General features: G+C 42.8%; 1 long non-coding RNA gene across 1 annotated transcript; it reads right to left on the bottom strand.

Annotated features, from left to right (window-relative positions):
* Positions 1 to 12,195: 12,195 nt before the first annotated feature.
* Positions 12,196 to 62,311, bottom strand: LOC138301281 (uncharacterized). Its single transcript, XR_011205074.1, has 3 exons — positions 62,253 to 62,311; positions 20,788 to 21,065; positions 12,196 to 14,734 (listed from the first exon to the last, which is right to left on the bottom strand). It is a non-coding gene; the product is annotated as an uncharacterized lncRNA (long non-coding RNA).
* Positions 62,312 to 72,089: the final 9,778 nt, after the last annotated feature.

Here is a 72,089-nt window from a genome sequence, read left to right as displayed (position 1 = left end):
TTTGAATGAGAAATTATGGGCATACTTGAATACACCACATTCTACTACTGGACTTTCTCCTTTTGTGCTACTCAGGGGTAGGGAATCTAGATCTCAATTATTACCTTCATGGATGGCTTCCCTTGGTAACAAAGGTATTAATGTGGATTTAAAAGAGTTGAGACAGAGAGTTTGTGAAAAACAGATGGTGCAGAAACATGACTATGATTCACGGAAAAATGTGAATGATGTTCAATTCAATGTGAATGACTGGGTTTTGATTAAGAAACCTTGCAAAGTGCCCAAAGGAGCATCGAAAATTTCTCTACCCTTCAAAGTTGTTAGAGTTACGAAGTCTTCTGTTCTACTGGAAGGTAAAGGATGGTGGAACAGAAATTGCGTTGTTCCTATCTCCTCTCCTCATCACAAGCAGAGATTTTCAGATGTGTATATGCAGGGCGAGAAGACAATGCCAACTCTACTGGCACATTTATTGAGGATCCTGCAGATAGGAGTACAGAAGACAGGATGTCAGGTCATGAAGACGATAACAATCATTGCCAAGTGGAGCATTCTTGTGATGATGATGGTTCTACTTCTTCTTCGTGTCCGGCACGGACCCTGTTTATACGCGCAGTCACAGACTTGTTAAAATTCCATCAAAGTGTGATGATTACATTTTAGGAAGAGCTCTTGTTTGTTGCTATATTTTTACATTTTTTGTTGTTGTTTTCTTTCTGTTTTTGTTGTAAAGGAGGAATATGATGTAGTACACGTCATACTATGCTATTGTACTCTATGTTATTGTACCCTTATGTATTGTACTATTTGTTATTTACCAATGCTTACTTATAGTTTACTATTAGGCTTTGTGAGTTCTGTACCGTTAAGCGGGTAGAACCTTTCTTTGGGTTCTAGATCTCCGGGGGGCCATTTGGTTCCTTACCTTCAGGCTGTACGGTCGTTCCTGTGCCTGCCGTGGACCCTTATTAAATGCAGTGTCTGGAAACCTCTACTCTGTGTCTGAGGACCCTTTATTTGAATGGTGTTAACCACCCTACCTCTCTACACTGAACGCTGCAAAAGAGTGAAATCAGTCTCTGGATAGCTTGAGCACTACAGGTGACTGTGGTGTCCATAGTGGCACAATTAGCAAGAGCAACCACGTTGGAGCAATTAGCTTGGGTGTCCCTCGTGGCACAAAAGGATTGAATGGCCTTCATGGCACACAAGACCACAGTTTTGAAACTGATGATGAGGACTACCCATATGAATTGGAGTTTGATGAGGAGGCAGATGAATATGCTTTTGAGCCCCTGGAGATCCCAGACAATGATTTCCTCGATGAGGAGTTGGGTCAGCCCTCTAGTTCAAAGTCTATTAAAGATCATTCAGGTGTGGAGATGTTCAATCCTATCCACATTACACATCCGAGGGGGGTCAAATTGGCAGCCTATGGACCACGTTACATCTTTTATTAACTTTTGTATTTGCCAGGCCCTTAACAGGGAGACACAGAACCTAATGAGAGCGGAGTGTCCAGGCCGTTCCTTGATAATAAGTGTGGAATGATGCCAAATTTGGACCCAGCATTGTTGACCTCCTGTTTAAGACTGGGAGAGATCCTAGGAAGGGGCTGGATCACTGCCTTAAGCGGTGTCAAGATAGTGTTGGCAATAGCAATGCCGGTTTAATTACAGAGTGTAGGAGGGCTATTCTAATGAGACTAACCCTGAAGTTGAGGGACCTTACTAACAAATAGACCCAGGGGGATCCTAATGGTCTGCTGTTCGGAGAGGATTTTATCAAGACCTTAGGGAAATATGTCTTGACATTCACTGCTCAAACCAATATGAGATGCATGTTCAAAAATAACGTTTTTGGCAGTGCCTACAGGAGGGTACTGACTGTCCACCATGGTCAACAAAGGTCTCAATACTACCATCAGAGCCAGCAGGGCCACAGAAGAAAGTTCTATGCAAGCTTGAGTTTCTTCTTGCAAACCGGGTGTACCCCTTGCTCTCAAGGCAACAGGGGCAGATTCCAGGGAGCTGGAGATCAAGGCAAGAGTCTCTCCTCCAATTGGTTCTTCCCTCTTAAAGGTAGGGGGAAGGTTACTTATTTCCACCCAAAATAAATTGGTCAACCATGACACATGATGCTTGGGTTTTACAGATCATGAAAGGTTTCAAACTAGAATTTTGACAGGTACTTTTCCAGTGGTTTCAACCAAGGGAGTTGTCCTTAGATTAGGATCAGGCGATACTAGTAGATTCGGAGGTGACACACTGCTCAAGGGAGCAATTTTGATGGTGGTCAGCCCAGGAAAGAGTTTTTTAGGTACTATTCTTCTGGTAAAAAAAAGGATAAGGGTTGGTGTTCAGTGATAAACCTGAAGAAGTTGAACAGGTTTCTAGTTTACAGGCACTTCAAGATGGAAGGAATCCATCTTTTGAGGGACATTTTGCAGGAAGGAGACTGCCTTGTAAAATTGGATCTCAAAGATACCTACTTCACTATTCATATGGACCCAGATTATCAGAGGTTTGTACGGTTCAGCTGCAGAGGTATACTTTACCAGTTTTGTTGCTTTCTCTTTGGTCTCTCTTCAGCCCCTTTCTGCGGCCCGTAGTTGCTTTTTTCAGAAAGAGAGGTGTTCATTTAGTGATTTACCTAGACTCCATGCTTCTGATGTCTCAGGATCAGGAAGAATTGATGAAACATATGAAGTGAGCAACATATCTTTTCAGAATCTTTAGGTTTCTTTATCAATGTGGAGAAGTCTGTTATGATTCCTACACTTGGTTTGGAGTTTCTGGGATTTCTGGTCAAAACAATTATGACTCAATTGTGTCTTCCTCAGAAGAAATTGGCCAAGATCAAGAAAGTATTGTATATTCCATCAAGGGATATTGTTAAGTTTGCAAGGTCTTGTAAGTGTGGTTGTCCTTTTGTCCTTCTCCATTCAAGCCGTTTCCCCAGGTCTATTGCATTACAACCAGAGACTGAAAACCTTGAGTTTAAGGAAAGGTCTGTGGTACACAGATACAGTTCCTTTGTCCCACAAGGCTCAGGAGGATCGTCAAGTGTGGTTGTGATATGATTCATTATGGAATGTTAATTTTATTTTTGATGTATTTGTCTCTTGGCCTGATAATTCCTATCTTTCTAGAAAACAGTTAACACTGAAATTGGCTCATGTGAGCAGTGACACGCTGGGGAGCTTTAAACATGCATAATAGTAGCCTCCGGTCTTGTATTCAAATGGCGATTCTCTGATTAACATACAGAGAGAATCTTGATTTCATTAAAGACTATGGAGGCTCACTTTATCCCACCCACCACTCCGTTTTGTTATTTTATATTGGTAAAGTTGTAAGAGTCTTTGTGGGTTATGCATTAATATTAATGTTACTGTTTGTTAATGAACATATTTGTTTTTGCTGATCGTTGAAAACATGTTGTTTTTATTGCAGAAGCAGGGCCATTTTTTGTTTTCTATCCTTGCCTGTTGGTATCAGTCGATTTTTTTCTTTTTTCCAGATAATTCTTTGCTCTAAGAATTTCTAAGACAATTGTGTTTTTTCATTGGAAGTTTTGTAACAGATCCAAGTTTGATTTGTTTTTTCTTTGTTGCAGCGTCAAGAGGAAGATGTCTAGTTGCTATGGGACTATATGCTATTTTGAAAGTTTTTAATGGAATGTTCTAACTATGATGTATTTTTCCTTTAGAGGGGTGCATGTTGGGGGCAGCAATAAAAGATCATTGCATAATGTTAGCCTACGTCGTCTTTAATGAATCAAGATTCTCTCTGCATGTTAATTGAAGAATCGCCATTCGTACTAGTAAAGTCAATCCTATCCACTGTGCTACGTTCTAAATCCTGAATTTATGCTTCCCCAGGCCAAGCACTCTTAAAAATGCCTACCAGTATGGTTGAGATGAGAATCCTTGCAGTCCCCGTTGTCTTCTGAACATTTTCAATGCACTGTTTTAGACATGTATGATTAATTTTCTCTGTGTGTGTGATGTAAAGTGCAATAACCCCTACACTGCTAAGAGGGGTGCTATAAAACACATGAAATACATGTGAGAGAGGGGCTATGGACAACTGAGAGGCACTGATGGAGAGTGATAGTGAGGGAATCACTGAAGAGCCCTAATAAACGTTGCAGTATCCTGGTTTGCAGTACGGCCATCATTTCCTATGTTTTATACACACAAATACAATTGTATATATATAATTAAAAATGTGTTGCAGAATGCACCACTTTTGCCATTTTTTCCCAAATTGACTTTTGGGGGAAGAACACACCCAAGCCCCATTGCAGTGGTCAGGCTACCTCGCTATGCCCCCTAGGGGGCCTGGTCTGACAAAACTTGCCAGGGCTGCTTTGGGTTCCCAGTCCGGCCCTGCTTTTGTGGATTTCACCGGCATGAGTGTGGAGAAATCTCCACTAGCAAATCCCACTCAAGGGAAGTGGGTGTTCCAAACTCTGGCTTGCCATGGAATTTTGGAAAACGTACATTTGAGAGCATTCCCAAACTCTGATCCAACCTTTTCCCAACCTGGAATGGTAAGGCCTGGAGCAACTCCCTTTCCAACATGGGGAAAAAAAGAGCTGCCACCAGATTTTCTGGATAGGTGTTGGAAATGGGGTCTCTGGTTGGCAGTCAGTTTGCACTCTATCCAAGCAGGGATCCTCACTCTAGTCAGGGCAAGGGAGATACTCACTTAAGATAATCCCTACTTATTAGCTTGGTAGCTTGGCACAAGCAGTCTGGCTTATCTCAAAGGCAATGTGTAAAGTATTTGTGCCAACACACACACACTAACACAGTGAAAACACTACAAAATGGACACCACATCAGTTTATGAAAATATGCAATATTTTTCTAAATCAAGCAAGACCAAAATAACAAAAATCCAACATACACAAGTAATAGACTCTTACTCCATAGAGAACAATGGAAATGTTGTTGTTATACAAAGTACCTGCTTTGAGTAAAAAATAAAGCTGCACGGGTGAGCGTGCATAGGAAAAGTCAGCGATGGATCCATTCCTTACTCGCAAGTGAGGCTATGTGTCGTTTTGTCTCCGGTTGAGTAGGTGATGCGTTGTTTTTCTCTCCAGCAAGAGAGCGATGCGTCGATTTCCGAGGGGCACCTCGGATCTGCGCAGGTTCACAATGATTTTGATGCCCAGCAATGATGCCTGTGAAATCCGGCCACCCGGAAAACCATGCTACGTGGGGTTTGAGTCATTTTCAGCAGCCGCAAATGGGTGTTGCATTGTTTCTCCAGCTGCTATGCAAGTGATGTGTCAATTTCACAGCCACGATGTAGGTGGTGTGTTGATTTCAGTCACGAGGCGGGTGGCGTGTCGTTTTTACAGCCGCGTTGCAGATGGTGCATCAAAATGTTCCCCACACAGCTTCCTGTGTGTGGATTTCAGTCCTTGTTCTACCAGCTTCATCTTTCAAGGGCCCAGGGACTGGATAGGGCACCATTTGGCAGGGCAGGAGTCTCAGCAGAAAGTCCACGTGCTGGTAGAGGAAGTCTTTGATGGCCCTGAGACTTCAAAACAGAGGCAAGCTCAGACAAAGCCCTTTGAGACACTTCACAAGCAGGAATATACCACAAAGTCCAGTCTTTGTCCTCTTTCAAGCAGAAGCAGCAACTGCAGGCCAACCCAGAAAAGCACAGTCACAGGCAAAGGGGCAGTACTCCTCCTCCAGCTCTTCTCCTTGGCAGAGGTTCCTCTTGGTTCCAGAAGTAATCTGAAGATCTGGGTTTTGGGTCCACTACCTATACCCCTTTCTGCCTTTGAAGTTGGCAAACTTCAAAGGAAAGGCTATGTTGTTCACGGGATCCTGCCTTGCCCAGGCCTGGCACCAGACACACACAAGGGGGATGGAGACTGTATTGTGTGAGGGCAGGCACAACCCATTCAGGTATAAGTGACCACTCCTCCTTCCACTCTAGCCCAGATGGCCCATCAGGATATGCATGCTATAGCCCAGCTCCCTTGGTGTCACTGTCTAGTGGATATTCACAAACAGCCCAACTGTCAGGCTGACCCAGACAGGGATTACGCAAGCAGGCAGAGTCACAGAACGGTTTAAGCAAGAAAATGTCCACTTTCTAAAAGTGGCGTTTTCAAACTGACAATCTAAAAACCAACTTTACAAAAATATGTATTTTGAAATTGTGAGTTCAGAGAGCCCAAACTCCATATCTCTATCTGCTGCCAAAGGGAAACTGCACTTAAAAGATATATAATGGCAGCCCCCATGTTACCCTGTGAGAGAGAAAGGTCTTGGAACAGTGAAAAACACATTTGCAGTATTTCACTGTTAGGACATGTAAAACCCATCAGTACACATCCTACCTTTAACATACACTACACCCTGCCCACGGGGCTTCCTAGGGCCTACCTGATGGGAGTTTTTCCATGTATAAAAAGGGAATGTTTGTGCCTGGCAAGTGGAGACACTTGCCAGGTTGAATAGAATTGGCAGTTTAAAACTTCACACACAGACACTACAGTGGCAGGTCTGAGCCATGTTTACAGGGCTACTCCTGTGGGTGACACAATCAGTGCTGCAGACCCATCAGCACCATTTGATTTACAGGCCCTGGTCAGCTCTAGTGCACTTTACTAGGTACATACTAATAAATCAAATATGCAAATCATGGCAAAGCCAATCACACATATATTTTACACAGGGAGCACTTGCACTTTAGCACTGCTACCCAGCAAAAACAGAGTCCAGTACACAGTCAAAACATGGGAAGCAGAAGCAAAAAGACCGGGTAGGGTAGACTACACCAATGATGCCAGGTCTAGCAATAGGTAGGGCAAGCACTTTTTGCAAAAGGAAAAATGTTTAACCTGCAGCAACAAAAATGTGGCAGCTTTCACAGCATGCACAGGAATGAATAGCAAAAATAAGTAATTCTACATTATCAGGCACACTTCTACGGGTGCAGATCAGCTATGCTGGGGCCTATTTACAAACAGCTTTTTCTAGTACATTCAGTAGTACTACAAAGGTACTACTTAATTTAATGTACTGCAAAAATGCTTTTCACAAACCCCACATTATAAAACTCCACATCCACCTCTCCTCTCTTTTCGATGGGGAGATCATCACACATGTACGTTTACTACCTACTAGTAAATGTGGTAGGACCAGGGGCTGTGGCTGGAAAAAGGGCATAGTTACTGCTAAAGGAGAGGGATTTAGGGAGGAGTAAGGGAATGTTTTAGGGAGGGTCATGTACCCACCCAAAAAAGAATAAGTACATTGCTCTTCAGAAACTATATTTCCAAAATTACTCCTGCCAGCAAGGGACCCAAAACAAAACTACGTTATTCCACTTCACCACATTTAGAAAAACCTTGATACTGCAACACCCTCTCGTAGCAAATAATGGAAGTAAGGACTTAAAATAAAACCATAGGAAGTAATGATGAATTAAATTACATTATTTAAAGTCATGAAAATATAAATAAACATAACTTAATGCTACAAAATCTACAAATGGAACACTGACTACTTAATTAGAAAATAACTGTTTTGAATGTATAAATTAGTGTAACACTAACTGTCATCAAAATATAATTGCATCAATTTTAATTAATTCTAAACATCACTTTTAATAATTGTAGATGCATAATAAAAAATACTTAAGGTGGGAATTCATTTTTTTATTTAAACTTCAGAAAACATTATTTTGTATTTAGTGTAATTTATTTAAATTATTTAATGATTTAATTCAAATTGTCGTTAGTTAAGATATATTTTTAAATGTCTTCTACAATTTAAATACATATGTAAAGTTGATTTACATGAATAGTTAACATAAATTGTTTTTTCTATTTTTTTCAATGATTAAATAAACTGTTTCACTGTTCCTTATAGTGTGCCATAGAAAGACTCCACAGTTGAGCTGGAAATTGCATCATGGAAAAGTACATAGAAAATGTATATGTTTATGAAACGTTGTAATACATTAATAATACTATTTTTAAGTTAAATATCATTCTAAATATTTTTATATGTTTATATGTTATATATTTGTTCTAAATGTAGATGAAAATGAAAAACTGCTACAGCACTATTAGCTTAATTTTGTATTAACTCTTAAATACACTAAATGAAATAAGAATCATTTTTTTGAATCTTATATTAGAAAATAACTACCAACTTAAAATAAAATGTTAATTGGTCAATATTAATAAATATTATGGGACAAGAAGGCCACAGCACACAGAATGTAATGTCCAACAGTAAAGCAAGAATAGATATTCCTGATGTCGTTCTGTAGGTTGGAAGAAGTATGAAGTTGAAACGAGTCTCAGATCCTGTTTGCAGATGGTGTCTTTATTTGTATGTGTTAGAAATCATTGAGTCATCATGGAGATACAGCCAAAACGTGTTTCGTCACACAGGTGACTTCATCAAGGCTGGGGCAGCTGGCCGATGTGGGTAGGTGGTGATGCTAAGTAGCAAAGTAGCTCAGTGATCAGTTAATATTTTATTGTTAATTGTTATTTATTATTTTGTTTTATTATGTATTGCTAGTTATTAAAAGTGATGTTTAACATTCAATAAAATTCATTAAATTATACTTTCATAACAAATATTGTCACATTAATTTATACATTTAAAAAATATAGTCGTTTTTTAACATTAAATCACAGATACTTATGTTTTACATTATTTTAAATATTATTTAATTTAACAACACTTCCTATGGTCTTTGTAGATTTATTTTAAGTCCCTATCTGCATTATTAGGGCTCCCAGTTTTATGGTATTTGTTTTTTTTTACATTTTATCTGTATTTATCCACATTTTATTTTGTTGCTAGGAAAACAAATGCTGCAGCTAGTATTTTTTCAAAAGTATTTAAATAGGCAATGCGCTCTTGGTTGTTAGAAGTCAAGATAGATTTATGTAGATAGGTAAATGGGTTACTGCTTTTAACAAAGAGATCCTTTTGTTACTTGCAGTTAATACATTCAAATCCTCCTAATATAGCACAGTGAGCTATGGAGGACCTTGTAACCCTCATTGTCTTATGTAACATATCCTATGCATTGATTTACACACATATGATTTATTGTCAAATACGTGTGATGTAAACACTCTGAAACCCTAAACTGGGATAAATAGTGCTATAGAGGTATTAAAATTGCTATTTGTGTAAAGACTGAGACAGACCAACACATCTAACATTCCTACAGAGCATCCATATTTCTTGGATCCAGGGACTGAACAAAGTCAAAAGCATGTCTCTCTTAAGTATCTGTGAATTGATAACCTGTGTGCATTTGTTTTCCCTCAATTGCTTTTAGGACTGTGTCTCCCCCGCCCCCCTCATAGCTCCAAGCCAGGATACTTAAAAAAAGGAGGCCTGAAGGCCCCTTAACGGTGACCTTTGTTATTGGCTCAGGTGAAATCGGATAAACCATCTCCCTGCCTGCACTCGGAAAGGCTTGTCTTCTCCTTGCAAACAGCAGCAAAGTTAAATATATTTATTGCCATTTTTCTGTTTCTATTTATAAATACAGACAAAGGAAAGATATTTTTCCATCTGTATTTATATGTAAAAATCCATTTAAACTGAAAACCAGGAGGCTTAATCATTATATAATACAGGGCTGTTGCAGTATCAGTTACTGGCCTTGTGTGGTGCTAGACATGCTATTGTTCTTTTTGGCAGTAGTCATTTACACTTTTAATTTTGGTTCCACCCCCTGTTTCAGGAGGTGCAGACATGTAAGCCTTCACTTTTGATTGTTAATTTTTGTGAAACTTGATTTGTAGAGCACAACACAATTTATCACCCGTGAGGGTATACTGGCACGGGAGCAGGAGCCTAGGTCGGGCGGAACAGCCGAGCTTAACAGCCAGGTCTTCTGTTTCTTGTGGAACTTGAGTAAAGATGGAGAGGTCCTGGTGTGCTGCAGGAGGTCTTTCTAGGTCTTGGCGGTGATGTACCAGAAGGAGCAGTCTAAGTTACTATTGCCTCCTGACCTGCTTCTGCAGATGTGGGGGACTCATGTGAGTGAGACTGAGTGCAGCACACAGAGAAAGAGGATTAAGCATTCCAGGATTGCTTATGTGCAGGAAGGGGCGCCTTCCTGCAAAAAAATAATCCTGCTGACAATGTAGATACCCATGCTCCATGGTGCAAGGGTGCCTGCATTGACCCTGGGCAGCCAAAATGGCACCAGCACAATTGGGACAGGAATGCGGCATATCACATAGATATGGCACACTCCTGCCCTTTCCTTTTTGTTGCAGGGCAGCACAGTCTGATGACTTTCTTCACTGCCCTGTGCCAAAAGTTTGTAAATTGGGCCCTGAGACTCAAGAAGTGAATTAGGCATATAAATAGGGATGTGTGACACATGCAAGCTCCAAACCCTACTGATATATCTCAGGTTCAGTGTCTGTTGCAGTGACATTTCAGTGATGTCAGTGTAACCTGCAGGTCATAAGATCCAAAAGTAGTAATTAAGCTAATTAAGTAGCAATTAAGGTGACTGCACTAGCTGCACAAATGTGTGTGTGACCTAGTGGTTATTTGTATTATTTTATGTTAGGCATTTCATATAGTATAAATCAAACTCCAGGGAACAGTATGATGCTCTACAGAAAACATTTTTATGTCAGCATGAACTCCACAAATTAGGGTACTTCAGGGGAAAACTGTGCATGGGGTCCAATTGAACATACTAATAGCAATAGTTTTATTGCAGTTTCATATATATGCATTGTAAAAGAAACAAATCAGTGTTAAAATCATCCTATGCTAAAACAGTGCATAAAATACATTACATTTCAGCATCTCAGGCAGGCTGTCATTACAGAATTTAAAACATTAATCACAACAGCAGTTGTTTTGTTAAAATACACAGTTCACTTGGTCCATAAATTTAATTGCTCCCACGTACATAGTATTATTTATTTCCCTGAAGATATAATAAATATGCAGATGAGAAGATGTAGATAGAATAGATGCAGATATAATCCACCTTAAAACCGCTCTCATGTCAGGCAATCCAAGGCATATACATAAAAAAGAGAATTTGTTTCCTGACCTAAATTGTATATGATATATAGATTATAATGAGGGGTCACTCCAGTACCAAGTAATAGTCTTACTTGTGTGTTTCATTCAAAACCATAGGAATTTCTCTCCGAGCTGTGGATTAATACCATCTATCAAACAGGTGCATCTGGGGAGATGACATCACATATGTGGACATTAATACTGGCTCAATTTGGCAGCCATTGCCATGTGATGATCTTTTTAATCGTCATCTTCAACAGATTTTAAAATTAAGCCTTTGGATTAGAATTACCTTTCCACAAACTCTGTAACCCAATACTATTCAATCATTTTCTTGAGAATATTTAACCATTTGCACTGGATGAAACCGCATCCCAAATCAGTGAGTGAATCAATACATACCTATCACTTTGTAACCATCGCAGAGTAAGATTAAAAATGCAACAATGTTGATAGACGACACAGTTCCGTATTGGTGTTACACATAGTACCAATCGTACCATCGGTTGCAGAGATCCTTGTCTCAGTTTAAGTGGTTTCTCTACTCAGTATGTTTAATCCAAGATTATAGATTCCACCGTAAACATCTGGGCAATATCTTAGAATTGAACAATTCTTGTTTTTGGATTATTTCAGTACAGGATACGATGATACTGCCTCATATTTTAGGTGTAAGCATAGCAGGGCTGAAGAAGAGCCTAAAGGGTTTGCTTTCTAGTTGTTAAATGGGCCTCCTTCAAGAGAAAATAATGCAGTAGCATTCAGAATGCAACTGGATTTAATGTCCTGTAGAATCCTCTAAAAAAAAAGTCATTCTTTCCTTGCTTCTCTTAAGAATTGGATGCCATAGCTCAATCAAAATTAATGTTTCATATACAGTATGCACACTAGTATATGTCTTTGTGAGGGCTTGCCTTCTGCATAACGGCCACGAAATGAGACACAACATTTCTTTCAAATTTATTTCTTGCCAATCTTTATCTGTTATAAATTGTGTTTGCTCAATTGTACAAAAGGGCCAGACGTTGTGTGGTAAATAATTTATATTACCTTATCTTCTTTCATAATTTTTTCTAGTAATAGTTAAATGAGGAAGGAGACAGAGTCCGGGACGTGGAGTATAATCAAGGTTTATTTCAATAACTCGAGTTAAGGGAGAGCTCCTTCACCAAGCGGGTTAGGGAGTGGTCTGCTCAACATTGCGCAGCTTGCAGCTTTTATACATTTCTTGCACAACACAAGCGAATAGCAATAATTCTGTAATTTTCCATCAAGCAAACTTTAGAAAAACACTTCTATGTGCGTCAGTGGAAATACGTAAAAATAGCATGCAGACAGAGAAATGTCAAAGCTGGGGTGTAGAATAGAGTGCGAGGGGAAAAAGAAAAAATAACAGGTGTAACTGTGTTCCAACCACAGGTTGTTCCGTCGAAGCGACCTTTTTCTCTCAGCAACGGCAGAATCGGCTTAACCACAGCTACATGGGCGGCTCTCAGGTGTGACCTTTTTCTCTCAGCAACGGCAGAATCGGCTTAACCACAGCTACGTGGGCGGCTCACATCCTGCCCAAAGCGTATCATGCAAGGCAGTTTGTCTCCAGCTGCACTCTCCAGAGTGTTAACAATAAGGTTTGTCAAGACATTCTCAAAATGGGTGCTTACTCTCAAAATGGATGCCTAGATGTCAAGGTACAGTGATTGCATGAGGGTGCAATATTTTACTTTTCCACATTCCCTCCTTGCACCAGAGTGCAATCACGGTCTTCTACCGGCAATTGAAGTAGATCCTGGCACTTTCCTCCTCCTGAGTATGTCTTCTAGGAGTGCACAGGGTAATACACAATCCACAGAGCGGTGGACCACATTGTATGCAAAGACAACACCCCATAAGTACTGCGAATATTATCCCGACTATGGACAGTAACTTCCAGCCCCAGGAGGATACCAACCCCCAAAACCATCCTGACCAGGTCCAGGTGCCTGGTTCCTGGTGTAATCCTGATGCTATTTTGTGTAATTTAGAAATAGCTTTATAGACTGAGGGGGCGTTATCGGGAATGAAAATGCAACAGCTCGACCCGATAATTTTACAGGCCCCACCCTTCTCCGCTAGTATGACGTCGAGAACAAGACGATTCTGGAGCGCTACCATTCTAATAGCGGATTGTTCCTGAGTCAAGTTCCCCAAAGCGGCTATAGTCTGATTCACAACTGCCTCTACTGTTCGAGTAAGTCTACGTATAAGCTTACTGTTCTGCACTGGTCCGATGAAGAAGAAAAAACCTCTATTAAAATCAGTATATTGTTCCGCAGCAGTTTCAGTTTGATCTATTCCGGATGTATCTATATACCTCTTGTACCTCCCTGCACTAATTCGATGATCCTTGTGGTACGTTGAAGAGGCAAGGAAAACAGGTGGCAATAAGAAGGATATATAACATCTCCCCCCCCAGTTGTAGGGAAGACGGACATAGGCAGACTGGCCGCAAATTAAATAGGTATGTCTGGTGGTCTGAAATGAGGACCGACCATGATCCGTAAATTTCACAGTAGAATTGCATTCACTGTATCCTACAGAGATAGTGCCAGTCTTCTGGATGCACAGGTGTCCTTTTACTTTGAAAACGGATATGGTTATTGGCCCTCCCTCTCCTTGAGACCTGGACTTTTTCAGCTTAAAAGTCAAGTCATCCTGTCGGTATTCTTCTCTTTCGAATACCGTTCCATTAGCCTGTGGTAACCCTTCCTCATCAGGATAACAGACCGTTTGAAGGACAGCGTTTAGATTACCCCAGGGCCAGTCCTTTTGATCTGTTGGCATCTCAGACCTGTTGTAAGCTGTGATCAGGGCAAACCAGGCCTCGCATGAGCCGTTATATGAGAATGGAAATGGTGTTAATGGCATTCCCCCTTCATCTTGGTGAGGGGGAATCCGTCCACATATCCAGCAATTAGTGGTATTAACCACTTGATGTGAGTAGTGTAATAGCTTCACAAAGGTGTTGTTCTGCATAGCTACTCTATGTGCCAACTCATGAGGTGGAAGATCGTGATGTGTGTGTTCTTGAGTGTCATTAAGGGGTGTCTGAACTCGTTTGCTTGGAGGAAAAACCACATACAGTATCCAACTCACACATGCTATTGCTGCCAACAAAAACATTAATATCAATACAAAAATATTTTTTCCAGTACATATTCTTCTCTTATATTTGTCCCTTAATCTCTTTTGTTCCATCCTTGTTTCTGTCACAAGCCTTGCCATTAGGCGTATCTCCCTTGAGCCCCTGCCGTTTCACCAACAAGAGGAGCTTGTTTGGACTTAAGTGACCTGGGCTCGGGAAGAAGACCTAAGTTTCGACTTGTATAACTGTTGGGGACTTTCTTCTGTGGGTAATGTCAATTGTTCGGAATGTTTTGGAATCAGGTGAGGCAAGGTGTCCTCTGCCCCTTCTTTAGAAAAGTATTTCTTACAGTGGCTGGCGTGTAACCAGCCCTTCCGTCCTTCGACTTTCACGGCCGTTCGGGTAACCAGTAGAACAAGCTTGGGTTCCTTCCACCTGGGCTCAAGAGGCGTCGCGCGATCAAAATTCCGGATGAGGACCCAGTCTCCCGGTCTGATCTGGTGTTCTTTGGGTTCGGTATTATCAGGAAATGCAGCTGCAACCTGTGAACGACAAGATTGAAGTGCAGACATCAAAGAAGCCAGATAATCTGTCAACACAGGTAGTTCAATGTCTGTTATAGCCTTAGCTCGCGGTGTCCCCCATATGTTAGGTGGTCTACCAAAAACTATCTCATAGGGAGCTAGTCCAGTCCTGGAATGGGGAACCATTCTCATGTAGAACAATGCTACAGGTAAAGCTGTTATCCAATCAACTTTCTTATCGGCACAAATTTTTGCCAATTTGTTTTTTAGCATTTGGTTGTGTCGCTCGACTAAACCAGCTGCTTGTGGGTGGCGTACGCAGTGGAATTTCCACTGGTATCCCAGCAAGAGCGAAATTTTCTTCATTAATTCAGATGAGAATGGTTGGCCATTGTCAGAGTATATGACTCGAGGTAGACCAAACCTAGGAAAGTATTCCTTAATCAATTGTTTGGCAGTGGTGTTGGCAGTATAATCAGGTACGGGTAGGCTTCTGTCCACCTTGTTAATGTACATACTACTACAAGGACATACTTGTATCCTCTGCATCTTTCCATTTGTATATAGTCCATTTGTATGACCTCAAAAGGATGTTCTGGAGGATGAAATCCTCCTGAGCCTACTGTCACACCCTTCCCGATGTTGTACTGGCAACATATCATGCATGTTTGGACCTTGTTTTTGGCTGCGGCTCTAAGGTGCTTATTGTCCCATATAGATCTTGTTGCATCTAGCATAGCCTTTTCTCCTAAATGGGCTGGCCCATGTATTGTTTCTATAATGATCTGTACCATGGCATCCGGTAGATACCAGACTGCTTTGTGTGGCACCATCCATCCCTGGTCTGTCAAGATCCCTCCCTCCTTTTTCCATTTTTCTTTTTCTTCTTTTGTAGCATGACTCTGTATGTCTAGTATATCAATAGCGGTATCTCTGGTAGTTTGTGTATGTCCTATAAATGCAAGGTCATGGGGTGACCCTTTTTCTACGTCTTTCTGTGTCATTTCCTGAGCTGTTTGGTCTGCTAAGGCATTTCCTATAGCGACATCGTCTGTTCCCTTTGAATGTGCTTTGCATTTAATTACAGCTATTTGTTCGGGCAAGTGTATGTCGTCCAATAACTGTGTTATGAGGTCTGCATGTTGTATTTTTGATCCATGGGATGTCATGAAGCCTCTTTCTCTCCATAGCGTTCCGAAATTGTGTACTACCCCAAAGGCATACTGTGAGTCGGTGTAAATGTTTATCTTTTTTCTCTTCCCTATGTGACAAGCTCTACTCAAGGCTATTAATTCTGCAGCCTGCGCCGAGAGAATTGGTATTTGTCGACATTCTAGTACCTGTGTTTTTGTGGTGACTGCATAGGCTGCTTTCAGTTCCCCTTTTTCATTTCTTTTACATGAGCCATCCACATATATATTTTGTTCCGCCTCTTTTAAAGGAATATCTCTTAGGTCTGATCTTGGTTTTGTCACTTGTTCAATCACTTCTATACAATCATGTACTCCGTCTATCTCTTCAGGGAGAGGTAAGAGTGTCGCTGGATTCAGGGTGTTACATCTAAGTATTTGAATGTGGGGTTGGAACAGTGTCAGTTCATACCCTGTCAATCTGGCTATGGTCAAATGTTGAGTCTGTGTTCTATTGAGTAGTAGTTCCACTGCATGAGGAACCCTTACTACTAGTGGGTGTCCTAATACTATGGTGTCACTTTGTCTGATAGCTTGGGCTGTCGCTGCTACAGCTTTCAGGCATGCAGGAAGGGCTTGCGCTACTGGATCCAGAGTGGATGAAAAATATCCGCACGGCCTTTGTTTGCCTGCTTGTTCCTGTGTAAGAACTGACAAAGCAGTCCCATTTTTCTCAGTAACAAATAATGTAAAATCTTTGTGGTAATCGGGGGTAGCTAATACAGGAGCCTGACACATTGCTTGTTTCAACGTTTGGAATGCGTGTGTATGTTCCTCTGTCCAGGGAAGTTGGGGTGTTGCACTTGCTTCCAATGTTGTGAGGTGTACAAGTGGTTTGGATATTAAAGCAAACTGAGGGATCCATTGTCTGCAGTAGGATGTTAATCCTATGAATTCACGTACTTGTTTCTGTGTTTTTGGTTGGGGTATATTTAGTACCAACTGTATTCTTTCTTGTGTTAGTTGTCTACCCTCCTTCGACAGCAAGTGCCCTAAGTAGGCCACTTGCTGTTGACAAAACTGTAACTTGTTTGGTGACACCTTATGACCATTTTCAGCAAGAAACGTTAATACAATTAACGAGGCTTGTACACATGACTGTTCAGAGCGAGCCGTGATGAGTAGATCATCAACGTATTGCAGGAGTGCAGTATTTTGAGGCATTTGTATAGTGTCTAATTGTCTTTTTAATGCCTGACTGTAGATGCTCGGGCTGTCAGTGAAGCCTTGAGGAGCTCGCGTAAACCGGAAGCTCCTTCCGGACAGTGAGAACCCGAACAAATACTGGCTATCTTCATGTATGGGTACGCTGAAGAACGCATTCCTGAGGTCGATGACGGTGAAATAAGATGCCTCGCAATCAATAGTAGTTAAAAGTGTGGAGATATCTGGTACAACAGGATGTTGGGACACCACACACTTATTGAGTTCTCGTAGATCAACTACCAGTCTATAACTGGGATTTTCACCCTGTTGGACTTTCTTTGCTACTGGTAATACAGGGGAATTAACTGTGTTTGAAGGTACTTCTATCACTACCCCTGCTTTGATGAGATCTTCTATGATGGAAATGAGATCCCTCTCAGCTTGCGGAGGTATTTTATACTGGCGTAATCGTGGTAATATGGCTCCATCTTTCAATATAATTTTGTGAGGCGCAATAGTCATTCGCCCAACCGAGGTGGAGCTGGTGGCCCACAATTCGGGGGGAAGCTGTGCAAGCCGAGGATCCAACTCTCTAACGGTATAGTGGCCTTTAAAATCTCGTAAGAAAAGGTGTACGTCCTGGGGGGAGCATACTATAATAGCTCCCAATTCTTTCAGTTGTTTAATGCCTAGCAAATTTTCGGGGCAAGCATCTGTTAAAAGAAGATCAGTGGTCGTGGTGAGGGGGCCGACTTGTAAAGGTAAGGGCTCTGAAGTATTACTAGTAATGGGCTGACCTGAAAAACCTAGGGAAACATTTTTGTTTCCTGACAGTGATGCTTGAGGCAGTTCATTGTGATCAATTGTTGTTTTGCTTGCCCCGGTATCCAATAAAAACTTATTTTCTTGTCCCAGGAGGTGAACGTCCACATATGGACCAGTCTGGTCCACAGGTATAGGGATAAGGGGCAATTTATCCTCTTCCCTCCCTGGGCAACTTCAGAAGAAACTGGGAAAATCGGCATACCCATTATTCTCTCCATTCATGTACATCTGTGCGCTCTGTTTTATTTCTTTATCCTGGCTCTTGGGAACTCTTCCCTCTGTTTTGTATTGTTCCCGAGGAACATGGGGTCTAGATAACGTTTTACCTGTGGCCAAATTGTGTTTCAGAACGGGGCATGTTACATTCCCTTGCAAGTCTTTGACATAATGTCCTTGTTTCTTACAGTAATTACAAACACCCTTGGAGGTAGTTGTTGTCTTTTGTTGTTGTGGCGGCGGGCCTGTTCTGGGCATTACAGTCTGTGCGACTAAAGCTCTTATCTTAGTTTCTTTCAGTCTCGTCTTTTCACGCTCTTCTTCCTCCCTCAGTCTATTTTGATGATATTGTAATATTCGTAAAACTTGGGAAGGAGTCTGAGCCTGCCAGGAACTTTCAACTCTTTGAACCCTTTCCTTTAATTTAGGCAAGCTATTTTCTACCAATTTGGACACAAACAGGTGGGGGTAGGAGTCACTATTTGGTTTAAGACCGCTATTGATAGCGAAACATTCCTCTAATCGGGAATAATAATCCCCAGTATCCTCACCAGGTTTTTGCTTACAAGCCGAAATGGCGTCCCAATCCTCTTTTTTAGTAGTGAGGAGTTGGGGTAATACTTTGAGAACAAGACCTGGCAAAGCCTTTATATTTTCGTGTATATCTCCCCCCGGTATGCGATCACGTTCTTGTGTTTCAAGGGTCGCCCAGTTTAATTCAACAGCATCAACTACCCAATTTTTCTCCCTCAATTTTTCATAAATTCCCGAAGGCAACAAATTTTTCAACATGATAGTCATATCAGTTAATGTGTAAGTTCCCATCGTGAGGACATCCGCAAGTTCTTTAAAGAATCCCGCAGGATCCTTAGAATGGGATGGAACCATTTCTTTCATTTTCATAATTTCCATTTTAGTAAGGGGGGTATACACAAAAACTCTGTGCAAGTTATTTCCAACATCTGTTCGTGGGTGTACCTCTCTGAGAGGAAAATGACGAAGTGTGTCTTTCTGTTGTAAATCATGGTGTCGTGACCGAAGAAGTGTTCGTGTTACTTCGTCATGATACTCCTGTCTAGCCTCAAGGAATATGTTCAAAAACAGACTTGGGTCTTGTACGAATGTTAAGGACGTGCACTTAGACAATAAATCTTCGAGGGCCTTTTGATGGGGTCTAATTATTTTATTTAGCGTCATCAAGTGTTGGGTCATATATATACTGGCCAATCTACGTTGCGTAAGTGGGAGATTAGAAAATAACTGGGCAATGACATCTGGATTGTATATTTTTGGTTGTGTGGTCCACAGGATGGCGGTACGAGCTCATTCCTGCTCCTCAACTGTTAAGGGAGGTTCCTGATCAAGGAACCATTCTAAGGCTTCCTCTGTTTCCTCATATAACTCTTCACTCGTTGGGGCCTCGGGAAAAAAGGAAACAGTTGTGGGGGTAAATTTTTCTCCTTTTCCGAGGTCCCCACGAAGTGGACATTGCTTAGTAGGTCGTGAGGGACCCTCTTTGAATTTATGTTGTTGTTGTATCATAAGGCCCAATAAGGTACCTATTGCTCTATCTATCTCATCCTCTACCTCTTCGGTATTTTCATTAAGTTCATTAATAATGTCTGCTAATTTTGTAGGAGTTTTCAAACCATTTGCCTGGAAGTATCGTGCAAAGAGAAGTGTCATGAAAGCATATATGTGCATTTTTTTTCTCTTATTTTTCCCCTTCATAACATCTGTATATGCGGTGGAATCTCCACCTCGTAACATATATTCAATCATACTGTCAATGGTACTGTGTACTGCAGGCATTTTTTCTATTTTAGTCCAACTATCAACTAACTGTTTTCCTTGTTCATCCAAAGCGGGATATCTTTTATATAATGGATCATGGGGACACTGCACTTTATCCTCCCCGCCCGCTGCTTCGTCCCCTCCCGCTGTCTCTACCAGAGAAAGACGTCGGGTGTGTTCTGAAAGGTTGTCAATTATAGCTGGGGGAAGTGTTACCGCTTGACCAGGTCCAGGATGGACGGGCCGCATATCAGTAGAATACGGGGGTGGTACGTCCAATAAGTCTATGAGGGGTGCTTCTTCAAAATCTATAGGAGCGCTGGGAAGGAGACCATGTTTCGATTTAACCTGACCAGCAACCTCACATTTAGGTAACACCGGATACAGACCGGTCATATTTCCTTGTTTTTCTCAAATTGTTTGGTCAAGAACTGTTTCCTTTCCTGTCTGTAATAATTCGTCTGACTTTGCTTTTTCTGACATTTTCTGCGCTTTTTCGACTTTATTCTGAGCTTTCTCCTGTCTCCTATGGGCTTCTTTCCTCCACCATTCCACAGAATCTAATTGAGCCTGTCTCGCTTTCCTTTTGAACAACTGTTCCTCTACCTTAAGGACACTTTCTATATCGAAAGTCCCGTTGATGGGCCACCGATATCTTTCTTCCAACTTCTCAGTATATTCCACCCATAAGTCCAAAAAGACTATTGCCGACATGCCATGTTTATTATACATAAATCTAGCTGGCGTGTCCTTAGGTGGAAGAACCACCTCTTTTTCTAAAAACTTTTTATCCTTAGATTTAGTCTTAAATTTGGCAAACAACGACATTTTGTTACTAAATCTATACCTTTACCGTTTCCTTAATCGGAAAACGTCTTGATACTATTCAGTAATACTCACCGAACAGCAAATCCAGAATTTTCGATCGAATCCAGACGCTGCGCGTGTCAGGGGTCTCAGACGTCTCGGACTCCTCAGTTCCTCGATGTCGGGCTCGGGTATGGACCTCCCGCGTCTCTCACCGCCTCATATGTATGCCGGTCTCAGTCAATCCCCCGCATCTCCGAAGGAATTCGGTGGGAAATCCCCACCGGGTGCACCTGAAGTCCGTCAAGAGAGGAAACAGGGGAAAACACCGCGGCCGGCAAAAACCGGCGCGTGTAGAGAAGGGAAGGTCCCTGTTCGGGCGCCAGAAATGTGGTAAATAATTTATATTACCTTATCTTCTTTCATAATTTTTTCTAGTAATAGTTAAATGAGGAAGGAGACAGAGTCCGGGACGTTGAGTATAATCAAGGTTTATTTCAATAACTCGAGTTAAGGGAGAGCTCCTTCACCAAGCGGGTTAGGGAGTGGTCTGCTCAACATTGCGCAGCTTGCAGCTTTTATACATTTCTTGCACAACACAAGCGAATAGCAATAATTCTGTAATTTTCCATCAAGCAAACTTTAGAAAAACACTTCTATGTGCGTCAGTGGAAATACGTAAAAATAGCATGCAGACAGAGAAATGTCAAAGCTGGGGTGTAGAATAGAGTGCGAGGGGAAAAAGAAAAAATAACAGGTGTAACTGTGTTCCAACCACAGGTTGTTCCGTCGAAGCGACCTTTTTCTCTCAGCAACGGCAGAATCGGCTTAACCACAGCTACGTGGGCGGCTCTCAGGTGTGACCTTTTTCTCTCAGCAACGGCAGAATCGGCTTAACCACAGCTACGTGGGCGGCTCACATCCTGCCCAAAGCGTATCATGCAAGGCAGTTTGTCTCCAGCTGCACTCTCCAGAGTGTTAACAATAAGGTTTGTCAAGACATTTTCAAAATGGGTGCTTACTCTCAAAATGGATGCCTAGATGTCAAGGTACAGTGATTGCATGAGGGTGCGATATTTTACTTTTCCACAGTTGGATTGTACGAGTATGTATTTTGTCAGCGATATCAACAGGTCACACCTACAGTCTTTTCAGCTGTGTTTTTGCTTTGAACAAAAGTCAAAATGTTAGTATTTACCAGATGTATTTCCCAGCTACCCAAACAGAACTATGGGCCTCAATTACAAGGAAATGTCAAAGGGCGGAGCTGCACCAAATTTGGCAGTGCCACACCTCCCAATTCAAACACGCCGGGATGCTCTGTATTTACAACAATGCAGTGCACCCCTGTGTGTTTCCTAGCGCTGGTGCTAAAATTAGCTGCCTAGCGGAAATGCTGGCAGTCTTGCACCATAGTGTAAGGGTGCCTGCGTTGCAGGGAATGATTGTTTATGTGCAGGAAGGTGTCCCTTTCTGCACATAAACAATCAATAATGGTGATTTATTACTTCTGTGTGTGCTCCAGAATGCAGCACACGTAGAAGTAGCAAATTTTAATTATTTAATGATTGTCTGTGTACAAGAAGGGACATCTTCATGCACATAAACACTCATTATTGGTGTTTTGCTATTTCTATGTGTTCTGCAGAATGGCGTTAGTTTTTGCCACTGCCTCAGGTTTGCAATTGCTCGTAAATCTGGGGCAGTGTAAAAAACAATGGGTGTTGCCTGGAAACGCCCACAGGAATACCCATTGCACGCCACTCTGCTGTAGCACATATTTACAAGTCAGCATTAAGCCGAAAATGATGCTAGTTGAAAATGATGCTCTGGTGCTACTTGTAAATGAGCTCTATGTGCATAATTTCAATGTTCTGTGTGGCCTAGAATCTGTCACCAGCTCCCTTTAAGAAACAGGAAGCAGCTTTTACAACGCTGTCTTTACGATACATTGCCTTTACCACATAATCATTTTATCATGCAGTCTTTACCACACATGCCTTTACCAAGAATAGTAAGTATTGTTAGGGTAAATATATATACATTCACTGAAAAAAACGAAGGTTAAAATGTCGCTGTAGTTAGGTGAAAATTATAGTTCTATCTATCTATCTATCTATCTATCTATCTATCTATCTATCTATCTATCTATCTATCTATATATAAATATATATCTACATATCAATTGTGTTTCTTGAAGCTTCCACAAAACACAACTCTATCTAGCTACCTATCTATCTATTACCTACTGGCAAATGCCAGTAGGTTGTTATAGTTAGGACCTAATTTCCATAGAAAGAGTTTTTTTGTTGTTTTGCCTATAACTTTGGCGGTGCTTGACGAATCTTCACAAAATTTTCAAAACATATACTTCAGTGGGTTGTATGATGGAACCACGCATGCCTTAACAACGCAGTCGGAACAACGACCACGTTGTTTCCACACATGCCTTTACAATGAATTTTCATTGTAAAAGCATGCCTTGCAAAGGCATGTGTGGAAACGGCATGTAAAAAGGCATGTGTGGTTCTATCATACCATCTCTCCACCAGCCCTGAGGCCCAAAACTACCTCCACCCCACCCCTAAAACCTAAGCTACCCCGACCCCCCATCCACCCTAAAAAAATAAAAACCTCCCAAAACCCCCTCCCTCACCCCTATAAAATAAAGTACTCGACCCTGCCACCTACCCTAAACCTAGAAAAAAACTATCCTGCCCCACCCCATAAAAGTAAACTACCCTGACACCCTCCACCCGCCCTGAGCCCTATCAAAAAAAGAAAAAATCCCAACTCCCTATCCCTAAAAATTAACTACCTTGATCCTGCACCCGCCCTGAGCCCTAAAAAAAATAAAAAATCTACCCTGACCCCCACCCCTAAAAACTAAACTACCATGATAACCCCCACCCGCCCTGAGCCCTTGAACCTTCCCCTGATAGATAAACTACCCTGAGCCCCCACTCACCATAAACCCTAAAATAGTAAACACCCCCCAGGCCCTAAGAACTAAATTACCCTGAATACCCCACCCACCATGAGCCTTAAAAAAAAAATACCTTACCCCGCCCGAAAAACGAAAGTACCCCGACACCCCAACCCACCTTAAGCCCTACCCACCAACCCTGCCCCAACCCCACTTACCTCACCTCGTCCTCTCCCAATCCTGCCTCCTCTTTTCTCTTCCCTCCTCCCTCCCTTCCTTAAACCTCCCCACACCCCATTAAAAATAAACTACCCCACCCTAAATAGAAAATATACCCAAACGCCCCCACTGTCGTCCTTAAAAAAAATAAAACAACTCCCCACCCTAAGCACTTAAACAAATACCCAAACCCCCACAACGCACCTTGAAAAAAAAAAGAATTGCCCGCCCAGACCCCCACCCACCCCAATCCTTTAATCCACCCCCCACCCTTGCCCCTTCCCCACTTACTTCACTGCGGCACTCCTGCACTTAAAAAAAACAAAATAGCCCAACCTCCACCCTAATTCCTTAAAGATATACCCAAACTCTCCACCCCAGACCTTACAAAAAAATAGAAAGACCCCAGCACCCACCCAAATCCCTCAATCCACCCCCACCCCCACCCCAGCCCCAGCCCCACTTACCTCACTGCATCAATCCTGCCCCTGAAAAATAAACTACCCGACCCCACACCCTAATTCCTTAAAAAATACCCAAACCCCCCAGCCACACCCCTTAAGAAAAATAGTCCCCCAAGCCCCCCACCCACCCCAATCCCTTAATCCACCCCCCAGCCACACTAACCTCTCCACATCCTCTCCCAAACAACGCATGACTGTTTCTGTGCCTTAACCATGCATATGCGTAGTTCAGCACATGCATGGTTAAGACACAGAAACATGTGCTGTTTAGGCAAGCGTGGTTTTGCTTACGTGGGAAATGTCTGCGTGGTTTACAACGCATGGTTGAGGACATTTCCCACTTCAGTGGGTGCAGTTTCTGTCTTGAAAGTTTCAGGATGATTCATCAAGTGGAGGCTGAGAAAAAGGGGGATCTCAAAACACATTTTCCCCATTCATTTTTCATAGGTTCTTTAGAGACGCCTTTAGCCCAAACCGCTGACTGTAATAACACCAAATTTGGCAGGAAGCTAAATTTTGTTGCATAAATTGTGCTTTTTCTCATTCATTGTAAATACATTCAGTAGTTTTGGAGATATTAAAGGGCAAATAATGTAGATATCTAGGGATGTGGATCCTCCACAGATTGGACTGTTCCCGTGCTATCTGATTGGCTGCCAACACTTCAACAAAAAAGTGTTGCCAGCAATCTTGGGACTCAGCCTCAGCCGAGCCCAACAAAAAAAGTGAAAAAAAGAAAGGTGGCCAGGGTAGGGTCACCCTGAGCCCCTAGCTTGGGACTCGGGGTCCCTCCTGGACCCTGCCAGGGCCAAAAACCATTTTTTTAAATCTTGGAAAAATCTGTGGATCTGGATACACAGATTTTTCTGAGATTTTCTTTTAAAAAAAAGGGCAGTCTACCCCCTTTATTTTTATTTTGCTCCCGGGTGGGCCAGGTCCCGGGGGTCTTGGGTGTTTAAAATAGGAGGGGTCAAGCAGGGCCCCTGACTTGGGCTTATATTAGCCCCGGGCACTACCATCTCCCTGGAGCAAACTGTGTATTTGCGATCGGGAAGGCTCATACAGCCTCCCCCACAGCCCTGGGCACTGCCACCTCCCTGTGCTGAATGTGAAATTTGTGCTGGGGGGGGGCCTGCATTCCCCCACAGGCGCAGGGACCACCACCTCCCCAGGGCTGAAAACTAAATAATGAAGGGGGTCAGTTGTGGACACCCAGCCCCAGGGACCACCACCTCCCCAGGCTAAGTTAAACTTTGGATGGGGGCTGTATGGCCCCCAATGTGGAGCCAATAATGGCTCTGGGGACCACCACTCCTCCAGGGCCCATTCCTGCTACGTCCCGGGGTGGGCACCCCAGAAACATAGCTATTTGCTCTAACTTGGCAGGAGCCTTGACAGCTCCTGTCAAGGCAGAGCAAAAACTCTGCTTCCAGCGGGCGAGAGCTGTCAAAGTGCTCTCATCCACTGGAAGCAGAAGTTTCATCTCTTCCCTGCCTATTGAGCTGCGGGCAGGGAAGGAGATAAAACTATTGTTCTTGCATTCATGGAGCTGCATGTTTAGCAGATTCTCATGTGAAAGAGCACTTGAAGCTCCCCCCGCGGTCCCATTGCAACAAGACAAGGCCCCAGGGAATGGTGTCCCCGGGGCTGAAAAACAGTCCGGGGAGTGGCTCTGTGGATGAGTATGTGGTTGTGTGAGTACTTGTGTGGGCTGTGAATGGGTATGTGAGTGGTTGTGGGGTTGTGTGAGCGGGTGTGTGAATGGTTCAGTGGATGATGTAATCAGTGATGTCGTCAGTGATGTCACTGACCATTTCATGAGTGATGTAATATGTGAGGTCATAAGCAGTGCATTGTGTCAGCGTAAATTTTACTTAGCTCAAGTAACTATAGCTGCTGAATTTCACTGCTTTTGTATGAGTTATCTGTGAAGCCTAACTATCACATCCATGTAACCTTTGTTTTTTTCAGTGAATATATATAGATATATATAAGGAAACCTCCATTATGCTGCACAACCAGGTCATAGAGTGCGAATGAGTTGTGTTTTGTGGAGGCTACAAGAAACACGACAATTAATATATCACCAGTAGGCAGTTATAGTTAGGACCTAAATTGCATGGATAGAGCATTTTTTTGTGTGTGTATATATATATATATATATATATATATATATATATATATATATATATATATATTCTTAGAAATGGGGTCTTTGGTTGGCAGTCAGGTTACCCCCTGTCCAAGCAAGGACCCCCACTCTAGTCAGGGTAAAAGAGAATCAGCTTCAGCTAACCCCTGCTTACCCCTGGGTAGCTTGGCACACGCAGTAGGCTTAACTTCAGAGTGCTAGGTGTAAAGTATTTGTACCAACACACACAGTAACTGAATGAAAACACTACAAAATGACACAACACAGGTTTTGAAGAATAGAGAATATTTGTCTAAACAAAACAAGACCAAAACAACCAAAATCCACAATACGCAAATCAAGTTATCACTAAAAATGCAAAAAGATACTTAATGTAATTTTAAACACACACTAATACTGTTAGCATGAAAATTTACTTTGGGTGCGTCAAAAATAACCCCGCACGGGTGATTGTGTGCGTCATAAAGGGCTTGCGATGCATCGATATCATTCACGAGTGAGACCTTGCGTTGTTTCTCCTTTAGTCGGGTCGGTGTGCGTTGTTTCTTCTCTCCGCAGGAGAGAGATGCGTCAATCAGGTCAGCACTCTCGGGTTGGGGCAAGCCTTGCGTTGTTTTTACACACCCAGCGGTACTAGTGTCGGAAATCCAGCCGCACGATGATCCAAAAACCACGCAGCGTGGGTTGTGATCTCACCAGCCTCTGTCAGCGATGCTGTGTGTTGTTTCTCCAGCCCTGTGCGTCGATGTTCGGGTCGCATTGCAGGCGAGTGGCGATTTTCAGCCGCGAAGCCAGCAGCGCGTCGAATTTTCAGCTGCAGATCGGAGTTGTGTTGATCTTTTCCCAGCACGGCGGTCAGTGAGTGGATTTCTCCCTCTTAGGCTGCCAGCTTCTCCTTGCAGGGTCCCAGGAACTGGATGGGCACCACTTAGCAGAGTAGGAGTCTCTCCAGAGACTCCAGGTGCTGACAGAGAGAAGTCTTTGCTGTGCCTGAGACTTCAAACAACAGGAGGCAATCTCTAAATCAAGCCCTTGGAGATCTTCACAAGATGGAAGGCACACAAAGTCCAGTCTTTGCCCTCTTACTCTGGCAGAAGCAGCAACTGCAGGATAGCTCCACAAAGCACAGTCACAGGCAGGGTAGCTCTTCTTCCTCAGCTCTTCTCCAGGCAGAGGTTCCTCTTGGTTTCCAGAAGTGTTCTAAAGTCTGTGGTTTTGGGTGCCCCTGTTATACACATTTTCTCCTTTGAAGTAGGCCTACTTCAAAGCAAGGTCTCTATTGGTTGTGAAATCCTGCCTTGCCCAGGTCAGGCCCCAGACACTCACCAGGGGGTTAGAGACTGCATTGTGTGATGGCAGGCACAGCCCTTTCAGGTGTGAGTGACTACTCCTCCCCTCGCTCCTAGCACAGCTGGCTCATCAGGAAATAAAGACTACACCCCAGCTCCCTTTGCGTCACTGTCTAGTGTGAGGTGCAACCAGCCCAACTGTCAAACTGACCCAGACAGGGAATCTACAAACAGGCAGAGTCACACAAAAGGGTATAAGCAAGAAAATGCTAAAAGTGGCATTTTCAAACACACAATCTTAAAATCAACTTTACTAAAAGATTAATTTTTAAATTGTGAGCTCAGAGACCGCAAACTCCACATGTCCATCTGCTCCCAAAGGGAATCTACACATTAATCATATTTAAAGGTAGCCCCCATGTTAATCTATGATTGGGACAGCCTTGCAACAGTGAAAAAAAAATATTTCACTGTCAGGACATATAAAACACATTACTATATGTCCCACCTTAACAATACACTGCACCCTGCCCTTGGGGCTACCTAGGGCCTACCTTGGGGGTGCCTTACATGTGAGAAAGGGGAATGTTTAGGCCTGTGGGTACACTTGCCAAGTCGAATTTACAGTTTAAAACTGCACACACAGACCCTGCAGTGGCATGACTGAGACATGAGTACAGGGCTACTTATGTTGGTGGCACAACCAGTGCTGCAGGCCCACTAGTAGCATTTGATTTATAGGCCCTGGGCACCTCTAGTGCACTTTACTAGGGACTTACTAGTAAATCAAATATGCCAATCATGGATAAGCCAATTACATACACATTTTGTATAGGATCACTTGCACTTTAGCACCGGTTAGCAGTGATAAAGTGCCCAGAGTAACAAAAACAGCAAAATCAGAGTCCAGCACACATCAACAACCTGGGAAACAGAGGCAAAAAGTTAAGGGAGACCACGCCAAGGATGAAAAGTCTAAGATATATATATATATATATATACACGCTTTCAATTATTTATTCTCACACAAGTCTGTAAAAACAAAGCCTAACACAATTCGGTCACACTGAACTTGATCACAGGCTCTGTGTAGGCCTTGAGTGCAGTCCTTCCTAATCTGAAATTTCGAGTCATTGATTGTTTGATGGATTACGGATTTCCCTGCCGTGGACCTGTATATAATATATATATAACAAGCAACTGTATGTGGAAGAAGCCCAACATCAATTAAAGAATACCACCAGTTTTCAACTAACAGAGAGACACTATCATAAGGCATGTGTAGGAAGATATCACAGTATGTTGCTGACTTGGAAAGAGAATAGAATTTTGAAATATGAAGAATATAAATTCCGTAAAAAGAACAACCAAATTATGCCTACCTCCTATTTGCTGGCAAAAGTACATAAGAACAAAGAAATACTACCGAACGACCCATTGTTTTGTCCATAGGGAGTCTGTGACCATTTCTTATTTCCTTTCGTAGAGACCTTGCCCTCATACTTGAAGGACAGTACAGATTTCTTGGAAAATATAAATCATATTCCTTGGGAACTGTCATATACACTTGTAACAATGGATGTGCAATCCCTGTATACAAGTATAAGCCACAAGGATGGTTTGAAGGCAGTGGGACATCATTTGAGAGCAAGACCTTTGGGACTCTTCGAATATGATAAGATGCTTCTGGACATAGTTACGTTTTTTAGAAGAAAATGTATTTTTTTTGTTCAATGGGGACATGTTCAAGCAGATTCAAGGGACAATCATGGGTACCTGGTTTGCCCCCAGCTATGACAATCTGGTAATGTGCTGGTTGGAGGAGTAGGTGTCCATGGACCTTAAATGGAAGGGCTTTTAAGCAGGTGATTGTATGGCTTCCCTATAAATAGATAACCACTTTTTGATATGGGGCGGTCAAATGAGGTGCTGCATGACTGTTTGGAGTGTCTGAGTGATAATAACTTGAATTTGCTTTTCACAATTTCCCAAAGCAAAACAATAATTATTTTCTTGGCTATCCACTAAAATGTGCAAGATGATAGATTAACAATTTCCCTAGTTGGGAAAGGAATAGCAGGAAATACAGTGCTCCACACATCCAGCAGTTATCCCAACCATATGAAATGGAGTATCCCATTTGGGGAATTGGTGAGGCTGAAAAGGAACTGCAGCATGGTAGAAAAATTACTAAATGTCTAAGATGACATGATAAGAAGGTTCAGGATTAGAGGTTACCCCATACAAGTACTGAATATAGTAATGGCAAGGATTAAATCAAAGAACAGAGAGAAGTTACTGTAAGCTACAGAAGCTGCAGGAGAAAAAGTCTCCCAAATTGGAAAGGTTACCTTTAAGAAGGTTAGGATGATCAAAATCTATAATACCGAGTCCAAGAAGATCTCTGGCATCTTATCAAAGAATTGGGAGATTTTGGATAAAAACAGACCATTAAGGAGTATGTAGGAGGGGCACAAAGATTAACGCACCATAGAAGAAACATTAACGACAAATTGGAGCATAGTCATTTTGAGCCAGGAATTCAAAGCACCTGGCTCAGTTTAGAACCTGCTGGTTTCCACCCCTATAAAAATTGTAAGGTGTGTAAACATAGCCCTTCCAGAATGACCCATGATGTTCAATATAAAATCTGACATCTTATCTCATGTAAGACAGATTATGTAGTATTTTTCATAGAGTGTCCCTGACAATATAGATATGTTGTTAGTACTATCTTTAAAGTGAAAACAACAGATCCTAGAGCATGTGAGAGCCATCTAAAACAATGATCCGAGCTACCCAGTGGCACATCATTTTCAAGCTAGTCATGGCAGTGACTTGACTATAATGACCTTTTTCAGCCTAGATAAAGTGAAAACACATCAGTAAGGGGGACCAGTGTTTGAAGCTACATAATCAACTTGGAAACCATTGAACCACAAGGCCGTAATATGAGTGAGTATCTAGCTCTGCATTTGAATGTATAACGTTTTATATGTAACTGATTCAGAGATTTAGCATTTCCTTTTCCAATCTTCTCTAACCAATAAGTAAAGGGCTTTGTGTGAACAATTGAACAGGAGCAGAAAAACTCATCTTTTTAAAGCATTAATGAGTATTGAATATTTTCTTTTATCCCTTCTTGTCCCTCTTTTTTCATACTTTTTCTCTTTGTGGTTATCCTTGATGGGATGAACACTGCATTTTATAAGGTTGTACATATTAGATGTGAAAACTTGACTAATAACTCATAGGATATGAATTATTGCCCACCAGGGCTTCAAAGCAAAGGACAACCTGAAGTACATTTTACTATATGTTATTGTGCACTACGGATTTAATGTGATTTAAACTCAAAATGTATTTTTGTTATAATATCTAAAATAAGGAATGATGACATAGGATGCATTTCCTCCTTTATGCAACAGATATCCATGTATAAGTTTTATGAAGTACAGCAGCATGTGATTACCATGGATAAAATGGACAAAGAAGCAGAAAGGGATGTATGTATTTATATGTGTATATTCATTAATGACTGTATAAGACAGAAACCAGCACACAAGGGCTTTATTGTCAGTGGAATGTGGCATGCCTACTATTACAATATTGAAACTGAGGTTTAATATCATATCATGCACTATTGAGTATGTATATCATATCGATGTACAAATATTATGAAGTGAAGGAACAAATGCACTGTCCCAACTAGGTGTCATATATTTTGTACACAAGATTATCTGCGCAAATGATGGAGCATAGCTATTGGTTTGCTGTCTGATTTAAAATTTACAATTGGCAAATAACTTTCTGAATATTCTTCTATTGGAAGAATTGTTTTTTGAATTGTAAAATGGCAAAATACAGTTTATTTTGAGGGACAAGTAAAAAATGAGAAAGACTCAGTAGGATGTTCATTATGTTTTTTATATTGTCTATGTTAGGACATGATCACATTCTGTTTTAAATAACGTGGTTGAAAGATTACATCCATCTGTGAACAAAGCTCGAGAATAGGAGCTAGAACATGTTGGGCTTCTGATGTCCTTTACAATCCAAATCAAGCACTTTTGAAGATCAATATTGGGGCTGTGGTGTTAACCCTTGTTTCGTGTTGTTAGAGAGTAGCGTGTTTCTCATACAGAGCGGGTGTCCTTTCCCACTCGCCGAGACCGCCTTGTTAGGGTTGGAAGTGTGCTCAGTGGTGAGTGACAGTGTTTGCAAACTTGCGGCTTAAGGTAACTATGCACGATTTTCTTATCAATAATTTTATTGCTAATGTTGCAGTGATAATATCAAACTTGCCATACAAGATCTCATCAGCGATATAATATGTGGAGCAATTATCTGTGCAAGGTGAAGGCGTGAGTTCGAGTTACCTTACGGTGCGAGTTAGAGTTACTTGAAAGAATTCTAACTATAACTGCTGAATTTCTATGGTTTTGTACGAGTAAATTCAGAACCTAACTATAATGTCCCTTTAACCTTTGGTTTCTACAGTGATTTTCTATGTTTTTTTTAACGTAAAGTAATTTTATTTACTATACATATTCCAATCCCCGCCATGCACGGCCTTTGGGCGCTGCAGAGGTTGGCTGCAAGGGCTGGTCTGCAGCCACTCCTTGCAGCCAAGCACTTATACCCACCCAAACACATATGGCCTTTGGTCACATTCAGCGCAGGTTGGCCAAAAGGCCTGTTTCTGTCAGTGGATCTGTGAGTGGGTGTGTGAGTGTCTGAGTGGGTCTGAAAGTGGGTGTGTGAATCTATGAGTGGGTCTGAGTGGGTGTGTGAGTTGGGCACCTGAGTCTCTGAATACATGTGAGCGAATGAATTAGTACATGAATTAGTCTGTGGGTTTTCTTTCAAATTTGTTCATGTTTGCGAATAATTCACAAATAATCAGTGAAAATTTGTGAATTTTTGTGAATACTGCACATGGTGATGAAAAAGTATTTTACACCTTAGTTTGCCCCTAAAACAGACCTATATCACACCCCTGGGGTCAGGGTACCTTCACCCTGACCCCTTATGCCACTTTCAGTTCAGAATTTCACACCCTGGGGACCGTGTCCTGTGAAATAAAATTTCTAGTCAGGGTGGGCTCAGCCAAAAACAGCACTTCTTTCCACATGCTTAGTTGTGAAAATTCACACATTTTTCGCAATTTATTTGCAAAGTCATCGTGACCAGAGATATACAAATGTATTTTCCCTTTGATATCGCAAATCAACTGAACATTGTTACACCAAAAAGTGAAAACTTGGTGATCTGGATACCGAAAGCTAGCTTTCTGCCAAGTTTAGTGTAATTCAGTCTGGAAGTTTGGGCTGTAGACATGTCTAAAAGTCCCATGGGAATTAACATGGGAAACACAACTTTTTTCACACCACCCTTTTTTCTCGGCCCCCGCTTGACAGAAACTTTTCAAGCGCAACAAGAATCATCGCAACACTTTTTTGGAAAATTTCGTGAAGATTCGTCAAACGGTGCCAAAGATATAGACAAGTCAAAAACGCTTTTTCTATGAAAACATGGTCCTAACTATAACTACCTAGTGGGGACTGCCACTACGTTTTAAATACATATATATATCATCAAGCATGATCAGTATGATACGGTAAGTGAAACACACACATATATATACATATATATATATGTATATGTTATATATATATATATGTATGTATATAAATAACCAACAGTGCCCGGAATGCGGACGCATCAGCACAGCGGTCCTGGTCGGTCTCTGAGACGCCCAAAATCTTCTTTACAACACTCCCTTCGATCCAAGGAAAACCAGGACACCTCCGAAGTGTAGAGTTACAATTTTAATTCAGAAATCTGAAAACTCCATCGCGTTTTGGCCGTAGCCTTTATCATGGATGGAGTACGAGTGTAACATACATATTTGAAAAGCCAAAGTAGATAAAACAAAAAACGGACAAACTGTCATCACCTGGAAATGTTAACACGAAAGCGGCGGCCATCTTAAAACGTTCATGTCATAATATTTATGCATCAACTTTGCAATATTGCCATTTAGTATATGTGCCGCCGAAGCAAGCACAAGGAGGACCCGGGAGGCGTGGCAAGGGCAGGAGCCCTTTAAATTTCATATCGCGCTCCCGCCGTCGCGGGAAGCGCAAGGAGGACCCGGGAGGCGTGCCAAGGGCAGGAGCCCTTTACATTTCATATCGCGCTCCCGCCGTCGCGGGAAGCGCAAGGAGGACCCGGGAGGCGTGGCAAGGGCAGGAGCCCTTTAAATTTCATATCGCGCTCCCGCCGCGTGGGCTCTCATTATCCTAAATGAGACTACTGGATTTCTAGGCAGCAGGATCGATAACGGTGTGGGGGACTGAGTCTGACCCACGTGTAAGGAACTCTGTCACCCTAAATCCGGTTGTTGCTCCGGCTAACTAGCAGTGCCTCATTTCTCCCACGGGGAAGAAATGATTGGGCAGCCGAGCGCATGACATCTTTGGAACTTCTCAGGGAAGTCGTGGTCACTCAGATCCAAACCAACTCTCTCATTCACAATATGGTCTCATATACAAATGACAAAGACAGTATAAGTTTTATATAATGTTGTATAAAACAACTGTATTTTAGATATTAGGGCGTGAGCCGCAATAACCAGAACAATACAACATAGTAGGATTGATATAGTAACCAGGAGAGTAAAACATAGAAATAAAGCTATCATAATTCCTAACCGTTTCTACTCTCCCTCTGCTTGTTCTATTTGGAGCACAGCAACTTAAGCTTTCAGCTTGCCTTTCTGTATCACTAGGGAGACGGACACACTCATACCTGAGCAAAGGCCTGTGATCTGGTTCAGCATCTGCAACGAGGCAGTCAGCGTCTAGTTGTGGTTCCCTGGTCGGAATCTCCCTCTCATAGCAAGGATTCAGGTAGACTAACCTTAAGTTTTCTGGATTTTAAACCACTACCGAGCGCTGAGGAATGGATTGATACTATTCAACCTAGACGAGCAAAGGCTTTATTTATGAAGTATCGATATGGGATTCTCCAGGTCAAGGCTTTTACCTTCAAATGGGGTCTCCTGAATGGGAGTAATCATGAGGCGACCTGCGAGCTATGTAATATGGAGACACCAGAAACGACGGATCATGTCCTTTTAAATTGCATTGCCTACAATAAACTAAGGAAGAAATGGATCCGACCCATCTGCAGGAACGTTGGAATCAGGAACTACAATGAAGCTGCCAGATTTTTGAGATCCAGCTCGATACCATATGTTGTTTTTGGTCTAAGCCGGTTCTTAATAGCAATTTCATTCATCAGAGACAAGGCGGGCCTGAGGTTGTAGGCGTTCTAATTCAGGCAAAACTCCCAAAGTCAACCTATGGTCCTGAAATCGATAACTGGGAGTCACCCTCTGCAATTCAATGGCATTGGGACCTATAATTGGCCAAGGATATATCTAGCTCAGGGGACACTGTCTATGCCCGGGAGGACCGTAGCTACTGGGAGGTTGATTAAGTTACCTAGAATGGTCATTGTCACCTATGAAACTTGTTCCTGGATTTTGATATTTACTTATTTTTATCCCAAAAGGTCTCCTCCTAGTTAGGCAAACAAGTGCCTGATGGCACGGGAGGTAAATTTTATGGGTTTTACAAATGAAATACTGTAATCGATTTTTACCTACTGTTTTTAAGATCAATATCAGATAACTTGTTTCTAGTAGATAAGTGAATATTTGCTGCTGCTAGAACAATGTGCCTTTTTGCATTACTCGATCGTATATGACCTCTAAGCAATATAGGCACGTAAGAAAGAAAGGAATTGTTGGGCCCTAGGGATTGTTAATCACTTTTAAAAAAATTAGTTAAATAACCCCTCACGTGATGATGCTATCTATATTGCTAAGATTGTAGAGGCAACTTGAACCTACTGGAGGCAAATAATCATTCAAAAGCATATATCCTACTTTCATAATGGTTACTTTTTGAGCTAGTCCATAGTTAACGATACTACTAGCAAGATAGCAATTTTAACTGTTTTTTGTATTAAGGCTTATACTTTAGGGGTATTTTATAAAATTTTATAATATTTATATGGCGATCTGCATGATGATGTGTACTGTATATTTTATAGTGTTTTAGTGATTAATTGTTGATTTTTAATAACATTTATACCCACAACTCGCCTATTTGTATTGTATGGCCCTGAGGGAGCTTTGGTCTCGATCAGTTTTTAGTGTTTCTTTGTCTTTCTTCTTTTAAAAAGTGTCTTTGTTCCTTCTAGAAATGTAAGAATTTTGTCAGTATGTTTTTATGGTATTGTTTTACCGAAATAAAGCTGTAAAGAACAATATTGCCATTTAATACAGAGCCGTATTGGGCTCTTATCTCGCTTAAATTCAAATTCAAATGTTTTCATCACATTACTACTTTTCAAAAAATTCTGTAAAATACTTTTAACATACAAAATTGTAATGTTAGTGATCAATAATTCATGATTGGATGCCTTAAAAAGCCCCAGTGGGCATAGTTCATAATACAATATTCTAATCTCGCACCCCAATGAATACATTTGATAAGACCCTGCACAACACCTCGTTACTAATAGTCCAACCCAGCCAACCGTCCACAATTTCTGTCTCAAGCACAGTTTAGTCCTCAGTATGTGATACACTATAAAAAACACCCCCACTCACTGTGAACATTATAACCAATCAAACACCCTTCCTCTATACAGCTCACATTTCTTCCAATTAATCATTTAACCCAAATGGATACTCAGCTCCTCACTTCACTAGAATTCAACCCCACAGAGTCCAATGTTCCGAAATCAATTATATAATTAGACTCCATAACTCTTAATGATCTTTCCCTATTTCCGCCTCGATTGTTCAGTTTGACCTGGTCAATAACTACAAACCTAAGTAGATTCTCATGACCAAAATGTACTTCAAAAAAATGTCTGGCTACTTGGTAGCTTCTGTCATGATTTTTGATAGCTCGTCTATGCTCCAACACCCTCTTTTTGCACTATGGATCGTGCTCCCTATATAAAGTTTATCACAAGGACATGTATATATGTGTGTGTTTCACTTACCGTATCATACTGGCCATGCTTGATAAAGGCATGTGTGGTAAAGGCATCTGCATGGTAAAGGCTGCATGGAAAGGGTAGGTATGGTAAAGGTATGCGTTGTATTGGCATACATCCTAAATAAACATGCTGTACACTTTTAAGAAGTGTGGTTTTATAGCTATGTTTTTTCTGTTATTTGTTGTAGCATTTTATTTACAAAAGTCAATTGAAAAAAATGTGTCTCTATGACAGTGGATACCTTTATGATCTTTGATGGCTTATTTATGCAGTTCTTGCCACTGCACTAATCAATCACTATTGTTACTGGTTGTAGAAAACCATACTTTTTTCCATGCTCACCCCAGACTTTTTGCCTTTTTATAGACCATTTTTTTGCTGGTTTTAAAACTCAGTGCATTTTACTCCTGTAAAACCAGAGTAAAGTGACAATGCTCCACCTTTAAACATGCTTAAATTGGCTTACCCCTATAAATCTCAAGTGTGTGGTGTAGAAAAATCACATAGGTCCTAGAAGTTAAAGCCACCAGTGGACTGAAGCACATCTGGTGCCATTCATAGGGTTTTCTTGTAAATCATGACTGCAGCAACCTTGAAACCTGCTGTCACACCTGTTAAAATAATCATTTTTGACAGGTGGGAAATCCTACTTCTAAATATTCAGAAGGCATCACTAAGTACACATTTCCAAAGTGTAACATGTGCAAAATTAAAGTTGCCATGCTCCTCCAATGAATAGACCTCAAAGGTTATTTTCACTGGCAGGGCTGTAGCTGGGTCCTAGAAAATTACCAAAATATAGATTATACATTTTACTCTGTAGGTATTTACAAGAAACAGCTGAAATAGTAATTCAAATATATTTTCTAATTTTTAATAAAAAGTCAAATTAATTTGTTAAGTTACATTTCTAATAAATATCTAGGAAAAGTAACTTTTTCAAAGTTACCTATTCATTACCTGAAACTCCGGGATGCTAATTAGCACTAGCCTGTGAGTCGCTGACAAGCAAGTGCTTGACCTTAATGAGATGTGAAAACTGCTCTTAGAGCAGAACAGTGGCTTAAGCCAGATAGCAGGGACATTTGATCATTATCAGCCCAGGAAGGACAGCTGTAGTGGACTTGATAACTTCATTAACTTAAAAGGAACAGTGGTGAGGTCTGCCTGTTCATAGTTTAGTATAAGGAGAAACCTGAAGAAGAGAACGCCTTTGTTTCCAAGGCTCACTCTATATTGGCTGGTTCTGAACACAGCAGGAGGGAAGCTATCCCAAGAACTGTTTTGAAGTGGACACAAAAGAAGGGTCTACTCATTTTCACGAACACACATCTGTGTGGATGTGGGAAATTGGAATGGTGGTTGACTGGGGTGTGAGCCCTGGTAAGAAGCAACCACAATTCTTGTCAGGATAAGGCACAAGCACATTTCAAAGTAACCTGTTCTCACCCTCTAGTAGCTTGACCTAGGGCAGTCTTAACTAAAAGGCAATATGTAAAGTACTTGTGCAAAACAGTAACACAATGAAAACACCACACAAAAAAGGATCCCATACCAGGTTAGAAAAGGCCAAAACAACCAAAAATACAATCAGTAGAAACTGAGTTATGAATTTCTGAAGAATAAACTGAAGAATAACGCTTAGAAGCAAAAAGCGAAAAGATATCTGGTCCCACCTGACTGGGACTAAGTCAAACGTTCAGGCCGACCGCCATGGAGCTAAGGCCCACTTCAGAGACCCAGTTAGGCCTTAATCCTGGTTTCGGAGCGTTGTGTGGATCCAAGGTTATGAAGCTTTGCATAGCCAATGTGATGCTTTGGTTCTGAAATGCGGCAAGTCTGCATTGTGAGGTCCTGTTGCATCGTCATTGAGGATCCCATCGAAGGGGCTTGCAAGGCGAAGGGTGGTGTTGGGGTAGCGTTGGTTCTGCTGAGCAGTGAAACTGTGATACAAAGCTTTAGCGTAGTCATCTTGGCTGTTGATGAGGGATGTGAGGACCAGCTCCAGGGCAGTGCCACTCAGTGGTGGTTCCGAAGGTGAAGCGTTAAACCCAAGATGCTGGATGTGGCAGCAATGTGAGCTTCCTGGGCTGAGCCCAATCCAAGCAGCTGCAGCGATGCATCAGTGCAGTTGGAGGATGTGCCGCTCAGCCAAGAAGATGTGTTGTTGGTCTCAGGAATGTGCCGCTCAGCAGAGAGGATGCGTTGGTTCCTCTGGGAAGCACCTTAGGCCCACTTCCAAGAGTCCAGGACTTGGATGGCATCACTAGGCAAGGTAGATTCACAGAACGCAGAGTTCAGTTACAGAATCAGGGTGGTTGGAAGTCATGTATGTCCCTGAGACTTCAGATCATGAGGCCCACCAACTAGCCCTTGGAGTCACTCTGTATTCTGGGTTGGAAAGAGGCAGGTCCAGTCCTTCTCACTCTCAGGCAAAAGGGCAAAAGGCAAAGGTCAGCACCACAAAGCAGAAGTCAAGAAGAGTGTAGTCCACCAGAGTGGCACTGCTTCAGCAGCACAGGAGTCTTTATTCCTGGCAGAGTATCCACAGGTCCAGAAGTGTATCGAAGTGGTAGGGTCTGAGGTCCAGTTCCTATATGCAGAGGTACCTTTAACGTGGGGAGACTTCAAAGACATGCCTCTGAAATGTACAGATGTACTGGCCTCCCCGCCCTGGCTCCAGACTAACTACGGGACATATACAGCCCTTTGTGTGGGGACAGGGCAAGGCATATTCAGGTGCAAGTGAAGCTGTGTCTGTCCCATCCTGCCCAGGATGGCTTTTCAAGTAACAGATGACCCATCAAGTCACATCTAAGCTCCCTTTGTGATTGGCAGGAGGAATACACAAAGCCCAACTGCCAACCAGACCCAGTCATGTGACCAGAGACAGGCTGCAGGCACCAAATGACTAAGGCAAGAAAATGCCAACTTTCTAAATGTGGCATTTTCCGAATTGCAATTTAAAATCTAAGTTCACCATTAGTTAGGATTTTAAATTGTAATTCCAGAGATACCAAACTTGAAGGGTTATCTCTTCTCTGTTGGAAATTAAACATATAAAGTGTAATAAGACAATTCCAATGTTATCCTATGGGGGAAATAAGCCTTGCAGGAGTGAAAAGCAAACTTAAGGGTTATTCGTTATCAGGACATGGAAAAGCAAAAAGTACATGCCCTACTTTTTAACCCCAGATTTTTTAAGCAATCTGGAGATCTGGTACTGTTCTTCAATTTGCAAGAGGTATCTTGCCCCTGCAGCAGGACAGGTCAACTTGCCTACAGACCAATAGTAGTGGTGGAACTCGAGCAGGCCCTACAATGTGTTCATGCACCCGTGTTTCCCCCTGTCAATTAAGAAGATGTGGAGGTTACTAGTGGCACCTAAGGGACTGAATGAAAGGCTCACAAAGGGAGGTCTGTACTGAGGTAATTAATGTCATGCGCTTTCTGCAGCACTCTGTAGATGGTCCAGTCCACCCGCTCCAATTATCCTGGTTGGGCACTGATTTACCAGGGATTCACCAAGGCGGGGCACCCATGCTGCCAACAAGGACCACAAAGCAACCTAGTGTGTGATTTATGGTGCTGCGTGTTGCCCAGACACTCCACTCGTGCGCTGGGTTAATTAATGAATGTGCAGTCCCCAGTGGCAGGGTGGTCTAGGAGGCAGGAGGAAGCAGGGCCAAATGTTGATATGGCCCAGCCGTGTAGCAGACTCCACGCTCCTGATCGGTTAGTAAGGGTAGGCGATGATATTTCAGCCAGTGTGCTGAAAAGCAGCTGCAAAGTCCAGTCCTCACCTTCAGAGCTTAGACACACCAATTCCCAGTGGGAAAAATAGGCCTCACAGATCATGGTTGCGGAGCGTGCCTGCCATGCTGTCAATACCCCATGGCAGCTATTCTACCTGTGCTGCTGCCCCGCATGTCAGAAACAAGGAATAGGTGAGGTCCATTCCCTGTGCTGCAAGCTCCAACAGTGCTGAAGTGGTAAATGTCGCTGGATGGGCAGGATAATATATGGATATTGGATGGGCACGGAGAGAGAGCTCAGTATTAGGTGTCCAATGCAACTGCAATCCTGGCCAAGACCCTCTATGGCTATTTCTATAATAGGAGTTTATAAATTTCTCAAATTTATGAAACTGATCGAAATAGAGCAGTTACAGTATCCACTATACACACCGCACCCCAAAGTCGAACAATAAACGGCAGCTGAATTTCATAAATGTTAGCTTAAGACCACATGGAAAGAGTTCTCACTGAACCACAAGGGGCACTTATAAAAATTAGTGGAATTGGAGAGCAATCTCCATACATCCCCAACTTAATCTGTTTGTCAATTTAAACAGTGGAATAGCCCAGTAGAGCTGGTGAAATAAAACACAAAAAGGAAACTGTCAAGCTACATGTAGGTGGGCAATGCTAAATGGCCAGTGGCAAACGTTATCCATGATGAAAGTGTGTGTGCATGTGAATGTTTGCATGTGTAGCACTGGTTTCTTGGGCACAATGTCATAGGGTGAGTCTAGGCACAGTACATCATAATTGCAATAAAAACAGAATGTTCAGTTAGAGTTGAGCGACAACACATCACTTGAGTAATGTCTTGTACTCTGTAAAATATATTTAAGGTATAACCAGTAATCAAAATAGTAGAAACATATAAAATACAATATCAGATGTATTATGATAGTCACACACTCAAAATGATCTCTTCTATGAGAAAAACAATGTCATGCAGAAACCCTGGCCCAAGGGAGTCAGACTGAGTGGCGGACCTCTGATAACAATGAAAATGTTCTGTTGGGACCATAGGGATCGGGAAATGATTTGATTATCCCAGCTTTCACCCTGAAAAGATTGAACAGTGCTCAAATGATTGAACAATGTGTGAAAATAGCTTCGAGACAACAATTTATATCCTCGGGACACCACCAAGATAACCTTTTGACCATACCAGGTTCCTGATTGATGAGCTTTCCTTGTCTTCCGATGTCCTGATGAGGCCGAACTGGTAATGGCTGAAATGCCTCTACAACTTTGAAAGGAGTCTGATAAAAATTGAAATTTAGTTACAGTTGTATTAGCCAGGTGAAGAGGAGGCTATTTGGGGCAGAAACTTTGTGGTACAATGGACTACCTTCTGTGGGTTGGATGCACGGAGGATTGGTCGTAACCACCTGATTATTAACCTTGGAAGCTACAAGGAATCCTAGAATTAACTTTTGTGATTCTTTATGTTTTGTTGTTCACTTGTTTTGTATTTGGAATATCCTGTATGCTGTAACATCAAATGAGGGTGGCGCAGCACAAACATTTGGGCTTCTTGAGCTGATGAAAAGATGGATTCAATGATTTTAAAGAAATACATGTGTTTCCAGGGACAATTAAGAGTGTCATTGTGCATAAGTAAGATTTAATTTGTCCCCTTGTCTATCCAGCTTGGGTGTTTGTTGCTTGATATCCTAGGAACTAGTGATTGTATGAGATTTACCCTCTACATTGCTTACTATGAAGAAACCCTTAGTTGGCTGCAGTGAATGCTAGCAGGGCTTCAGAAGGGACATGAGGTATAGTCCTAGCCTGGAGAAATTGGTCAGAGCACTGGCTTCACACTCAGGTTGATCCAGGGTAAGGGAGCCCACACAGATCTCAATCTACAAGATGACCAGTGATTTTCAAAGGATCAACCTAAGAAGTATGATGAGAACCACTGTAAAGAGGTTATGTGATACTGATGTTGCAAAGAAGGAAACAAATGTGAGGTGACTTGCACTACCAACTGCTGACCATGAATAATAAGTATGCATGAGAGATGGTTGGACAGAGGACTAAAGGTTTGAAAGTGGGTGCATTTTGTGCTGTTAAGGTGAGTATTAATGGGTGTAAGACATACTTGTAATAATCAATGATCATCTGACATGTTATGCTTACAACATGTGAGAAACTCATCTTTTTGCCCTGAACACCCCCATTTTTGACTGATTCTGGTAGTTAATGGTCCTGATTGTGCTCTGGGCTCTGCTAATCAAGCCCAGAGCCAGCGATCTGTTTAAAAGGTATATTGTAATAAGGCATAATTACAATTGGCTCTGACAACCTACCTGTAAGCCCCCAGTATGTCATGTAGGTTTATAGGCCCAAAAGATTTAATGCACTTACGTGTGAACTAATGTGTTGCCTGCTGTCATTTTAAAAGCCAGTTCTGCCTTGTAGGCTGCTTTTAAACTAAAACTATTTTCAAATTCGACGTTGGATTTAAAAATACTTCCAAAGTCTTAAACTACTTCATTTTTAGATATGTCACCCCTAACGTCTACCCTATGAGCCCTAAGAGTAGAGCACATTGTAGTAATAAGCAGGTACATTATAAAAGATGTTTTATATACCCCAGTGAGGGAAAACTGCCAATTTTGTATTTTCCAATGTAACACTGCTAGCTCCATAGGCTAACATGGGAAGACTTTATTAAATTTTAATAAAGACTAATTGATGACAGGAATGAGCTAGAACAGTCATGCAAAGTGTCAAATCAATAGTTACAATAAATTCAAAACATTGCCATGGTTAGATGTATTATAACTATTACAGGAAAGAAGTTTTAGACCTGCTTTCCTAAAGTTGCCTTAAATCAGCCCCGTAGCAGCCTCTTCTGAGTGGTCAGCCTTTGACAGACTGACCAGTCTACTCTGATTAGATGTGAAGTGGCCTGGGCTGAGACAAAGAAGACATCGGTGGGAGGAGATCTGAAGCAGCGATTCCACAACAGGAAGGGTGTGGGGTAGCCAAACTTGTCTACAAAGGGAAAACGACAGTTAGCACAGAAACCAGGCCCACCCCCACTTCCTGCGTCCTCAGCCATGTGGAAGCCTCTATAATTAGATCAAGAGAGGGGCCGGCAGGGGAGTGTAAGGGAAAGTTACCCACACCTGTATGTGGGCTTAGCCCGACCTGAACCTCCAGGAGAGATTTTCTCCATTTTTAATTTTTGTGAAACAGTGCACTCTGGGACAAAAATGTGCCACACTTCCCAGGAAGTGGTCATCCCAGATGGTGGGATCTTTTACCCCATTGGGCAGAGGTGCTCCCCTTCATGCAAGCCCAGAAACATGGATAAATGTGGGAGAGCTGCACAGCAACTCAGATCCTTGCCTGGAAAAAGGAAGAAGACGACAAAGGACTACCTTGCCGAAGCACTAGTTTGTACCCAGAAGGACTCCACTCTGAAGGACTGCACCAGCTGCACATTCTGTGCTTCACAAAATAGTACTTTACCTCGCTTGTAGAGGATTCAGGAGTACAATCCCTTTAAGCAATATGTGCAAAGGAGCTACCAAGGCTCAGCTCCTGCCAGAAGAGCCCAGATGACTAGCGTCCAGTGGACTTTTAAGTATTTGACCAGGTGCATTGTGGGAATCATGGTCTCAACTCTCCAAGAAGCAACTCAGTGCTTCTGGAACCTTAGCTAGTGTTGTGGACCCTTTAAGACCCCAAAGCAACGTTCTGGAAGAAGCTCCAGAAGTATGGGACCATTTGGAGATTTTTTTGTGCAAAAGCTTCAGAAGTCATCCAACGCGACATCGGGAGTTAAGCTGCCAGACGTCAAGCGGCGACTTGACCTGAAATTCAGGTTCACCCCACTGAATACTTTGCCTGTCAACAATGAGAACCAAGACCTCCAGTAATTCACTGAGGCTTCATGGTGAACCAAGCCGATGATGCAGACTCGCAACCCGGCGTGCCAAGGGGCCTCACTCGATGACGAGAGAAAGAGAACCAAAAAAGTGACTAAGTGTGAAGATATCATTATGACCGAGCCCTACCACTCAGTGTAGCTGACCTATGCTCCATTGCAATCGGCCTTAAACTTTGACTTTGACCCAGTCAGGTGCGACCAGATAGACGCATTTGTCGCTTTTTACGTTTTGGTGCTAGAAAGCACATTTTTACATTTGAATTTAATCGTTTTGGTGCCATATTAAATATACAAATGTTTCCTATTTTTATAAATTGGTGTTTGATTTTTATAGTGCATCACCCGTATTTGCTGTTTTGTTGATATTAAATGCTTTAGACAACTGTATCCTAAATTAAGCCTGACTGCTCATCAGCCAAGGTACTAAGGGTTGAGCAAGAATTAATTTATTGAGATTTTTTATTGTAGTTCTATTTCTACCTGTAGGTACCTACTTGCATCTACCAATAAACCACCTTCCAGCACAACATTTGAGAAATCTCTTCATTTTATTTTTAAGTGACTGAGTGACATTTGTAATCCAGGGTTGCAGCAGTGGAGTAGCAGGTGGGAATTACCATAGAGAACACGGTGTGTCAAAGGCAAGTTAAAGTGTCATGTTAAGTGGTCAATTATACCCACATTACTTTACTGTCCTTGATCAAAACTGTGTTTGCACAGGGATCGGAATTGCACTTTGTCTGATATTTATCTCAGCGCTGGAGTGCCCTGATGAATTCTGACGGTTCAAGTCTGCCGCTATTTATCAGATGCCCAGTATTGACAACTACATGTGGATTTTGGTGCGATAAGTACCCGAATTCGCATGTTATTGCTGAAAAACTTGTAATCAATAATAAGGTTGACTGATCCCAAAAAGAAAGTTATAGTACCTGGAGGGTGATAAAAAGTTAAATATGTTGGCTTTGAGTGAGACAATTGATGATGTAGAGTAGAATTTGAATAATGAAAGGGGTAGTGGGTCAGGCTGCAGGAATGACAGTGAGGGCTTTATGTATTAAAATGACAATGCTGGCACCTCTGTGCTTGCTTCAAGTTGTATCTGGTGAGAAAGCATGGTTATGATGGAGAGTTTATTGTATAGAAGAGTCATTGGGGTGTATCCCTGTCTTGGTGGTTGCTATGAGATGCAATGAAGGGCTATTGGGACTGATGGAGAGTTTATTGTATAGCAAAGTTATTGGGGTCTATCCAGGTCTCAAAGATGTCTGTAGCAAAATAAGTTTTGCTACAGGCTAATCATGCGTTCCATGGGTAGACGCACGGTGAACAACTGCCTTATGTTCACATTATTCTACTTGCTTTATACCCCTGGCTGAAAACCTTTGCAAGGTTGTTGGAGTGGTGGGAATTATCTCACGTATCATAGGACTGGTGTAATTCAAAGCAAACAGGAAAAGCGAGTTTAAATGCCATTTGCACTGATAAAACAGTAAGCTGGATCTTGAACAAAATAGCTCTAGCACTACAGCACAGTTGAATGTTATTCCCAAGAATGTATCTACCAAGCTCAATATTTTGTCACGAAGGAGCTGGAACCTCAGGCAGCTTGAGAAAACGTATTATAAAGAGCCACAAGCTTCCCTACAACTCTCCCTGAAATATACCATGGAAGGCAGGAAACCAGAACTGCTACCAGGGCAAGGGAAATAGGCATTTTCCATTGTTGTATGGGCTCCCCTGAATCTCTTCTAAAATACCTCCCACCGCCCTCCAGAAGTCCACTTCCGCAACAGTAACCTCAGAACCCCAGGCCATCTCACCACCCAGTTCAAATTACAGGCCTGCTTCGAAGGAAGTCAAGCCCAGTAAAAGAAGTTTAGTTTAGGGCAATATCAGGTTAAAGAGGCTCCCGGAATGGGTAGGAGAAAAGAATACATGTTCTTTATCAAGTTAGAGATATTCTGGTCATTGGAGGCTTTCCACAAATGTTTCAGTGACAAGCCAATGGGAGCCTGTCTGGAAAGTCTTCTTCAGTGACATGCATGATAAGGATACCACCAATGGGTGCACCTTTGTTTTTTACACAAAAGAAGGAAGGGGTATTAGAAGCCTGCATTTACTACTGAGTGTAAAATGAATGAATAATAAACCCTTTTTTTTATTTATGAATTCATGATTTGTTGAATCAGCTATAACAAACAAAACATTCTTCTTGGAGCCAACCATCTTGCAGGCATGTGACAGAGACGTGACATGGTGGCAAAATGCAGACCTTGGAACCAGAACGAATAAGATTAAACTGTTACTCCGTCATTTCACTAAACGTTGTGATTATTTGTGATTGTAGGAAAATCGCTTTCTATTACTATGCCTCACTTCCCATATACAAAAATCACAGGGAGAACCTTGCCTTCTCAGCAAGAAAATAATATATATTCATTCCATATTGGAGTTACACTAATAAAACTCAGGCATTTGCCCGTGATTTTGACAATATACATACATTACCTACCTGTCCAAGTCTTTTGGATTTGTAAATGTGCATGCAACAAAATTTCAGAGATTATTCTATGACAGCAGAAAAAATAATTCTGCCAAAAGCTGGGCTTCCTCTTAGAAGTTATTCCGATAGTTTTCAGTGATTGCCCAGGCGTACATGTCCTGTTGCTAGCAGGGGATGCATTAACTGTGCTTCAAAATAAAGTGGGCTTGTCTGAACTAGATTGTCTTACCTTCTGACCTGTCAATGGTTCCTGAGTACAGTGATCGAGTGGAGAGCACCAGTGGCTATCGATGCTACATTTTGCCAATGAAGGTCATACTTTCTTCAAGAGTTTCTCCATTCAGTCAACTCCACAACTAATGCAGTGATCAAATGGAAACAGCCCCCCACTACTGTGGGAATGGCCAGTCAGGACATCCATTTGTGCCAAGGATAAGGTCACTTTATGTGCAACATTTTTCACAGCATGTAACTGATCCAAAAGAACTATTTATAGTAGATACAATAAAGTAGACCATTTTGATACAGCGGTGAGATTTTGGTAGTGTTGATCAGACCCATTGTTATATGTGGCATGCTGTTCATTCACCCCATCAATGCTATGTTGTCACTGTTAAAGGGGCGATCCAGTATAGAGAAGCAAAACAATCATTTTCTTCAAGTCCTGCATCTCTAACAATCACCAAAAGGGGCTCTAAGAGTTTGCTTTGTTTGATGATGTCTACTTGAGTTTAAGATCAGTTATGAGGTCATTCACCAAATAGCCCCTCCGGGCCAGATTAAGGAGCTGATTATGAGTTTGGCAGACGATTTACACCGTCTGCCGAACTTCCGATGTGGAGGTTGCTGCCATACTGGCTACCTCTCCGCCAGCCCCATTAAGAGTTTCCCGCTATGTCAGCAGGCAGAAACCTGAGTTTCCGCCAGCTGGCCTAGCGGAAAACAGACTACAGCATTGTCTCCAGCTTATAATTGAGCCAGCAGCTGTGCTGTAGAGCGCAGGGTGCACCAGTACCCGTGCAATGTTCGCTGTCTGCTGGGCAGACAGTGAACATTGCGACAGTGCTGGGCAAGGGGGCCCTGCACTGCTCAAGCCCATTCTCCACCAATATTTTCATGGCAGTGGTACTGCCATGAAACCTCTGGCGGAGAAGGGGGTCATAATCCCCTGGCAGATTGGGACCGCTGCCACCTTCAGACCGCTGGGATCTCTGATCCTGGCAGAGCTGGCAGTCCGATCGCCGTGGTAGTAATGTGATGGTCGGACCGCCGCATTGGCAGCAGTCAGACCTCCATCTGCGAGTCTGGCGGTCTAGGGACCGCCAGACTCGTAATGAAGCCCTTATTACTGTTTAATGATGACAAAATGTCCACCAGTTTCTGAAGGAAATGATATATACAGAGGAGAATTAGCTAGCTGAATGTCGTTCATCATAGGCATGGTAAGTTGGAGGAAATGTCATTCTGTAGTGACTATTTACTCTAGGCATTGAAAAGATATTAGTTGCCACCAAACCCTAAATAGGGCCCCAAGATTCTTCAATCAAGCTGTTATTGTGCGACCTGGGAATTCCGCTAAGTCGTGCATGGAATGATTCCCCCGAGAGCACAATTCTGATCCCACTTACCAATATCCACCTGATTCACAACTAACCTTTGATTCCGAAGTAGCGTGCTACTGACATTAATTGCTTCAGCACCTCCTCAATTCCAATGCAATACAATGAACACGGTTTGCACACCACAGATCAACAGAACTGTCGGCAGCAGCCTGCACCCTTACATTATATTTTAATAATAGTGAACGTGCGGATTCACCATATAGGAAGCTATAAGGGCCTCACTCAATGTGGAAGTTGAAGCAGTCAATGAGCCGGGGTCAAGTTACAGACATTGGTGGGAATTAAAACCGAAAGAAATACCACTGCAGGGGTTGCTAAGGTAGCAATATTCCGCTATTAAAAAATGATACCAGTGACATTCCCCGTATGGCTAGATTTATGATGGACTTTTATGGATGCTTTTGGCCACTATATTGTAATTCAGTGAAGGGCACATTTGTAATGTGCCATCCTGCAAAGGAAGAGCTCTTGCACAGCATGCATTCTTCCTTTTTCTTTAATTAGGCAATGAGAAAAGAGAGAAGTGCCTTTAGAGAGGACAGTAGCACCAAACAATGAAAAGGTCACCAAAGGTTATTAAAGGGCAGGAGACCTGTCTGGGCTCTTTCTGCGTAAAAGGTTATGGAACATAAATCCTGTCTGATTGCCATGTGGTGCATAATAGCTTCTAATGTTGGCACACTTTCCGTCCATACTGCTGTGCACTGAACTAAATCAGGAACTGAGCATTAATATATAGACATTTCCAATCACTTAGTGTGAGCATCACATATTTTTTTTACATGCAGGTCGCTTCATCTGTTTAATCCTATAATGGCAACTGTACCGATTCATTTACCTTGATTTATGGTTCTTTCCTATGAGCTATTTCATTTCTACTTGTTAGAATCTATTTTTGATTGATTATTTTTGTCGTTTTATTATTTGATTCTAAGTGCCCAGGAAGCACTTTACCAAAATCTGGCTGCAAGGGAGTTTGTCTGAAATAAAGAAAAGCAATTAGGTGATGATGTTTTGGGTACACATGGCGTACTATACAGAGTTTTGTGTACATAGAATGGCAGGAATACCTAAGTATGCAGGTGGCCAGCCCTGAAGAGTTACTGGGAAGTTAAATACATCGTCTTGGTGCAGGAGTGAATACAAATCTTAAGAGGTTGAATATATTCTGCGTCCATGCTCCGTTTAAACCCTTCAGGAGCTGTACAGGTAAAGCAAATAACTGTGAGACTTTAACTGGCCCGGTGGCTGGATAAGCGTGCCCGAAGTCTGCCTGTGGTTCAGAAAAATTTGGAAGGGTGAGACAGATGCGGACAGAACCAGATAGGTAAATAGCCTTGTGATAGATTGGCACATTATACTCTGTCAGGTTCGTACCCGGAATAGCTGTGCTTGCGAGGGAGCCTTGTCTAGTGACTGAAAAATGCACAAGGGATAGCTTGAAGGAAGGACAACTGGACACTATTCCCACTCTACACTAGTGCATGGTGTGCTTCGGGGGGCATCTATCCCCCAATCCCAGGACCCAGTGGTAACCTGGCATCCTGGAATCCAGGAAGACAGTAAACAGGCAGACATGATGAATCTTAATGTAGCTTCACCCACATTGTGGTTAAATCCGGGAGGCAGCTAGCCCTCTGCATAAGTTGTTGGAGGGGCAGGCCCAGCAGTGCCTTTATGCCAAGTGACCTGTGGAATATGATCCCATTATAGGAATCCTGGAAGTCCAGTCCTGCTATAGATTCCCTAGAGAGAAAGAGTAGGGCTTCCCCACATCACTTTAGGCCCACATATCCTCCATTGTACACCTACAGTTATTCTCTTGATCTTCCTCTTGGAGGTTGTCCACTGGAAGGAATCAGCATGATTCAGACATTGAGGCTTTCGAAGCCTGGGATGAGAAATAACCTATTGAACTCAGGTGTCTGTCTAATCCCACTTCACTGCATCCTGTGTATATAGAGCCAGAATGATCTTTACATCTGAGATTTGTGGCTGAACAATAGTAGTATGAATTCAGATGTGGTCCAGAATGTCTGAGTTCGGACATATTCCAAATACTCACCTAAAAGAATAAAACACCTAAGAAAAACATACACAGCTAGTTAAGCTTTGTTCCGAGTCCAAATGTAGAATTAAAGAAGAACTGTGTTTGAAGTCTGAAAAACACATCCTCCTGCTTCGGGAAACTGTTCAGGATGACATACAGCCCTGTAGGGTTAGTGAATCATGTGCTTCTGAAGTATTAATATGGATTGTTGGAGATCTACCAAGTGAATTGCACTGAGACCTTAACATGGGGGCTACCTTTAAAGTGTAGATTCCCTTTGGGAGCGGATGGGCATGTGGAATTTACGGTCTCTGAGCTCACAATTTAAAAATAGATCTTTTAGTGAAGTTGATTTTGAAATTGTGTGTTTGAAAATGCTACCTTTAGAAAGTGAGCATTTTCTTGCTTATACCATTTCTGTGACTCTGTCTGTTTGTGGATTCCCTGTTTGGGTCAGTTTGACAGTTAGGCTGGTTGCACCTCACACTAGAAAATGACACAAAGGGAGCTGGGGTGTAGCCTGCATTTCCTGATGAGCCATCTGTGCTAGGAGGAAGGGGAGGAGTAGTCACTCACACCTGCAAGGGCTGTGCCTGCCTTCACACAATGCAGTCTCCAACCCCCTGGTGAGTGTCTGGGGCCTGGCCTGGGCAAGACAGGGTTTCACATTCAAAAGAGGCTTTACTTTGAAGTAGGCCTACTTCAAAGGTGAAATTGGGTATAAGAAGGACACCCAAAACCACAGACTTTAGAAACACTTCTGGAAACAAGAGGAACCTCTGCCTGGAGAAGAGCTGAAGAAGAAGATCTGCTCTGCCTGTGACTGTGCTTTGTGGAGCTATCCTGCAGTTGCTTCTTCTGCCGGAGTAAGAGGGCAAAGACTGGACTCTGTGTACCTTCCATCTTGAGAAGAAATCTCCAAGGGCTTGATTTAGAGCTTGCCTCCTGTTGTTTGACGTCTCAGGGACAGCAAAGTCTTCTCTCTGCCACCACCTGGAGTCTCTGGAGAGACTCCTGCTCTGCCAAGTGGTGTCCATCCAGTTCCTGGGACCCTGAAAGGAGAAGCTGACTGCCTAAGAGGAAGAAATCCATGCACAGAATGCCGTGCGGGGAAAAGATCAACGCGACTCCAATCTGCGGCTGTAAAATCGACGCGCCGCTGGCTTCACAGCTGAAAATCGATGGTCGCCTGTAATGTTACCAAACAATCAATGCATGGAGCTGGAGAAACGATGCACAGGATCGCTGACGGAGGCTGGTGAGATCGCAACCCGTGCTGCGTGGTTTTCAGATCATCGTGCGGCTGGATTTCTGACGCAATCACCGCTGGATGTGTACAAACAATGCAAGGTCTGCCCGGACCCGAGAGTGCTGACCGGATCGACGCATCGCTCTCCTGCAGAGAAAAGAAACTACACGCCTAACCTGAAGAAAGGAGAAACAACGCAAGGTCTCGCTCGTGAGTGAAATCGACGCATCGCAAGCCCTTTTGATGCACACTCACCCGTGCAGGGTTATTTTTGACGCACCCAAGGTACATTTTCACTCTAACAGTGTTAGTGTGTGTTTAAAACTACATGAAGACTCTTTTTGCTTTTTAATTGATAACTTGACTTGTGTATTGTGGATTTTTATCATTTTGGTCTTGATTTGTTTAGATAAATATTTGCTATTTTTCTAAACCAGTGTTGTGTCATTTTGTAGTGTTTTCATTAAGTTACTGTGTGTGCTGGTACAAATACTTTACACCTAACACTCTGAAGTTAAGCCTACTGCTCATGCCAAGCTACCAAGGGGGTAAGCAGGGGTTAGCTGAGGTTGATTCTCTTTGACCCTGACTAGAGTGAGGGTCCTTGCCTGGACAGGGGGTAACCTGACTGCCAACCAAAGACCCAATTTCTAACACTTGCCATTTGGAACATTTAACTGGCAATCTCACAGTGAACGAGCTAAACATATTTACTTAGACTGACCCACAAATAAACAAGTTACTTACCTTCGTAATGTTCTTTCTAATGAATATCATGGCTCTTACCTTACTTAAACCTCTTCCCAGCTGTCAGGCAAGATTCAGAAATGTTTCTCCAGCCATTTCCTTCCATTAGTGCCTGGGGCACAGTTTGGTGTCAAAAGTGGTGCCTCATGCCTCACTAGAAATGATGTGTTGACTGCTTACATTGTGCCAGGCATACCAGTTTCATCCGTCGAGGTTCACTTTCAGTGCCCTCAAAGATTCAAGGACGTAAAGAAGACTGAGTAAGTCAAAGTTACAAATGTAAAACAGAACTATCTCAGGATGGTGGAAGTCAACATATCCATCAGGAAGAACTTTACCACAAATAAGGAACAAGTTCTTCTAATGCATAAAAGCTTCCGCAGATTCTTTACTCACTGTCTCAAATCATACCAAAAGGAGCTGGTTTAGATGGAACTGCTACACATAACACTAAAGACTGGAGAGTCACCTTGACAAATTGAGATTGAGCATAGCTGTCTGTCACCAGGGAATACTGTTTTGTAAAAGAGTGGACGAAGGACCAATTAGCAGCATTGCAAATTGACTGAAGATCTACTCCTCTCTAAAGAGCTGTTTCACAACCAAATTCCTGGTAGACGGATCACGAAAACTTTCTCAACAGGGAGATTTCCCAGCTAACACAAGGCATGATGTACTGCAAGACTGATCCAGTTGGAAATATTTGCATACATTCAAGGAACTTTCAAAGATTCAAAGAGGGTATCACCCTTCCTATATTCTCCCTGTGCCTATGAAAATGACATTTCAAAGCCCATCTAAGGTAAGGTGGGTGAAGTCTCTCCTCCTCCAATAGAAGAGGCGGAAAGAAAGCTTGTAATGAATTGAATTGTGAAATATAACATTCCAGTACCATGTTTGGAAATATGAAATGTGTTAAAGGTATGAACATCGGGGGGCTGCCAGACTTGCCCCACCAAAAGACAAGAAGGCCAATTTAAAAGGGAATGTCACTGGTTTCACATAGACCACCCCAAGTGCTGCAGATTGGTGTTGTTGGGTCTGACTTGCCGCAGAAAAATGTAGCCTCCAAGTTTCAATATCCAGATAGGATATAGCCTATATTTAGTGGCCAGAGTTTTAGGAGTGGAGTCTTTCTTGCCTGGGAGGTTCTACAGCAGGCCAATACAAGATGGCTGCCTAAGGCATGACATCAAGAAGCTGCAGAGCTGGTCGTAGGGCAGATTTAAAAGAAACTGGCGCATCAGCACTGGTGCACCAGTTTTCTTGTGCCACCCCGCTCCACCTAACGACACCACGAGTGCACAGTATTTTGTCGTTAAGACAATAGCGTCAACATTTTTGATGCTATTGAGGTGCATTGCTGCACTAGCATAAAAAATGTTGACGCTAGTGCAGCAAAGTGCAGGGAGTCCCATTGATTTCAATGGGGGTGCCATATTAACGCCTGCTCTTAGCATATGTAAAAAATGGCAGAAAAAATGGCGCAATGAAATCTTGTTGATTTCACTGCCACATTTGTTTGGCCCTCTCTGCGCCAGAATGCCCCCTTTGCATACATTGTGCATGGAACAGGCATAATGTGGTGCAAGGGGGTGCGAAGTGGCACAATGCATGCATTGCACCACTTTGTAAATCTGGCACGCACAAATACTTTCTTAACGCCACATTAACGTAAAAAAAAAATGACTCTAATGTGGCGAAAGGAGGCGCTAGGGGCTTGTAAATATGCCCCTAAATCTAAAGTCCCCAATTTCAGGGGATGCCAATTTGCCTGGAGTGGCATGCGTCTTTCACAACCGGTGATACCAGGGACTGATATTGCTGGATTTGATTCGAATTTGAAGAGGCTGCTGGTCCCCGTACATGCCGAGGTTGTAGGTGTTGGCTAGATTTACAGATTTGTTACCTTGAAACCTTTCTCTGTGTGACTCCAACACAACATCTCTATGTTTGGGCAATCTAAATGATCTTTCAAATCACCCTTCTTGCCCGAGCCCGGTTGCTCCTCACCCCATCAACAGCGCAATTTGAAAGCCAAACCTGACATGGTTAGGGCACCCTGAGAGGACATTGTTATCGAACACAATAACTGTAAAAAACTAGAGGAGAAAATTTAGCAGTCCAGACATGAGCGCACCTGCCAGTTATGAGCACAGAGTTTACGTTTTTGTCCACTGAATAATATACTGCTGATGCTATAAGTTTCCTGCTGTGCTGGGCCAGACCCGTACCTTACCATCTGCCATAATGACAGGTCTTTTCCAACACTGTTCGTATTAATTTTGCACTGTCCTTGGGACTAATTTGCTCTCTGCCTCCATCTAACTTGTGGTCATAATATGTATACACATATCACCAAGAAAAAGAATTGCAGTATGCATATTCAGAGATCAGAAAGATAACATGGCTTAAATATATGTATATAGCACCGATTAAAGGATCTGTAGAATGAAGATTTAGAGAAGGCTTCTCATGACATGCTGCAATCCCATCCTTAAAAAAACATGAGCATCTTTACGACCACAGTCTCATTGTTAAAAGTGCCTATCGACACCTAGAAGCAGTCTTAGGACGATACTTGCTATTCTAATAGCCTATTGTATTGACATACAAATCACAACGAGAACAAGCTTTATCTCTGTGAATTTGTTTCCAGCTCCTTAGTTTGCTGTTAATTACTCCTGAGAAAAACAGGCTTTAGGCAGGGGCGGCTCCTTCGCAATGGCAAAGGAACGTCACCCCACTGGCTGAGCTGCAGCTGAAAAATTAAAATATATTTGACTATTGTTTTATTTTTCAGTTCCTGGCACAGCCAGCATATGCAGCGAGGGGCAGGGCTGGGAGGGGGTAGGGAGAGAGGGGATGAGGAGTAGAGTGCAATAAGTGCGCATGTCAGTTTGGCCGGCTGTCTTAAGCCCGCCGGACTGACATGCACACTTAGGTGTCTCCAGCCCGGCTGTGTTGCACAGCCGGGTTGGAGAAACTGTACAGACCCTAGTGCACTGTCTGAGCGGCAGACCAAGCAGCTCAGACCAATCCTGTCACTGCTCTCATGCTAGGTATAGCATGAGAGCAGACAGGACTGCATGAGGAGCCTGCGCTGGTGTCCCAGGGACTGCTGGAACACATCAGGAGAGCAGAGGAGCGAGGCAACAGGCAGCAGCTGCGGCGGAATGGTAAGGTTTTTTATTATTACTTTATTTCCCCAGTTCCTGCCACCCCTCACCCCATCACCCCTCCCCTTGATATTTGCAGTGACCGCCGCTGGATTTAGGACCTCGTACAAAGTAATTTTACGGTCGCAAAAGCCTGCAATTAGCAACATAATGGGATTCGCTGTCAGGGACATCTTAAGGATTTTGGGGGCCCTGGGCCAAGCATATTTTGGGGTCCCCTATTCGTACCAGCTTTGAATTTATGATCCAATTTCAACTCTTTCAGTTATAGATGTTGCATGAAATATAAACCATACATTTCTCTGCAAAATGTCTGTAACAGCCTCTCACACATCACCCACATTAAAAACGAATTTAAGGAAAACAGAATTTAAAACAATATCTTTAAGAATTATTCAAGAACCTCAAGGCAGGAGACTCTGCAGAATAGAGCTAGCCTTATTAGGGGCCCTCCGGAAGGCTGGTGCACTGGGCCAGATCCCACTTTTCCCATGCCTTATATAGTCTTTTTTTGCTGCAGCACAATGGCATTTTATAGTGTACTAACTAAAGCCTTTTTATCAGTTGTTTCTGACTCAAGAAACTGTAATAAGGTGAGTGAAAGGAACACCTACTTCATAATTGTAGTTCTGAAAGGTATCTATCAATGGTTTGTGACTACACTTGAGGTCGTAAGCCAGTTGCAAACCATTTACGTTACCGACCCTTTGGATGGAGAGGCGAGCTGTGTCCATGGGACAGTTTTCCATTTGGGAATCATGTTGAGTGGTCTCAAGAGGTGTAGGCTGTGGTCTATAAGACCACGGCTTCTTCCCTTCTGTGTGAATCGAAACAGGAAACATTTTTTTAAAGTACCATCTGTGCCTTTCTACCTTCGAGAAAAAATGTCGTCCATTTCAGAAAAGAAATGGAAGGAGGATAGTGGTTTGATTTTGCTTGTAAGCTACAATCCCTGCGTTTGCAGTTAATCACATGGCATCACAACGTGTGCGGTGCCTATTTATTTTTCATTGGAATACCAAGGCTGAATCTCTAACTACACACACATATATGCAAAGCAGCTGGTGTGCAAATTGCACACCCTGGTTTTTGAATAAATGTTCATACATTAGGCTTTAAGATACTTTTTCATAGACAAACACCATTGTAAGTCGCGCTCTAGATGTTTTTTGCAACCTGGGGCCAGATGTAGGAAACGTTTAGCGAGTCGCAAACGGCAAAAATTGCCGTTTGCGACTCGCTAAACGCGTTTCCCAATGCAGAAATGCATATTGCGAGTCGGTTCCGACTCGCAATATGCATTTCAGAATCGCAAATAGGAAGGGGTGTTCCCTTCCTATTTGCGAGTCTGAGTGGTATGCAATACCATTTGCGACCGCGTATGCGGTCGCAAATGGTATCGCAGTTACCATCCACTTCAAGTGGATGGTAACCCACTCGCAAATTGGAAGGGGTCCCCATGGGACCCCTTCCACTTTGTGAATGGACCCAGAAATATTTTTTCAGGGCAGGGAGTGGTCCCAGGGACCACTCCCTGCCCTGAAAAAATACCGAAACTAAAGGTTTCGTTTTTTTTTAAAGTGCAGCTCGTTTTCCTTTAAGGAAAACGGGCTACACTTAAAAAAAAAAAAACTGCTTTATTGCAAGCAGTCACGAACATGGAGGTCTGCTGACGACAGCAGGCCTCCATGTTTGCGAGTGCCTATACTCGCTATGGGGCCGCAATTTGCGACCCACCTCATGAATATTCATGAGGTGGGTCATTGCGACCCCATAGCGAGTTGCAGTCGGTGTCTGAGACACCGTACTGCATACCAATTTGCGAGGTGCAAATTGCGAGTCGCATGGACTCGCACTTTGCACCTCGCAAATTTTTAAGTTGCTACAACTGGCCCCAAGTTCCATGGTACTAATTTTATCAACCACTGAATGCTGAGAGGATTAGCTGACCTGCTCATGAGTTTGCGGTAACATCCATGTCCCTGCAGTGGCTGCTTTTGTTCACGGAGCCACCAGACCCGGCTGCAAGATCTCAGAGACACATAAGCTTCAAATAAATGACTTCCTTGAATCAATTCTGGTTGGCTGTACAATTCTGGAGGCAAGATTAGTCAAACACAACAGCACATCCTGAGATTCTCATTGGATTCCTCACCCTTTTCAGTACAATGCTGACGTCCACAGCTGGGTCTGAGCGTTTCAGTACTGCTTGATGGCCTCAGGCTAGGGTGATGTTTACTAGAGTTTATAGTTTGTAAATTCTTTAGGCCTAGGGGTATTATATATGTCAATTTATGGTAACAAATGTTATTGCAGGGAATTGGAATATTAGTTGAGGGGGTGTGAACCTATGCTTAACCTTCTCATAGGTTGGTACATGAACAGTTAGGTTTAACGTAGAGGCAATGTTAAAAGTATTTATGCAGTACTCAAACGGTAACATAGTGAAACCACAACACACAAACAACCCCTAGCCAATTAAAAAAAATAGAGATACTTTTAATAAATACAATGACAGCAAAACAACAAAAATCCAATCCGTAAAACTAGGGTTATGAATTTTTAAAGTTTTAGATAACAATAACACCAACAGGAGAGAAGCACCAACCGCGTCTATCTGGTCGTACCGGACTGGAGATAAGTCAGGTCTACTACAATGAAGCCAGATACAGGACTAGGTTTTTCTCTCTGGAAGTTTTACCTTCAGTCTTTGATGTGAGGATATTATGTACAGCTCTGCATAGTTCTGTGGCAGATTGTGTTGGACTCTGTGAGTCTTTCAGTCAGGAGCTGCGTGGCCCTGTGGGGGCTCTGAGTTGCTCTGTGCCGGGTCGGTGAAGCCTTCAGTGAGGAACTGCATGGTGTGACTCTGCAGGAGCTGCATCACTCTGTGTTGTGTTGCACTGTGTTGGATCTGATGAAGCTTTCAGTCCAGTGTTGAGGGGATAGCTCTGAGGGCTCGGAGCCGCTTGGTGTAGGATATGGGGAAGACTTTGGTTAGGAGCTGCGTGGTTTTGTAGGGCATTGCATCAGATCCGTTAAAACCTTCAGTTAGGCAGGGAGAAGTGCACTATGACTCCACTCTGACTCCTGCCAAGGGTCCTAGACCTAGAAAACAGCCACTGGGGTCAGGACTCACTCCCGCAGAGGCCAGGAGAAGGGGCCAGGTACAGTCAAGTTGGGTTCGGTCAGCTGGGAAGCAGGAAAGGCCTCTCAAACTTGGTGTATCCACATAGTTCACATAGGACGTCAGTCAACTGGCCTTTGGAGTCACTTCTGGTGTCCTGGGTTGAAGGCAAGCAGACCCAGTCATTCCTTCAGGTCTCAGACAGCAGGGTAGACCTTTTTCAGAGTTTTCACAAGTCAAGGAGAAATTTCTAAGCTCTGGGACCCTTTGGCCCACAGCTTATTCTTGAATCAGTCCCACGTCACAGCTGTACAACTTTCTAAAAGTGACATTATCAAAACAGTCATTTAAAAGCCAAATTGACCATTAGATTTGATTTGAAATTACTATTCCAATGAGTCCTGGAATCATTTTACTAGCTAGTCCGAAACTAAAGTTAGTAATTATAAGGAGGTATAATTTAACCCAGTGCTTTCCCATGAGCGAGTTAACCTTGCCACAGTAAAAAACTACTTTGAAGGTTTTTCACTACCAGGACAAAAAACCTAAGTACACATGCCCTACTTTTTAAATTGAATGCAGCCTACCATATGAACATTTAGGGTCTACAATAGGGGTGACTTATAAGTAGTGAAAAGTAAGCTTTAGGCCTGGGGAAAGGTTAATTTTACCAGGTCGAGAAGCAGTTTAAATCTGCACCACTGGCTGCAATGGTAAGTCTGAGATGTTCTTCAGTGTTTCTTTAGTAGGTGGCACATTGAGTGCAGGGCCCTACCTGTAGTATTCCATATACAGGCCCTAAGTACATATAGTGCAATATACTAGGGAATTATAGGTAAATTCAATGTGCCAATAAAGTGGATGACAATTTGCCACTTTTAAAAGGGAGAGCACCAGCACTTTACCACTGATTACCAGGAATAAATGCACACAGTCTTATGCCATCAAAAACACGTTTGCAAAAAAATAGGCTAGCAAAGGTAAACGATGTAGGGGAATACCACTCAAAAGAATTTCTTATTCTCTTTATTTGTAGTTTCATGGTTGCAACTATTGTACAACATTTCGTAAAGTGACTACCACACAAAAGCTGGCCATTTCCAACAGTTATACATGTTAAAGCCCTTCTAGGGTAAAGTGTGTTAAGCCACTCCTCCTCCAAAGATTGCTAGTAATGAACCGGATTAAGAAATATTATATTCCAATACCAGGAGGTTACCGAACCTAAGTATCACTGCACACAAAGAGTGATGAGAGTACATTCATGGGGAGCATCAGTGCAAGTCCATCTTGCACCCTTCAAGTCCACGCCACAATTTCTCACGGTTGCCGTGCATGGCCTCCTGCATCATGTCCCCTCGCCCGCCTCTCAGGGTCAAGGACAGCACCCAGGACGCTGAACTGCCAGGATGTCTGCGCTGACCTGCTCAGTCAGAAATAATAGGCTCCCTGCTTCAATTTGAATTTTTATGCCATGGATGCTCTTTACAGTGGCAATTTAGCATAAACTGCTCATTTACGGCAGAACTTAACATGCAGAATTTTTTCAAATGAGGCCATTAGAGAGCAGCGCCTGCCAGATGCAATTAGGATGTTCAGAGACATACATTTCTTCCAAATGTGGGGATGAATGTGACCCTGGGGGAGGAAGGTTGAAAGCAAGGAGGGAAACTGATCCAGTAGATCTGCAATTGTCGAGTGTCCTTCTTGTGCCCTTCTGGGACAGTTAATACAACAGAAGCACGAAATACCTCTCCTTACACGACCATGATGGCAATAGGAGCAGAGAGGGAGAGAGGGAGAATGAGTGAGAAATACTGTTAGAGAGAGAGAGAGAGGGAGAGAGAGAGGGAGAGAGAGAGAGAGAGAAGTCTTGGTGGGGGAGAGAAAATGAAAACTGTAGAGAGATAGGAGACAGCGGACAAGAAAAAGGAGGGCAGAAATGGAGGGAGAGAACGAGAGAAAGAACATGAGAGATAGAGGAGGGAGAGACAGAGAGGGCGAATAGAAAGTAAGAACTAAAGAAGGAGGAAGCGCCAGAGGGCAAGAGAGAAAGAGAGCGAGAGAGAACACGAGAGAGAGATGAGGTAGAGAAAGAGTGGGAAATGCGAGAAATGGAAGACGTGATAGAGGGCAGCAGAGAAAGAGAGTGAAAATAAAAGAAAGAGAGAGAAACAAAGAGAGAGAAACCAAGAAAGAGACAGCATAAGAGAAATAGAGGTAGAGAGAAATAAGGTAACGTGAAAAATGAAGACATGATAATACATACAGCAAGATAAAAAAGCAGAGAGAGAGAATGGAAGAGAGGGAGAGAGAAGGAGCAAAGGGAGAAAATAGAGAGAATGATTGTGTGGAAGGGAGAATGAGAGAGAAAGAAAGGGGTGCTACGGAGAGGGACGAAGCAGGTAATGGTAAAGAAAGGAATGAAAATGTGTGAGGGGCAGGGTGCATGAGAAAGAGTAAAAAGTATAAAGGGAAACAGAGGGGAAGAAATAGAAAAGAGGGGTAGCAATATTATGAGAAAGAAAGAATAAGGTAAAAAGAGTGAGAAAGAGACACGAAAAGGAAGCAGCTTTCGCGGCCCGGTCCTGTGATCAGGCCGGGCCCTTTTGGACCCGCTCCATCACAGCACTGCAGTGAGACTCCGAGCCTCGCACTCTCGCCTCTCTCCTCTGCCTGTGGCTTCTCTTTCTGCTCTCGCTCCTGGTTTGTTCCTCCTTCCTTCTCACCTCCTGACCTTTTTGCCTGTTTTCCAATACCACTCTTATGCCGTCACTCTTCTCTTCTTTCTCACCGTTTTACCTGTTCTTCGTCAGTGGCGCCTGGCTCAGTTTTACAATGGGGAAGCGGGAGGGGCAGTGCTTAATTTGTGCTTGTTGTTTCCGGTGCTGAACACCGGCACTTATTTTTGGGGGCCGGGGATTATTCTTCTGCCTCAAGCATTTGCTGCGACAAAAGACACATATGGGAAAGGCGGAGGAAAAGGAAAACGAAAAAGCGTCACAAAGGGAGAAATTAGAAAGCTGCAAGAGTGAGCTGAAGGGGCAGGGTGTGGCTTCATATGGATTGAAGAGGCCCGAAATGGCTTCAGGATTACGCCGCCTCAGTATTCCGTGTTCCCAAAATTAATTGCAGCAGCTGCGTGTTTAAGAAGAGGGCTTTGGGCACCGGCACCTTTTTATTTACAAATTAAGCACTGGGGAGGGGAATACAATAGGAATAAAATGTAAAAAAGGCACTTACCTGACGACAATCTTCTCTCCTCTTGCCGTCTCACCCAGCTCTGATCTGTGACAGTCACGGGACCCAGGAAACTGCCCAAGCCAATCCTGACGCTGGTTTCATGCTGGTAACCAGCATCAGGATTGGTGGGAGTGGACTCTCTCAGCGCTCACCTGAACGCTGAAAGCATGTGCGTTTTCCAACCCAACTTTCTTAAGACACCTAGGTTAGAGGAGTTTAAAGTGTGCATGTCATGCTGGCTGTCGGAAGATGGCCGGCCAAAGAGACATGTGCACTTTAAACAAATGCACAGCTTCCTGCTGCAGCTTGGCAACAATTGGCCCACTGCTTTCGGATGGGGTGCTGAAATTGTTTTTCTGTTCTGGGCGCATTCTTTTGGTAGGGAGACGCTCCTCTGCCCAGGTGGAAGGGCCGCCCCTCTTCTTCATTTATTCTTGTGCTGTCACACTAGCTTTCTTTGTAGCGTTTTGCCTGTTTTCAATTCTCTGTTGCACTGCCACTCTTGCATTGTTTTCCAGCTTTTGACCTGTTGCCTCTTTTTAAGTATCACCCTTGCTAACTTTGAGTGTTATGCCTCTTTTTGCCCATTCACCCCTGTTTTTCTAGCATTCTCTCACCTTTTTCCTTTTGCACCCTTTGCCTGTTTCGTCTACCCCGTTCTTTTCCTCTTTTCATCAGATCCTTTCAATTCTGTGCCGTCTTCTCTGTTCTGTCCTGCAAAACTAAACCCTGCCCACCGCCATCCTGAATCTCTTCCTCCTCTTGGGCCTACTGACTAGCGTGCTGAGCATGGACGAGACAAAGGTGTTCAACAGCAAGCTGATCTGCACCTGTCGGTGTCCTGCCTGCACACCACACCAGGACCCCTGGCCCTCCTTCTACCTATCCAACCCTAGATGCTACTTGGCCACTGACCACTGTGCCCTGAACACCACATGTCCTCAGCCCACTACTCCCATGCCTCCTCTTCCAACAAAGTGCATTCTTCTGTGCCACCTGCTGCTTCGCTTTTGTGCTCCACCACTAGTGCCACTGGCCACCCCTCCTGTTCTTACTGTGCTCACACTTACACAACCTCCCAAAGCACAACTCACACCTAACCCTGGGTTGTCTCCCCCTTAATACTCTCTTAATTGTCAGACACTCAATTACCTACATAATTACTCCTTGGATCTTCTCTTCCTGTCCTAAGCCTGGCTCCCTTTGAATTCGACTCGTGATATGGCAGTAGCTGTCCACCTGGCTTCAAGATTGCCGGACAGGACCTGCAAACCCAGAGGAGGACTAGCTACCATCTTTCAAAAATACATTCACCGCTCTATCACCACAGCAAACTCCAGCGATCTCATACCACACCTGGCCTTTAAGCTCCACATCTCCAGCAAAACCACTTTGGGGTGGGTGGTCCTGATCTACAGACCTCCAACTTTGGGAACATCATCACAGACGTACTCGCCCCACTGGTGCTCACTTCCAGTTTTGTCATCCTTCTTGGCACCTCAGTTCCCATCACACTCAAACTCAACTAGTGAAGGATCCCACCAATACTGGTGGACACCTCAGCGACCCTGTCTTTACCAGCTTCTACGACATCACTGTTGACAAGCCCACCCCCTTACCTGAACTGACCATAACCTTTCTGCTTCAGACTGCTCCTCCCACACTAACTTGGAATGGCACCCTCCAAAGCCGGTCTACACAAGTGGAACAGGCTCCCAAAGGAAACACAGATCTCAGAGTACCAAAGCTGAGCCGGCCGCACGAAGACCATGATTTTTCCGAATTGATTTTTAGCTTCAATCCTGGAATTACCTACTGTGCACCCACTCTGGCCCTGCTCAAAACCGATGCTACCCCCATAACCATAACTCAAGCTAGCTGATACACAGAAGAATTGTGAGTCTCCAATTGCCATTGTGAGCAACAAGAATGACAGAGAAGACACAACCACAGTGAAAATGACCAACAGAGTCAAACTCTGACTCTGCCACCAGCAGCTTATAGCTATCACACCCTCAGCGCTGACTGAACATATTGAGAACTTTCCAAAAATGCCAAAGATTTTTTTGCTAAATGACTTCATCTGCCTCACCACCGCTCCACAACCGTTACACCATCACAGGATGTCTGCACCCAGCTTTTTCACTATTTCAACAACAAAATCAGCACAATTTACAACAACGCTGCTCCTCAATTAGACTCATCTACCCTCACCACCCTCCTGCTTGATAGGGCGAACACCCTGTAACCGCAATTACCTTCTGGCGCACCATCACCTTGATAGAGACTGCCACCACCATGCACTCTATCCACTCAGGAGCCCCATCAGATCCCTGTCCAGACTTCATCTTCACCAAAGGACTCAACTCTATCTGTGTTGCGCTCACTGTCAATGACTTCCTCACTGCAGCCATGTTTCCAGATGCCTAGAAGCATGCCACAATACTAAGCCTCCTGAACAAGCCCTCAGTAGGGCCGAAGACACTACCAAACTACAAAGCCATCTCCCTACTCCTCTACCACGCCAAAGTACTGGAAAAACTTGTAAACAAAAGGCAGGACAACTATCTCAATGACACTTAACTCTTGGAACCCTCTCATTCTGGTTTCAAATCTCTACACAGCATTGAGACCACTCTCATTGCTGCTACTGAAGACTTCCGGTGGGTCATGGACAGAGGAGACCTCTAAGCAGTATTTTCCACCATCTCCCACCTCATCCTTATCCAACATCTCCTTAAAGTCAGCATATGAGGACCCCTCACTGTGGACACACTCCTGACAGCCTGCTGTATCTTGAACAACACCCAAATTGTCTAACCAAGGCAGAAACTCCCAGATAATAGTGGACAACCAGCTGTCAATTACCAGCCAGGTTAACATGGTCACATAATGCTTCTTCGACACATTCTATGTTGGCTTCATACCACATTTCACGAAGGGACTCCAGGTCATTCAAAAGTATGCACCCAGGCTCACATTTAAACTCCCACCCAGTACTCACATTTCTATAAATCTAAAAGAGCTCCACTGGCTCCGAATTCACAAACACGCATTCTTCAAGCTCCTCACCCACATACAAAGCTCCACACAATCTAGGTCCCACTGACCTCAAAAGTCGCATCAAATTCCACACTCTTACCAGAAACCTTGGGTTGGCAGGCCTTCTACTCACTTTCTTTCCCTGCACCTGAAGAATGCCCTTTCTCATACCTGGCTCCCATAGCTTGGAACTACCTATACCTGCGTTTCAGAGCTGCTGGCTAAATCGCCGAATTTGGCTGGAAACTGAAATCCTGGCTAATCCAATAGATCCCAGTCAGGGCCTCACTGTCCTTTAGAGAGCAGGATACCTTCCCGAGTGAGATGCGTGCCATACATATTAATGTAACATAACATAACATAACATAACATAACATAACATAACATAACATAACATAGAGAAACAGCAAAAGATGGAAAATTATATGCGGGTGTGTGTTTTACTTTAAAATATCACAGTTTGTAAAACTGCAACCCCCCATATTCTCCAGTAAGGGTTAGTTCTGCAAATCACAGCTTGCACACATGCCATCCAAACCATAACTAATACACCAAATGAAATGCTCGTTACCTTACCCTTGATGTAACAGATAACTTAAAAACTGACATGTGAACTCACTAGTGACTTGGAATATTACATTACCATTTATATTATGAATGACATTACTATGGATCCAGTATGATCTTTAGGGGTATGTATTGAAATTTGAAACTAGGGTGTGAGGCTCTCTTATCTCTTGTTAGAAATATTGTGAAGTGAAAAGCATTGCATTTGGTGTGTGAGTTATGACTGGTGTGCAAGCTATGGTTTGCAAAGAGTGCAAGCAAACCACAACTGGAAAATGTAATGGCATTTTTTGTTTTATTTAGTAACCTTAATCGTACTATAACAACGTTCAAAACTTCAATTGATCAATCTTCTGTGTACTTTAGCGTGCCCTCCTATGTGGGACCGTTGTGCCCAGATGAGGGTCCTGTGCACACTGTATCACTGGAACCAAGCTGTACCTGGCTGATGACCCCAAACCAGGGTGAAACTGGTGCTGGGTTGCTTGTGTTCTGGGTCGGACAGGATCTGAATTGGCAAATTGGTCTGGAATGTTCCTATTGAAGTAGGATCAAGAGTAATGTGCATATCGCTAGGTATAATCTAAAGCAGCATGGTGGGCAAAAAAATGATGGGTTTGAATTCTACCCCAAGCGATTGCCAGTGGTTAGAATTATTGCTTGCATCCCCCTCATCTTCTGAGTGTTTAAAGTTATTAGCAAATCAACATGTTTTGATGCCTATCAGCTTTAGCCTTAAGCCCCCTATAAGATCAGCTTGAAAGCTTGGATCCCGGGACTGGGCTTCACATGACATATCAACAGAAAACTAAACATGCTAATTTATGTAAATGGTACGCCCCTGTGGCACCCTGCACATGTTCTCCACCAGCCTTTTCATGGCAGTCAGACCCCCATGAAAAGGCTGGCAGAGAACAGGGTTGTAATCAGCTTGGCGTCACTGACGTCAGCACCGCCAAGGCTGATTACAACCATGACCACCATCATCCCGTCGTGATCACTGATCCTGGCGGAGATGGCGGTCTTTTGGTGGTCCAACCACCAAACTCTTAATTTGACAGTCTGACCGTCAAAGCCGCAGCAGTCCGGACTGCCACATGAGTCTGGTGGTCTAGTGAACTCCAGGCTTGTAATTAGGCCCTAAGTCGATCCACACAATTAGTAACTGTAGGCCTAACTCCTGGTTAGCTCACAGTACCTCACAGAGCCCCCAAACCCACCGGGCTAGATGGTGATTATGCCAACCTGAACATGACACTCCAAATTCCCAAGGATTAGAAACTGATCTTACCCCTCTTGTGTTGTTACTCATACGTGCCGAGGTGAGACAAACAAGTTATTAGATACGCTTTCAATATACTTATTGAAACAATTACAATCTGGCATATAAAGAATAAGCTGCGATAATTAGATGAAACAAAGCAAGGTAATCAGCATTACAAACATAGGAAAGAGGATATACAATCCAACCATGATGTGTGGGGTTGTAGATATGCTTGAGGTTCTTATCTAACCGTAATCTATGCTAGAGGTTCCTACCTATGCTTCATATGAGAGCACAGAGAGTGTACCCTTCTCGATGACCCTATCTAAAGGATAAGCCCAAACCCCATACCTGGAGATAGTGTCAGAAATAAGCCTGTGGTGTAGATGGCAGTCCTCTGAGGAGGGTGGTAGATCAGTGGCAGCCAAGTTGCATGTTGCACAACATGCGTCCCAGTATAGTCGTGGCCGGAATACCCTCTGCCCTCTCTGGGTCAGTGCACAGTTTATATAGCAAACTATACCGTGCTGGAAACACAGTTCTGATGCAGTGGTGCCTTGTGGGAGGGAAAAGGGGTGGCCTGGCATGGGGGGGAAGGAATAAAATAAAATAATAAAAAATGTACCTTAATTTCACGCCGCGCTGCTCTGCTCCTCTGTTGTCGCTCCAGGCACAGCCTCCCAGCCTGCCCTGCGGCCAATCCTGATGCTGCTCAGAGCAGCGTCAGGGTTGGCTGGGAGTGACCAGCCAGGGTGCCCCCAGGCTGACTGGGAGCCTGTGCAGGCTCTCTCCAGCCTGGCAAGACAGTGCTGGGCTGTAGAGAGCCCTGTGCGCATGTGTGTTTTGCCGGCCCGACTTCACAGAGCACTCCCCTCAGGTCTTGTCACCCCCAATGCCCCACCCCTTTTAATACAAAAGGATAATAAACAGTTATCTCTCTCTCTCTCTCTCTCTCTCTCTCTCTATATATATATATATATATATATATATATATATGTATATAGAGAGAGAGAGAGAGAGATATAGAGAGAGAGTCAGTAATAGTGACATAATGATGCTGTAGTTATGGTAAGCTCTGAGTTCCAATTGAAAATGCAATTTTTGTTTCTCTCTCTCTCTCTCTCTCTATATATATATATATATATATATATATATAGAGAGAGAGAGAGAGAGAATTTGTGTTCTCTCTCTCTATATATGTATATATAGAGAGAGAGAGAGAGAAACAAAAATTGCATTTTCAATAGGAACTCAGAGCTTACCATAACTACAGCATCATTATGTCACTATTACTGACTCTCTCTCTCTGTCTCTCTCTCTCTCTCTATATATATATATATAGAGAGAGAGAGAGAGTATAAATACTATGTAAACATTAAATATGATCTAATACCTCCATCGACGATGTCTGGTGACCTGCGAGGCAGAAGACTGAGTAGTTTGTAAATGCCTTTACAATCCCAGGGTGGCATAATTGTGCCATGACATATGTTAAACGTTATGTATTCTCTATGTTAAATTATTTATTTTGAGGTAGTTAGCTTGAAAAAGCTGGTTTCTTCAAAGTGAAGCTAACAATAGGCACTGATTGAAAATAAAATGTTTAGGTTTAGATGTGATGAATAAATTGTAAATAAAACAGTAAAGAATCAAGAGGGTCAGTCAATATATGCAATTCCGTGCCTGCAGCCTTTAAAGAATAATTATAAATGTATGACTTTTATCACATAGTTTGCCACATAATTTGCAGATTTCCAATGAATATTGTTTCTAGTTCAAATGGATGAAAATACTATTGCCACAGAATGTGACACATAATTTGCCTTATTTGCTGTATTATTTACATAAACAATCTGCATAGTTGGATACACTTGTTGCATACTGCTAGTGGTTCTGACAGTGGTAAAGATCTAAACAGTGGGTCAGGGACTGTCTCTATGGTGAGGAAACTGGTATTTTGCAGGGAACTGCAAAATAGTTCCAATATTTCACCGTTCAATGTGTAATGCAGGTGAGTCGTTATATATAGTTAGGATAACGTTCCATAGAATTTATTGGTTTGCTAATAACTTTGGTGTCGTTTGATAAATCTTCAGGAACATTCCCCCCCAAAATGTAAATCTATATTAGCTTCTTATTAAAATGTTTTTAGGTGATCCAGCTAGCAGTGGGTGAGAGAAAGGGGGCAAATGCATTTTCCCATCTATTTTTCCATAGGAAAATAAGACATTGCTCTAGTGAAAACGGCTGACCAAAATATTATTAAACATTGCAGTGTGTGAATTTATTAATATCCATATGAATGTAGTTATTGGTGACTTTTTGACAAGGACTGTAGGTCCACTTTATATATGTTGATATGCTGGCCGCTTGATAAAGCCAATGGGCCTGCTTTTGTATTTTGGTGTTCTGACCTTTGACAAAGTCAGTAGATATGCCTTATTAAAACAATACCCGGTTGACTGTTATATCACATGCCTAAGGCCACGCGCTTTAGGGGATTGGGTGCGCGTAGGAGGTTGGTAGCCAGTGGGGGACTGGGTGTGGTGGGTGTAGGGTGTCAAACCGCATGCCATACATAATGATGACCACCTTACTTTATGTTAAAAAAAAAATGCAATGGAAAAAACAAAGGTTAAAGTGATGTTACAGTTAGAAATTATAATGATATATTAATGTGTATTAAAAAAGCCTTAACAAATCACTGATAAAAACAAAGTTTAAAGGAATATTATAGTTAGGTGAAAACGCTAGTTAAAATATACTGTATTAATTTAACAAAACCACTGAAATAACTATAAATTGTGCCTTAAAGTTACTATTCCTGCACCCCTACCATGCACAGTGTTATTAGTTGTTGTCAATGTTGTCATTCTAAATGTTGCAGTGATGCTATCAATGAGTCCCAAAACAAAAAGTAAAAATAAAAAAGGGGGCAAGGTAAGAATACCCTGACCCCCAAGCCCTGGTGCTGAGGTCCCCCTGGAACCCTGCCAGGGCAAAAAACTATTTTATTTGAATTTTTCCACTGAAACCGCAGTGAATACATTGAAATGGTGAAAAATAAAACAAAAACAAGCATGGGTTCCTGTGCCTCTCTTTTAAAGAGCCCTTAGGTGGGCCAGGCCACGGGGGCATGCAGGATAATAAAAAAGTGAGGAGGGGGCACACATAGCCCCCCTCCTCAGGATCCTTTGAGCCCTGGGGCCACCACCTCCCCAGAGCTTTATGTTTATATTTGAAGGAAGGGTCACGTGGACTTTTTGGAGCCCCAGGGATCACCACCTCCCCAGGGCGTACTTTATTTATTGGAGGGGTCCTGGACGGACCCCGCTCCATAGCCCTATAGGACCATGGGGACCAAAATTTCCCCAGGACCCAAAATGACAATTAAGTGGGAGAGGGGGCTGCACTGTGCCCCTCTGGGACCACCACCTCCCCAGGGCGTACTTGATTTATTGGAGGGGCCCTGCGCGGACCCCCCCTTCCTAGCCTTATAGGACCCTGGGGACCAAAACCTCCCCAGGGCCCAAAATGACAATTAAGGGGGAGGTGGGCTGCAACGCGCACCTCTGGGGCCATATACAGCCCCAGAGACCACCATCTTTCCGGATGGCTGTTCAAACTGAAAGGAGGGGACCCACACTTTGGATGCCTATGTGGGGTTGGCATGCGTGGCCCTACAGCTAAACCCTGCCACACAGCTGAAGGCCATGTGCGGTGCAGGGTTAGATGCATGCAGGGGCCAATTCCCCGCTGCATTAAACAAAACACTGAGAAAAACAAAGATTACAGGAGTGTTATAGTTAGGAATTAGCATTTAAAAAACAGAGAAATTCACTGAAAAAAACAAAGTTTACATGGACATTATACTTAGGTTCTGAATTTACACACACAAAATGAAAGAAAATCAGTAGGTATACTTAGAGATATTTGAAGTAACTATAACTTGTACCCTAAGGTAACCATAACTCACGCCCGTGCCATGCACAGATAATTACCCCACATATTACATCATTGATGACATCTTTTATGACACCATTGTTATTATCACTGCAACATTTGCAATGCAATTATTAATGAGAAAACTGTGTATGGGGGAGGTGTGAGTTTTAGTTACCTTAGGGCATGAGTGTGTATAAAAAGTTATTAAAGATTTAAAAAGAGGATTGAGTTAAGAAACAGTGTAGTGATTTACTAGAACAAAGGCCAAAGATGGGCATGCATTTTTGCAACTTACTGTGGATGGGTCCAAAGAAATATGAGTCATTATTGGAGTCACTTGCAGAGGAAGGAAGCGATTTGCATATATCTCTTCATCTAACACTTGAACTAGTAGAAATCTTATAATGGAGGAAGCTATGACTAATCCCTCAACCACCCATAACCACCATAATTTGACGTAGTCTCTGGAATGTTTTACACTTGAGGAAGTCACCTAGGGCCAAAATTGCGGCAAAGCTCTAAGTTTAGGCAAACTTTGAGCAGCTTTATTCCAATTTGAATCGCTAATCTTGGGCTGCTACGCTTTTGTATTATCTAATGCACACCTCTCAGGTAGCTCTGTTTTGCCAACGTGACTTGTTGGTGATAGTACCACAGTTTTCAAAAACAGGATGCCACAACAACCTTGCAAATTATCCACTCATTAACATTACAGTTAATAGGCCAAAATATTTGGGAGAATGCTACTGAAATGAATATTGTTTTTGTTAGAAGGGGCAATTGACACTGATTATTTGAGAGTTTGGTTGACTTGTGATTGAAATTGGGTTGAGGAAGTTCTCAAGATTAAGACCACCCTCTCTTGAAGATCAATCGCCACACAATGGCCGTACTTGCATTTCCATTCTGATGGAATTAGAAAATGTTTTTTTTTTAAATACCTTCTGTGCTTAACCACTTAATACCCCTAGAGTTTGTCTATATTATGAATTAGGTGATGGAACTGCAGAGATCTTAGT

This window comes from Pleurodeles waltl, chromosome 6, assembly GCF_031143425.1.
Source record: "Pleurodeles waltl isolate 20211129_DDA chromosome 6, aPleWal1.hap1.20221129, whole genome shotgun sequence".
Taxonomy (NCBI): Eukaryota; Metazoa; Chordata; class Amphibia; order Caudata; family Salamandridae; genus Pleurodeles; species Pleurodeles waltl.
Note: the sequence above shows the minus strand (reverse complement) of the source record. Positions and strands in the feature narration are given on the sequence as shown.